Genomic DNA, 69,363 nt, shown 5'->3' with positions numbered 1-69,363 from the left:
GGGGACATTAGAGGACAGCAGTCTTTGATACCAACATCGCCTCGGGGTCTCCAACCCTGTCCAGTATGTTTTCCATATCTCCCACCACATCTGAATCAAATGATCAAGATCCTGATTATTTGATTTAGGTGTGTCGGTGGAGGACATGGAAAATAGACTGGATAGGGGCCCTTGAGGATGGCAGTTGGAGATTCCCGTTATAAAGACTCAAAGTTTTGAGTCTCTCTGCCTCTGCAGTGGACAAAAAGAACACCAAGCCACTGAGCAAATTCATCAGAGGGGTATGTTTAATATTTCCATTTTTTTTCTTCCTGTGGCTTTAATGTTGCTTGCCTTCTTTTGCAGTGGGATCAAGGCCTGTTGACTATGAGCAATGGCGATGGCATTTGAGTGGGGTTATGGGAAGAAGGGCCTTCCTGATGACAGAGAAAAACTGTTCATTGTTCATTTATTTTATACTTAGCTAGTCCCCATTCTAATTTTTTTAATGTTGGATTTAGTCTATTGTACTTTGACTTTTTTTTTCTTCCCAGAATTCCAAACAAAGGAGGATTTTTTTTGTCCATTTGCTGATGACCCAGCTCCATTTTTAATTGCTGGATGGCCTACGTGAACCTATCTTGATACTCACTTAGAATTTGTGGAAAAATAAATGTTCTTAACTTGTATACATGTATTATTCTTCATTTACCTCGCAAAAGAATGCAAGTAAGATGACAATTTAAAATATTTTATTAACAGCAAAACACTTGGAGTTGGCATTTACGCAGCTGCGTCGCCAATAGGCGTAACCACGCCCATATTGTCCCGCCATATTGAATGTGGAAAAGATGGTGGCTTACTTTCTCCGCTCCACGAGGTGGTTTGTCCTCCCAACTCAATGTCCATGTTTTGAAGATGATGTGATTTTTGTGGTCTTAATGCTATAAAACAGTATGTGTCTCATATCATTTTCTGAACAACCTTATGCTCAATAGGGTCACAGGGTGTGCTGGAACACAGTTTTATTGAATTTGTGTTGAAAAAAAAAGGCCATGTATAATGAAGCTTTTATTTGAGGAAAATGACAATGTATACTAAGGCTTTCATTTGAGGAAAAAAATGACAATGTAAGGCTTTTTTGTTGAAAAAAATGCAGACTATGTATAGAAGGCTTCTTTTGTGAAAAAGACCATAATTTAATAAGGCTTTTAAAAATAAAAACAAAAAAGACCATGTATTGTAAAGCTTTTTTTCATTAGAAAAAAACACCCCCACTTCCAGGGGGCTAAGCCTACCCTGTCCTCAGAACCTATTACTGTCACACTGAGTATACAGACGCTCCCCTACTTACGAACATTCAACTTACGAACAACGGTACATACGAACATGTCTGCAAATTGCGTTTAAGTCCAAAAATGTTCGCAAGTCCAATTTTGTATTTTGCGCCTTTTTCGGAGTAGTACTTCTTTCCGCCGCTAATACCGACGCCTGGCGCTGTGAGAGCTCAGCTCACCCAGCATCTACCTTCTTCTTCGTTGCAATGCGGAAGTGCGTGAGTGTATCTCCAGTGTGCAAAGAACCTTTTTCATTTGTATCATTAAATATCTCATGCATCCAATATTGAATATGGTTGGTAAAAAGCTAAAGGCTTCTATTGAGGGAGTTGCAAGGAAGAGGCAAGCCATTTCATTTGAAACGAGTGGCAATAATAACGAAGCTTGATGCGCGTGAGAGTGGTGAGCGTTTCACGGGCATTGAATCGTTCGACCGTCAGTACCATTTATAAACAGAAAGCTCGAGCAGCAGGACCCAAATATTGAACGTTGCACAAAGTTTGCAAATCAATTGAATGATGCCATACAGTGCTACCACATCATTTATGATGAAAAAAAGAAGAAAACTGTGCAATCGTCATTAGGTCGCTTCTTTTGGCCAGTTTCTAATACATAAATCTCTCTCTCTCTCTCTCTACAGTACTGTACATATTCTCTCCATTTTATTAAATGTTTTTTTTTTCAGTACAAACCAATGCGTGTTACTTATACAAGCCTTAAACATACAAATGCACTTATATAAACCTTCAATATACTTATATCGGCCTTAAACATAAATTATAATACAAAATATAGCACTGAATCAACTTACAAACAAATTCAACTTATGAACAATCGCTCGGAACCAATTGCGTTCGTTAAGGCTTTTTTTCTTAAAAAATGACATAGTATTGTAAGGCTTTTTTTCTTTAAAAAATGACATAGCAAGTAAGGCTAAGAGAGTCGGAGAATAAATCTGACTTCTGATTCTTCACTTCTAGTTGTTGCTGTGGTCCACTGGCAAAATCATTGGGTCAGAACATGAGGCGGGAATCAGGAGTGAGTTCAATTCCACTCGTTGCAATTCTCAAATTGTTTATTGAGGTAATGAAAAGGATAAATACAACTTCCAACTTTACTGTGGTGCAGTGGCAAAGACAATGGGTCAGAACTTCAGGTGGACTCAAGTTCAAATCAGAAGTGAGTTTGATTCCACTCTTTGCAATTCTCAAATTGTTTATTGAGGTAATGAAAAGGATAAATATAACTTCCAATCACTTCATTTCAGCACACACTGTGGTCCAGTGGCAAGAACAATGGATTGAAATTGAAGTTGGACACAAGTTCAAATCTGGAGTGAGTTCAAGTCCACTCTTTGCAAATCTCAAATTGTTTATTGAGGTAATGAAAAGGATAAATATAACTTCCAATCACTTCATTTCAGAACACACTGTGGTCCAGTGGCAAGAACAATGGGTTGAAATTGAAGTTGGACACAAGTTCAAATCTGGAGTGAGTTCAAGTCCACTCTTTGCAAATCTCAAATTGTTTATTGAGGTGATGAAAATGATAAATATAACTTCCAATCATCTCGTTTCAGAAGTCACTGTGGTCCAGTGGCAAAGACAATGGGTCAGACTGACCTCAAGTTACTGGATTTGACTGCCATGTGGGAAATGGGGTTCGAATCCCGCTCTCGTTTGACTAATCACTACACTAGTAGTTCAGTAAATGGGTAATCCTTTTTTCATTCAAATAAAGACTTAGTCATTTTTTTCAGCAAAACAATATTTCCGGTCAGCCTTCGGCTGACCGGAAGACAGTTGGGAGGGGGGGGGGGGGTTTCCTGGTGGTGTTCGACAGTCAGCCTTCGGCTGACTGCCGACACCATACAGTTGTTGACTGGCGACACTGGGACGTGAACCCTCGACACCCATGTCGCAGGCAGGTGACTGACCCACTACACCACGAGGCGGCCCGCCTATACATGATTGGAAGTTATATTTATCCTTTTCATTACCTCAATAAACAATTTGAGAATTGCAAAGAGTGGAATTGAACTCATTCCTGATTTGAACTTGAGTCCACCTGAAGTTCTGACCCATTGTCTTTGCCACTGGACCACAGTGACTTCTGAAATGATGTGATTGGAAGTTATATCTATCCTTTTCATTACCTCAATAAACAATTTCAGAATTGCAAAGAGTCGAATTGAACTCGAGTCCACCTGAAGTTCTGACCCATTGTCTTTGCCACTGGACCACAGTGACTTCTGAAAGTTTCAGTTTCTAATACATAAATCTCTCTCTCTCTCTCTACAGTACTGTACATATTCTCTCCATTTTATTAAATGTTTTTTTTTCAGTACAAACCAATGCGTGTTACTTATACAAGCCTTAAACATACAAATGCACTTATATAAACCTTCAATATACTTATATCAGCCTTAAACATAAATTATAATACAAAATATAGCACTGAATCAACTTACAAACAAATTCAACTTATGAACAATCGCTCGGAACCAATTGCGTTCGTAAGTAGGGGAGCGTCTGTACCAATATAGCGTTATATAGTTCATTTTTAATAACAGGAAAACTAGCAAACGTGAGCTCTACTCAAAATGTGACGTGTACTTTAGTTTAATATGAAGAAACAACAGAAAATCCCTTCCCATGGAAAAGTAGAAGGAAAAACCCTTACTATTACATGTTTTCTCATTGAGTATTACATTAAGATGTGTTTCACTGAAACAACAACTATCTGCCTTGTGAGGGCAAATATTAACAAGATAGACCGTCTGACTGACAGTGTTTTGTTCCGAAGCATTCTTAAGCATCAACATGTTCTCCTCTCAGGATCTGACGCACCTGAATTTGGAGAGGGGAAAAAAAGAACAAAATTAAGATGTTGACCTGTTTTTCAGTTCAAGCTGTTGATATCCATGGAAAAAAAAAAAAAAACAGTTGTAACTTGAACAAAAATGATGTTTCATCGTTTTTGTCATGATGTAAATCGATGTCACTCAGGCCTTACCTTCTTCCCAATGGGTCCTTCAGGCACCAGCTGGCAGGGCAACTCATTCTCCAAGTTTCGGGCTGAGGGGTCGGCACCCCCTCTTATCAACATCTTCACCGCCTTCACTTGAGCGGGATTGTTTTGTAAGGAACTGACGATGTGCAAGGCCGTGTTGCCGCCACATGTCTGAAACATCCACAATATAAAATGCGGAAAGGGACAAAATTGGATGTGAAAAGCAGCAAGAAAAAAAATGGCTGGGTATGGTTTAGTTTAGGTTTAGGTGCTGGGACTAATACTTCGGGGCTATTTGAAATGTTCTACTAGCCTACCATGCATGTTTTTGGGGCGTGGGAGGAAACCGGTGTACCTGGAGAAAAGGAAGGCTGGAACCCTCAATCTCAAAATTGTGACATGCTCAATAAATATATACTATACGTACTATACATATTTATATGCGGCTCCTCAAAAAATATATACTATACTATACATATTTATATGCGGCTGTGAAATAATCTTGCGTAAACAAAAAGAATGTTTCAATACGTGTCATAGCCTTCAATCCGTGTCACAGCCTTCAATCCGTGTCACAGCCTTCATCCGTATCACAGCCCTGCAGCTTTGTCATAGAGACTTTGTATGTCACGCAATCTTGACCTAATAAAACTGTTGATGCACAAAGGGGAGTCGGAGATTGGAGAGTGGAAACAGTCGAAGATTGACCGGAGTCTTACGCAGAGTAACTCTGTCTGTTTTCTCTCCGTGCTCCCCTTCTGCAGAAGCGTCAAAATCTCACTCATCTGTCTTGGTGTGCTTACTTGTGTTCGACCTTGTTGAATGTTCATCATGGACCGGACAGCGGCTCCTCAAAAAAAAATATACTATACTATACATATTTATACACAGCTCCTTCTACTGGCTCACAAGTACCCTACAGGCAACAATAATTCTGCAAGGATTGATGCGTAAACACCCAGAATATACCTACTAAATATCATTCTGCTCTGAACAGGGGAGCATTAACAATTAAATAGTGCCCTACCCAAAAACAAAGTAAGCGAGTTTCAAGACAATCAGTTCATAAATGGCGGAGGAATTCAAAGGTAAATTCCACGACATAAGAAGAATGAGTGGAACCTTGACAGAACTTTAGCCCGTAAAAACTCAGCCACCAAACGTTATTTCAGGCCAGTGACCTCAAAGTGGTCTCAAATTGATACCGGATTTTCTAACCCATACTCTACTCGTGACTAAATGTAAACAGGAGATAGGATTCATGCAACCTTGTCATTCACGACGTTCAACGAAGAAGGTTGCTTGAGGAAGACACGCAGCAGTTGACAATTGGCCCCTTCGGCAGCCATGTGCAAACATGTACGGCCGCTTTTTAAATCCTGGAGCAAAGCAAACAACCCAGATGATGCCGTTGTTAAAGTAAATAAATTCTTTACATTCTCTTGCCCTATTAAAGATAAGTTTGCGCTCAAATTATCCATTACCTTTGTAGCACAGGATGCACCCATGTTCAGCAAGACCTCCACACAATGAAGATAAATGTGCATCATTTGGTGGTACTTTTGTTGATACTGGTAGCAGTCTGTGGCAAAAGTGTGAGCTGATCTTCTCCACTCATTTACAACAGCATTGTGAGACAAAACTGCCACATGCAGCGGCGTAAGACCTCCAAAAGAAACAGTATTATTTGCACACTTGTGTTTTTCCAGCCATTGAGGAAAATCAAAACACTTACTGTCATAATTGAACACTTCTGTATCAATCATGTGTAAACAGGCTGAAAAAGTCTTCTGGATACTCTGTGGATACAAAGTATGTAAGCCTGTGTGACAAATTGCTTTCACTCTTCTTCCTCCAGAAATATATATTTATATTACTTATTTATGTTTTTTTTACTGGGAAAACACACTTTGTGGAGTAGCACCACCAATTTCGTTATATGCAGCTGTGTATGATGAAAATAAAGGCTTTTGATATATTGCAGTTATCTTGAGTAGTAGGGGTATGATATTTTTTAAGTATGAATTTGATTGTCAGGTTAGAATATGTTATTCTTTTTCACAGAAGTGCCTTTACATCTTTGCATTCTCATTGAAAATGATCCTTTCTCAGTACTCCGTTACAAATAATGCATTTAAAACATGCCGCAATGACTTTTGATATATTATGATCCTAAATAATTAGTTGGGTCGCCAACAAATGTTTGCATCCGGATGATCACAGGGCATGACAACCTTACAGTCATGCAGGAATGTCGTTTTTTGCAGAGGATAAAGACTATGCAACAATGAGTATACTTATATTGTCTCTCTAGATTTCTTGTCGCGCTGCTTGAGCTGAATATCAATTGCGGCTCGTCTGTTATTTTTCATCCGCCTGATTACTTTGTGAACATCGGGATACGGATAAGTATCAACGGAAAAAGAAATTTGCAAAAACTTGAAAAAAACAAAATACAAACTATCTTTGTAGCTTGAGTAGTGAGTTGATAGAGTTCCCTAAAATAACTGAGATGGTTGACATCCCACCTGTAGACAAAGGTAGAATCCTTTCTCAGTGCACACGTGTAGAGGCGAACGGCCCCACAAGTCTCTGGTGTTGACATTTGCTCCGTGCATGAGCAAGTCGCCGAGAATTAGGTGCTGATTGGCCGCCGCAGCAATCTGAAATGCCGTCTATGCACAATACGCACAAGACTCATTCAATTTCCATAACCGTAGTGGAGGTACTGAATCCTAACCCTGATAACCATTGGCAACTGATAACTTTGGTTGCTTACCTTTCACAGGGCACACCTGCAAACCTTTCCCACTCACAATCATACCTCGGGACAATTTTCAGTATCCAATCAGCCTAGCATGCGTTTTTGTTATACATGAGAAAAGTCCTTCTGTACCTGTCCATTGCGCTCCTTGACCTCTAAAGCTCCAGAGTCTGCCATCTTTGATGCAAGAATGTACGCCAAAGCCCTTCTGCCTTGAGCCACTGCAATGTGAAGACATCTGCAAATTTGAAGAGACATTCTCAACCAATAAGGCCATGGAAGATCAACAGGCAGAACATTTTAACACTCTAGCTCAGTGATGGTGACAAGTCTGTGACTCATACGTGTCGCCGTCCGCATCCTGCAAACTCAACAACTCGGGGGCGATGCCTTCGTATCGACGTCTCTCCTGCTCTATTTGCCACTGAAATAGCGTGGGCATACACTGTAGAGCTGGGTGTGGCTCAGGATAAGGCAGGTACGCAAATTGACACAGGTTAGATGGCTTGAGTGGGTTTCCATCCAGGGAACATTTCCTTCTCAGGGTGGGAAACCTCTGACATGCCATGGGGGGATTGTTCTACCAGAAACGACACATGCTTCTTAAGTCACAATTGAAACCTAAATTACCACTGAAGTTATTTTCTTCAAATATGTTTTGGTTTTAAAAAGTTATTTCCACTATAAGCTTCTTTAAAGACAACAGTCCATGCCTGCAAATTAGATGTATTTTGTTTGTTATTTGACAGATTAGACACATTCAATTTCGTTTCACATTTAGAAATGTTAGGTATTTAGAACTCACATTTCTTACATTAAAATTACAAACTTGAAGAGACCTTTGAGTTTAATGTTAAACTTGACATTTATATTCTGACTCAGCATTCATTTGCATTTAAATTTACTATTGGATTTAGCATTTAGTTGGCATTCATGCATGCAAAAGGACAGCAACATTCACACCAGTTTATGAACAAAACATTAAGCTTGGTGTGACCAAATGTTGCTATTTGATTAAAAAACATTTAGCTGAGCACACAAAATAAGTTTGCCAACAAACAAGCACTCAGCAGTTCATGCTAAAACCACACTGACTACAAAAGTGTATTTTATGCAAACACTACCTATTAAAATAAGACAAAGTGTGCACCCAGTCCATACAATATATTCATTAAATTTCAGTCACATTCCTAAATCCGGTGGAAACAATTCAGATTTGTATTATCAGTTGTGATAAAATACCCGACTGAGGTGGTGACTCATTAGCAGCTCTATAGCAGTAATTAACCTGGTATTCACAAAAAAAAAAAGATTACAAAAAGCTATACTAAATAAATATTTTCACAACAAAGATTTACTTCGCTGCTTACCTTTTACAGTCACTCTCCCTTTTGCCAACACCCAGTTGCAAAGAAATGAGGAAATAATTCTAAAGGTGAGCCACACCAAGAAAACACTTCCTGGTAAAAAAAAGTGTCATAGGTAAGTTTTAAGTGAGACAGGATTGGGCTCTTTTAATCATTTCAGGCAGCATTTGTGAGTTTACAGTTTTTTTAAATGTTAATTTTCATTTCACCCTTATTTACAAAAAAAATAAGCCAAATGAAGAAAGGTATTTAATTCATTTTAATCAATGAGAAATGGCCAAATGATGTCAAGACTTGGTCTGAATGAAAACATAAAAACAAACACACCTTGAAATATTTATTTACACTTTTTTTTTTTTCATGGTTTAACAGATGAGAAAAAAAAGAAAGAATATTGTTTGTTTTTCCTTTTACACGTTGCTTCCCTCTTGGTAAACGCACACCAAAACAATATATTGACCTACATTCATTTTGCAAGTGTTTTTATTTGACAACATAATTCATCGTCTACAAGTGCCTTGATGGTAACCTTTAAAGAAAATGTGTATGAGGAGATTACACATAAAAATATATTTTTAGATTGTGTTTTTTTCCTGATAGAAATATTAGAGATATCACCCACAAAAATAAAAGACAATTTAAAGTGCACTATAAAGTACTTAAGGTTAGCTGGGATTTGGGAGATTTGGGGACAAACAAGCATAATACATATGTACTGTACAAAAACTCTGAAAGATCACAACAAACTGGCAGTAAGTAAATTGCGAGAAAAAACAAATTACAAAAAAGCGGTACATAGTCTTGCTGTAGTTCATGTTCAATGGTGGTGGGTGGGTGGAGGGAATGGGGGGGGCAAAAGGTCCCATTAAATGCCAATTCAAACAACTCCTTCCAGGGTGACTTTTGGGTAGGAAGAATTTTTTTAAATCAACAGTAGATCTCTGTCGTTGCTGGCCACCAATACACTATTTGTGACCTTAATGTGACAGAATGAAAGTTTCAATGAGTAATTAAAAGATTTTGGTGCTCTTGTGATCAGGAAAGCGGAAACCAACCTGCAATGTAATTGGCTCCAATCAGCATCAGCATGCTACCCATGATGTAGAATCCCAGTGGGGCACTACTGAAGATACTGCTTTCACCTGATCGAAGGATAACAACCCTTTATTTCATAGAAACGGGCTTCATTTTTTTTTAATCTGATAAAAGAACACTACCATTTCCATTAGACGGCAGTTCTGTTGTCTCCCAGTTCATAGACTTTTGAACGGCTTTCTTCCAGCGCGCATACCGGAACTCGCTCTCTGCGATGAGAAAAATATCGCACGACTCGCAAAAAACAGTGGATCAATTCAAATCTACCTTCAGGGTTGATCTGGGGCTCAAACTTCTCCGACGTCACTTCACTGAGGTCATCTGGGTTCAGACTCCACACGCTCACCCCCTCAGCTGCACCAGCGGCCATCGCCGCTCCCAGAGCGGTGGTCTCTGGCATGGATGGTTTCACTGAGGAAAATAAGGAAACGGGATTATTCTCCACCTTTGGAAAATATGCAACATACTGTAATTTCTGGACTATAAATTACACTTTTCTTCAGTCGGTCTGGACTTGTGTTTTTCTTTCCGTCTCTGACCACGGTAGCCTAGTATGTTGTTGTTTTTAGGCTATACAGTCTTCCTTTGATTATCGCGACTTCACTTATCGCAAATTCACTTTTTCGCGATTTTTTTCTGTTATTAATTATTTTGTAAAAATTAAGATAAAAAAATGTGAAAATCCACGCTGACACTCATTAGCGGAAGCCAATCTTGCTACTAGGACTCTGCACTGAAGAAAATCACATGTAAAAAAAAAGGTAGTTATAATAGGTGTGACCCTACTTCGCGATTTTCCGATTATTGCAGCCATGTCTGGTCTACATTAACCGCAATATTCGAGGGATTACTGTAGGTATCTGAAAAAGTGTTATAGTAACTGATGCACATTTAACCAGTTGTTCTCCATTTTATTATTGTTACATTAACAGTGTTTGTTCTTGGTTTTTAATAAAATTTAAAAAATTGCACAGCCAAAAATGAAACATACTGCAGACTGACTTTTTTTTACCTTGTGATTGTGCATTCTTTAGCTGGTGCGATTTAGTCTGAAAAATACGGTAATTATAGAACTACTATTTAAAAAAAACATTTTAATTGTTTGACTCAGGGATAGGCAAACCGGTCCTCGAGGGCCGCCGTGGGCGCAGGTTTTTGTTGCAACCGATCCAGCAAAGACACTTTAACCAATCAGATTTCTGCAGAAAACAAGAAGCACCTGACTGCAATCCACTGATTGCAGCAATGTAAAAAAAAAAAAAAAAAAAGCTGTGCCAACTAAGATTTTAAGTACGCCTGACTCAAATTTTCACATTTTCTCCAATAATTGATTTTGTGTATTTGCTTTCACGTGTTTTTTCACTGATCCTAGAATAACACCTAAATTGGAAATACACGATTTTTGTCAGACAGTGACAATAAGCTTACCAACAGGGATGCACAGTATGTCTGCTTGTAGTTGCATCAGCAACCTGTTTGATGTCATTCCTCCATCTACTTGCAGCTGAGTGAGCGGGATGCCGCTGTCTTGATTCATGGCGTCCAGGATCTTTAAAAATTCACGCAATCGAGTGAACCTCAAAAAACAGCGAGAGCTTAGTTTGAACGTCGAGTGAGCTCGCACCTCTCTTGCCTGGAAGCAGACTGCCTCCAGAGCAGCGAATGCCAGGTGACTCTTGTTGGTGAACTGCGTCAAGCCGCAAATGACCCTGTCACAGAAAGGAAGGTCAATCAAACGGGGTCTTCCTGTTGTCATGTGTTGCAAACTTGGTCGTACCCTCTCGCACTGGGCTCCCAGTATGGTGCGTAAAGGCCCGAAAAGGCGGGAACAAAATAACAGCCGTAGGACGTCCCGACTGATGCAGCCAACTTTTCTGTTTAGAAAAAAGAACGTGTGAGTTTAATAATCAAGGGCCCAATCATTCAGGAGAAGACTAACCAAGCTCTTCGGAAGATCCAATAATGCCGAGGTTGTCCTGTAACCAACGAACCACAGCTCCAGCAATGGCCACAGAACCCTGGAAGGAACTTATTATTGCTTTAGTAGGCAAACATAAAATGATATTCATGGTACCGCACCTCTAGCGCGTAGCAAGCGGGTTTGTCTCGCCCCAGTTTGTAGGCCACAGTGGTGAGGAGCCCATGCTCAGACATTACCGGCTGCAAAAGAGACAATGGCAATGAACCTTTGGTGATACCTAACATACACACGTTTGCAGGTCAGCGGCGGAACCTTTGGTCCAGTGTTGCGCAGCAAAAAGCAGCCTGTCCCATAACTGCAATAGGGAAAATGGTTTTCAGATTATTATTGTTAGTATTGCCCCTTAACCCTAGAATGGTAACCCTCTGTTTCAGGGGTTACCTTTCATGCTTCTGTAATAGAGGGTTACCATTGTTACCGGGGGAAAAATGGGTCCTAAGACGGTGCAATGAAGGGTACCCATTTTTCCCCCGGTAGCCATGGTAACCCTCTATTTCAGAAGCGTGAAAGGTAACCCCTGAAATAGAGGTTTACCATTCTAGGGTTAATAATACCAAAAATACCCCCCGACTCACGTGTTTTTAGCTTGTCCGTCCTGGAAGCACATTTGTCCAACTAACGCTGCCGACTGATCCCCAAGACACTGGATTTTGAGGAAATGCATGAGCATCAGATTTGGAGCAACATTTGCCGTAATCCTGTAATATTAATAACTATACTCACCCCTGAAATTGGAATACCGGAAAGTGCTCCTGATTTCTGCCAAATGATTACAAATTAATTTAGTGTGCCAAAATGAATTTACTGTCACATTCAAAACTTGGATTTAAACACTCATGTAATGGTCTATTGCTGAATTCCTAATACTTTTTAAAACTACAGTATTGCACATAACACCATCTTGCCCAAATTCTATTTTCGTAAACATTATTTGACCAGATGAAGTAAAATAACTGCAAAACTAAATGAGTTAATCTCACTACAAGGCGCCTTTGTTGAGTTCAAAGAGTGACTCAGTCACCATGAAAATTATTTTGGCTTTCTTCTGGCTTTGTTCATCATGTGCTTATGAAATGCTAACATTGGGAACAAAAAGACTAAGTATCTGCAAATGCCCTATTTTCATTGTCTGTTTGCAGTTATTTTTTTTTATGTGGGAAATTGAACAACACATTTGAAAAGGACGTTCAAAGAAAATTTCCTGAAGAAATTGGGAAATCGCTAGGCACCTTCTAGTTAATATAATAAAACCGTGAAGGCAATATGGGTCACGTTTTCTCCAAATTCTCGTTTCAAATTTAAAAAAAGCCTCAACTCTTGGAAAATATTCACCCATGGTCCCCCAAATGAACAAAAATATAGCATGAGGAAGAAAAATATGAATAATCAATGTCTTCACTCCTTTTTGCGAGTTCGCGGCTCAAGTGTGTAGGAGTGAAGAAATTTCTGTACTTTAATGCGGCACTTTCAACAGAAAATGTGGAGTGACGCTCAACAGCCAAATCACATGAAAAGTAAAGCCAGCCCATTTCCAAATGACGACACGCCAACTGGAGGCGCCATCATAGGTTTGCTTGCCTTGAATTTAAATGACATGATTTGAGATGGCAGTTGGCAAATTTGTGAAGAACTAGCCTGTGACATAAATTGGAAGTGGGCTTGTAAATAAGTACTTAGCCAACCACAGAGAAAAAGCAGGGTGGGTTTTTCGAAAAAAAATGGCAAGATACAATGACTTACCCTGCTAGAACATATTTTCTAACCGTGAGAGAGAGAGAGGAGACAATGGCACACAAAATAATGCCTCAAATAATTTCTCGATGTCCACACACACAAAAACTTTGGTTATTTTAGAAGAAGACGGACGGGAAAACTTGTTAAGATGGCTCACCATGAGGCCGTAAATTTCTGAAGAACTTCTCACTCGGGGCAGAATCTCCATGGGAATACCAAAATATCTGATTAAAGAAAAAAAATCAAATAATAATGAAATAATAATTTTAAAAAAATTAAAAAAGTAGGCACGCAGGTGTCCAGTAAGTGTCATACTTGCAGAGCTCTGGGTCCCAGTCCATAGTGTGAATGTTGAACAACATCGTTCGACTGGCATTAGTCACATCTGTGCAGTGGACCCCTCCAGACTTCCCCCCGGTTAAACACTGCGAGATATTTTCACCCAGTCTTGAACTACTACTTTTTCCGCTTGGAAAATAGAGCCGAGCAGCAGCAAACATCTCACCCAAATGAGCCAGGAGTCCACGGTGCCGAACATGGCTCGGTGAGAGAGGACGGCCTTGTGAACTTCGTCCACGTTGTCCATCATCCAGCGAAGTTTTACTGCACTGAAGTAAGTGCTGATTGGAAGTCCTGTTTTGTGCTAGATTGAAGAAAAAATGCTACGTGAACAATGGGCAACTCAACTTCTTTTATAATCAATATTGGGTCATTCATTTAAGTGCTGGGAGATTTGGGGGAAAAAAATCCAATTTACAACATTGGCCATTTTATATGATAAAGTAAGGCCACTTTTTTAAGGGTAGCAAAACAATTATTAGCAAATAAATTATCTTTTTTTTGTGTCTGTTCTCCACCACAGATTTGTTTCCAAATTGCACTAACTGTTTTTTTGTTTTGTCTGCACCATATGTTGGTGGTATGTGATAATTAATCTCAGCCCTATTTTGCTGCTACACACACACACATCTAGTGGGTGTTCTGTATCATTGATTTAGGAAATGTTAGCACTGTTGAGTTGCAAGAGTATCTTTTTTTAATATGTAATATAATATTAAAATGGACAGTTCTGGGACTGAGGGTTGGATCAAAGGTCGGTCCTCAATGTGTGGATTTTGCATGTTCTCCCTAGGTTTGCATGGATTTTTTCCAGGTAGTCTGGTTTCCTCCCACATCCCAAAGAAATGCATGGTAGGCTGGTTAAACACTCTAAATTGGCCCTAGGTACGAGTGTGAGTGGTTGTCTGTCTCCTTGTGCCCTGGGATTGACTGGCCCATTCAAGCCCATAGTTAGCTGGGATAGGCTCCAGCACCCCCCGCAACCATTGTGAGGATCAGAGGTTCGGAGAATGAATGAATGAGTAAATGAAATCTTGCAATGTTAGATATTAGATGTTAAATGTTAACTAAAATATAAAATGCTGGTAAAATGGGTTCTAGTCTAGTTCTAGTCAAGTTGGATTTCTGAGTTTATCAGAATGAAAGAAATATAGTTTATGGATATTAATTGGCCAATAGTAGCAATGATATATTTTGGGGAATTTGATTCAAACATTGGTATTTACATATCCGAAGAGCTGAAGATGAAGATGAAGAATTTCCCAAATCAGACAGTTGTATTACAAGAAAATTTGCTTTTAAGTTTTCACCTTCAAATGATTTTTATTCCTTCCTGGTGTCTTGTTGATCAGGCTTTCTACTGTTGACTGCGTCCGTAGGTCAAGCCATACTGAAAACATGGCCAGATAAGTTTTCTTGCTTTGCTAAGGGTGTGTCAAATAGACAGTAATGAAGTCATTATTACCTATTGCATTGTACAAGGGCGCCCCAGTTTCCTTGTCCCAAACGAGTGTGGTTTCTCTCTGGTTGGTCACTCCAATAGCTTGAAAAAAACAAACAAAAAAGGTTTAACTCATTACCCGTTAATGATTAACAGGACTACATGTCCAATCCATGACAAAAATGTATTGGACATTTAGCGCCGCCAATAGCATTGAAACACGAGCATTCACTGCCAGTCCTCCCATTATAAATGAATTGGACCTCTCCTGTTGTGAATGGCAAGCAATAGTTTAATGCATCCTCTAAATGTAAAAGCAAAAGGGGCAACCAAGCATACCTTTAATATTAGAGATATCAATGTTGAGTTGAGTGAGTTTTTCACACGTGCGTTCCATACACTCGTACACAGACTGCAAGATTTCTTTTGGGTCCTCCTCCACCCATCTGAGGGACAGAAAGTTCAGATCTTTTGCTTTGATCAGGGGTGGTGAACACGTGGCTCTCGAACCGCATGCGGCTCCCAGCCAAAATGAATGCGGTTCTTTGCTTCTTATCAAATGTTGTATTTACTGTGGCTCTTTCCTTCTTTTCATGTTTCTCTTATTTTTATTCTCTCTTAAAGCACACTGAAATTCATCAGGGCCCATTCAAAACAAATAATAAATTACTATATTTAAAAAATAATTTAGCAGCAGATTGAATTTTTTTATGCTACTCCTGACTCCTTGAGTCTCAGTTTCAAAAAATTAACCCCAAAATTAATTAATTTGAAAAACAAAGAAAAAATAATTTAAAAACAAACCCAAAAATTGATTAATTTGAAAAACGAAGAAAAAAAAAATTTCAAAAATCAAACCCAAATATTAATTAATTTGAAAAACGAAGAAAAAAATATTTTTAAAAAACTTAAAATTAATTCTTTTGGAAAAACGGAGATTTCAAAATATAATTAATTAAAAAATAACCCTAAAAACTGATTAATTTGAAAAACAGAGAACAAACTTAACTCAAAAAAACACTCCAGAAATTAATTAATTTGAAAAACGGAGGCTTCAAAAATAATTAATTAAAAAATAACCCCCAAAAATTTATTAATTTGAAAAACGGCCAGGGCTTTTATTTTTTATTTTTAAGTTATTCGAATGCAATAAGCTTCCGTAGTCGCCACCCCTGTCCTAAATGATTCAAAAACGCACTCACCCTTCTTTGGGGAAACTCTGTTTGATTTCCACCTGATGGTGGCTGAGGAGTTCTGCTGTTTTTGAATTGAACACCTACCAAAAAATAAAAACACACATCAGAGTCAATGTGAAGTGAAACAATCATGCTGATGACATTTTCCTTTGGAGCTGCTGTGTGCAGTGTGAATAAACATGTACGTATAATTAAAAGGACGATATTTTCAAGACGTCCGAAGTAGCGAGCCGTGGGTGACCCACTGGTGTCCCCTTCGTCTTACCAGGAACCGTGTGGAGCTGGTGCCCTGGTCGATTGCGGCAACCAGGGGTCCGAGCATGACGCGGTGTGATGAGCCTGCCATGGCGCTGATCATGGGGAGCCTCGCAGCCACGCAGCCCCGCAAGCGCTTGGACACGAAACCGGCTGATCTGCAATTACCTGTGGAAGAAGCGGCGAGCGTAATCATCAGTCGCCCACCTAATGCGGACGCACGTTCTCATAGGCGCGCTATGATGGCGTCACAATCCTAACAGGGCGAGTGGCTTTTCTTTATATAATTCAAACAGACGTACAAGTTTCAATTATAATGTATAATATCTAAACATTTTCTAAACATTTTGTCTTCAAATTTAGTGCAAAATCTAAGATTTGGAGTACTTCATTTTTTTGAAAATGAAGGTCTAAAAGTAAAAGAGATAAAAGTCTGGCTAGAGTGCAAAATCAAAGATTTGGAGTCCTTCAATTTTCTGAAAATGAAGCCCTGAAAATAAAAGAGATAACAGTGGGGCTAGTATTTGGTGATGTTACAATGAGAGAAAAATATATTATTCAAAGGAGACCAAAAATGAGAAGTTCCCATACCGGGAGTCGAACCCGGGCCGCCTGGGTGAAAACCAGGAATCCTAACCGCTAGACCATATGGGAAGCTGTATATGTCCGACAGAATAATTTGTATTTATTGCAATATACACAGGTGAACTCGTTGTCTATTAATTTATGTATCTCATATTCCAGTTACTATAATTTATAGATGTTTTTATTTAGTTAAGGTTTGTACATATTACCTACAGCCCTTTAACATTTTAATGAGCGTATGTTATAGTGTCGTGACGTCATCATTAATGGCCATTGTTTTTTTCTTCTTCTGAAAACTGCTTAACCCGACTGTTTCCTTGTCGCTCTTCATAAATTGATGCCTTGCATCCATACCCTAATAATTTAAATGTAAGTATCCACGCTCAAATTTTCGACATTTGTGGCTAAAATCACCTTCCGCTGCGTTTTGTTAGAATAGCTTACATTAGTGTGGTTAGCTTTAAGTAAAGCTACAACATACACTAAGAATGTTCCTATTCTTTACAGGGCTGACTACTGGAAGTCACAACCGAGAAAATTCTGCCAATACTGCAAGTGTTGGATTGCGGACAATAAACCCGTAAGTCTGTCATATTTTATTTGTGAATAGCCTAGGACAGCGTTCATGTGATACTCATAGTTCTTTGTGAATATTTTGCATTATAGAGCATTGATTTTCATGAACGAGGCAAAAATCACAAAGACAATGTTGCAGCCAAAATTTCAGAGGTACTTTTTCCTTTTTAAATCTTCTTACGTTTTGATTTTTGACATTTTGGTTCTCACTCTCACGAGCTGCCATTCGTATCTCCCTGCAGATCAAAAAGAAGAGTGTCCAAAAAGCAAAACAGGAGAACCGCATGTCAAAACAGTTTGCAGCAATGGAGGAAGCTGCGCTCAAGGCATACGAGGAAGACCTGAAGAGGCTAGAAATTGAATCGGCTCAACCTGTCCCAAGCCCAGCATTGCCAAAACCTAAACCTCCACCGATTATACTCTGCGAGCCGCCACCCCATAAAAATTTTCAAAAGAAAACACAAAAGACAAAAAAGCCATCGGCGGAGCAAACACAGACCTGGGTTGAATCATGGACAAATGACGGACACATGTACTATTACAATACAGTAACTGGAGGTGAGAATAATCAGATGTTTTGTTTTTGTGTCCTATCACTGGAACTTAAAGGGACAGAAAACACTTTTGATGCATGCCTCCCATTGGGAAGAATCTTAGCTTAGGTTACTAAATTGAAAAAACACCTGATTTCATTTTTCGGGGGTGTAAAACTGGAGGAAAAACATAAATATGGCCACCAGACATGGGGGCGGACATTTGATCAAATCCAATACTATTTTAGCCAATCAGTTGTGAGTATCCCACCCTTCCAAGACACAGTATTGATCCCAATATTAGTGAGTGTGCATTTGCATGAGTTTAGGTTACGACACTTTGGCATTGCTTGTAAACGATGTTAAAATTAGTTTGGACATTATTTTCTCCATTGTTGGATTTTTACAAACTTTTAGATTTTATACTTGATTAATTTGATCAATTTTCTTCCACGGGGTCACTATTACTAAGTTATTCTAGTCATATAAATACATGGTAATATTGAATTATATATGGCCATATTATAGAATTGTTGGTTGTCCCATTAAACTATCTTTGAGATTCACCAACTTGCTTGTATTTTTTTCTTGCAGGGTCCCAGTGGGAAAAACCTCTAGGATTTCTTGGTCTCTCAGACTTTATTCAGACAAAACTACAGGAAAAGGTTTTTCATATTTTTGCTTCAATGCGAATATTTGTAAGTGTTGTAACTTGTGGTGGATGCTAAAGGCACATTTAAATTCAAAACAACCATGTACGCCAACATCCAGCAATACTGTCTTAATGGCACATTAAAAATGGATTGATTGGGTGTCTTTTACAATCAGTGGCAACCAAAGAAGTGATGCTGCCTTTGATTTAGTAATGTTTTTCTCTTTTTCCAGGGCTCTTCAGTAAGTTATTGGTTGGAAGCCGTTAGCCCTGAAGGATATACTTATTGGTACCATTCAGAAACCGGAGGTTTGTTTTTATAATATATACTTTAACTTAACCCATTTTGCTGTTCTAGCAATCTTTTAATTCCAATTTCTCACCTCTCAGAGTCCAGATGGGAAAAGCCAATTGACCTACCTACCAAGGAAACCCCTGAATCCAATTTAGCATCTGGCAGTGAGAAAGCGCTGGAGGAGTCAGACAAGAGCTGTAAGGAGGTCAAATTGAATGCAGAAGTTGCTGAGCACCCGCCCACTGACCCAGAAAATACCTCAAGGGTAAGAACAGTTGATTTGGATACATAATTTTACATCATTCTTTAGTCAAACTTCTTTTTGGGGCTATTTCAGAAAAGGGAAGCAGAGGAGAATCATTCAGGAACGCCTGAGGATGATCAAAAAAATATGTCTCAGGAGGATGTCAAGGAGAAAAAACAAGAGGTCTTAGATATGAAAAATGAAGGTGAAAAGGAAAAAACAAAAGTGGTTCCAAAAGCTAAGAGGCCAAAATTGCAGAACCCATATGGAGCCTGGGAACAGATCGTGGAGGAAAAGGATCCATAGTATGTGTGGCCGTTCTTTAGCATCTGTTCAATAGGATTATTTTCAGTAACTCATTTTGTCTCTGTCTCCAGCGCCGAAGTGGACTTAGAGTTGCCCATAGTACCGGTGGAAGAAGTTACACTAAACGAGCTACCGCCGGAACCAAAACCCAAGTTCAAGGAGCGCATCATCACTTCACTCGGAGTGCAAGGCGGATCCACGTCATTCAAGAAAAGCAAGACGCAAAATGGCAAATCTCGGAGCTTTAGGCAGAGAGACAATGATGACTAGCCATTTTTCTTTATGTTTCTGGAGGAATTACAGTTGATATCTAAACTTTATTTTTTTCTCTTCCCATTGAGGTTAATGATCAAGTGATTGTACAGAATGGTATACAAATGACAACTTTCATATTAGTGTGGAAAAAAATGAAATAAATAAAAACACTTTTTGCACAAACTCTTTCAAATATTTACCAATATTGTTTCATTTTTGTATTTTGCGTTAGGAAATTAGAAAAGAATGATTTATGTACAGTAAATTGCAAAGTAGCGTGGGAAGGCTTCATTGACGGGCGATAAAATCCTGTGAATTGTAGAATTTGGAGGCAATTTCGGGGCACTCCCTATGTATTTTAATTCCATTTTGTGTTTCTTCCTCTTGGTTTTGGGTGGTAAACTGATGATTTGGTGGTATTTTTCAGTACGTTGTTGATTGCAAATATAATTACCACCAATAGATTTTTTTAGAGGCAATGAAGAATTTCGTGTGGGTTTTTATCAGTGAAAAGAATTGGATGAGCAATTTCAATGCATTCGATAATTGGAGACAAATGGGAATTAACAACAATTTGGGCCTGATAAGATTACTGTGGTGTTTTTAACCTTGCAGAGTTGGAACTGACAATTTTTCCAACAACAAAAAAGGGAGCAATAACATGGGTTGCTTTGTCATTGTCAAAGCATTCCCTCAGTTGCATTCAAACAATACATAGATGTGAATATAAAAGTTACAAGTCAAATGTAATATCCCCTGTTTGTGATGAGGGCAGAGTGCTTTTGCTGTTCTCCACCAAGTCCAGAAGAGCCTGCCTTTCTGTTTGCTCAAGTATGGCAGTGATGAGATCATCGAGCGCCTCCCCTCCTCGCATGAACTCCTGATGTGGATTGGAATATTCATACATGTGACAAATGCCAGACATGGAGTCACATGCAAAGTGCTGTTTCAAAATCAAACCTTGATATCTCTGCCAATGTAGCCAATCCGGTGGTCTGTGATACGATCCTGGCTGAAATTGTAGGTGCGAATCCTGTCTGACTGTGAGCGTGTTCCCACCTGATGTGACATAATTTTCCGTGAATGGACACATTAGCTGCATGTGAATTAAGAATTGAATTCCACCTTTGAAATAGATTAGATTAGATAACTTTATTCATCCCGTATTCAGGAAATGTCACTGTCACTGTAGCAAGAGGGTGAGAATACAGACACAGGAAGACATTTTAGACATAAATAAATAGGTAATAAATAATGTAATTAATAAATAAGCGAGTTGCTGAAATATATATATATATATATATATATATATATATATATATATATATATATATATATATATATATACATATATACAGTGGTACCTCGTCATACGACCGTTCGTCATACGGAATGCTCGTCTTACGGGGGAAATTTCGATCGAATAATTCGCCCGTGATGCGGTCAAAGTTTCGTGATGCGACCAAGCCAGGTTGCCATGGCATTTTTTTTGGCATATCTTTCGTGTATAACAATATTTACGAGCACCGGATGAGCTATTCAGACCAGGAAACGCACAACGCGCATGCGCGGTGAAAAGAGGGCTTTCTGGGTAATGAAGTATACTCGTGCTCGCAAAAGTATCCCCGGTAGCAACTCTATCATAGGCGCCGTTCGATGGGACGCGAACACAGATGCTACAAGCTAAAAGGAGCCGCTAGCCAGCGCCCCTGTAGCTCCCATGAGAAATCCGACTCGGATCGCTGCCGCCTGTGCGACGAGGAAACAGAGTCGTCTGAACACTTATGGCTCCGCTGTCCGGCCTTAATGACCGAACGCTACCATCGCGGCTTGGGCAACTCCCTGGATGAACTTATCCGTGTTCCAGTGGCAGCCCTAGCGCTGCTGAGGGTAATCCTCAGGCGCCTGAGGTGAAAAAGAAGAAGAAGAAGAAGAAGAAGAAGATGAGCAGCGGGGCGATCGCTGATAAGACTGCTTGCTGCTCGTTGGCAAGTGGTCGTGCGTTCTCCGATTGTGAGGACATTTGTGTGCATCATTTTCGGAATATTTTGAAGGGAATAGTACGACAGCAAACAGCCCATCGATAGCGAACGTGAGGGTGGAGTGTTTGTTCTGTTTACGAGTGCGTTGTGTGGAGGGAAAAAAAAAACGAAGCCCCTCTCCCCTCGGCGAAATCCGGCCAATTTTAGTTAGATTAAACACTTTATTTCTATTAAACCACTCGTTATTTATTACTTTGTCAATATATGGCGAATTATAAGAAATAAAACATTTTTTTTCAATCCAATATCCTGTTTCTGGTGTTTTTTTCAGAGAGTTGGAACGAATTAAATTGTTTCCCATTCATTTCAATGGGAAACTTTACCTCGAGTTACGAGTAACTTGTCATACGAGCTCAGTCCCGGAACGGATTAAGCTCGTATCTCGAGGTACCACTGTATATATATATATATATATATATATATATATATATATATATATATATATATATATAAATATACATATAGATACATACACAGATGCACATGTATACATACGGTTGGTCTTAAATAGGGTTAGTAAATAGTGTAAACTGTCACAATTGAAACTTTCCACTAGAAGTTCTATTTAGCTCAATATTCACGTTTTGTTCTTCAACGATATAAGTGATTGTTAAATATTAAAAGTTAATTAGGTCCTACTTCCAAATAAATGTCGATTTTCTTATAGCAATAGTACCATAAATTTTCAATGTTCTTCATCTTAATGGAAATTTCTGAACTTTTCACACGTTAGATACACGATTATTTTTTTTAATAAATACGAAAACAATAAAAATTACCTGTTGCTTACGCGCTAAAGTCTTCTGCTCAGTCACTTTACCCATCATGCTCTGGTACAGTCGGGCTTTTAGCATTTGCATAGCAGTTTCTCTGTTCTGCAGTTGAGAGCGAGTCTGTTGACATTCAGCTGTAATACCTGTAAAATAGCAGAAAATAAGTCTCTAGAGCACAAGTGTCAAACTCACAACCCTGATCGGATTTGCTGCGTCATTTTGTGTAGAAAAGTCAATTATGTGAATCGACTTTATGTTTTCATCTAAAATACATTTTTTTTTAAATGATTTGTATTCCACAAAGAAACCTATAATGTATATTTTTCCTATTTTAATTTAAAACATAAGTTTATAGGCGGCCCGGCAGCCAAGTGGTTAGTGTGTTGGTCTCACAGTTCTGGGGTAAAGGGTTCGATCCCAGGTGGGTCCTCATTGTATGGAGTTTGCATGTTCACCCTGAGCTTACGTGGGTTTTCTCTGGGTACTCCGGTTTCCTCCCACATCTAAAAATATGGCTGGTTGAACGCTCTAAATTGCCCCTAGGTATGAGTGAGTGTCCTGCCCTGTGATTGGCTGGCCACCGATTACAGGATGTCCCCCCGCCTGGAGGCTGTAGCTAACTGGGATAGACTCCAGCACCCCCCGTGACCCTTGAGTTTATAAAAAAAAAATGAAAAGAGAATATATACTGTTTTTGTGAAAATGTTCAGTTAAACAATTTAAGAATACGTTCGACTATTTACTGTTTTGGTTATTTGTTTTAAATAAAATGTAAATTAACAATAAATGACAACAAAAACTAAATAAATACCAATTAGTGAACAGAACATGTACTATTTTCATCCCTTTTGTTTTCGTATTAAAAATTGTACATTTATTATTACTATAAATATTTAAATAAAATGTAAATTAACAATACATGACAACAAAAAATAAATAAATACAGACACTCACCTACTTACGAACGAGTTAGGTTCCGAGCGATTGTTCATAAGTTGAATTTGTTTGTAAGTTGATTCAGTGCTATATTTTGTATTATAATTTACTTTTAAGGCCTATATAAGTATATTGAAGGTTTATATAAGTGCATTTGTATGTTTAAGGCTTGTATAAGTAACACGCATTGGTTTGTACTAAAAAACATTTAATAAAATGGAGAGAATATGTACAGTACTGTATATATATAGAGAGAGAGAGATTTATGTATTAGACACTGCCCGAAAGAAGCGATCTAACGACGATTGCACAGTTTTGCAACATTTTCCATCATAAATGATGCGGTAGCACTGTATGGCATCATTCAATTGATTTGCAAACTTTGTGCAACGTTCAATATTTGGGTCCTTCTGCTCGATCTTTCTGTTTATAAATGATACTGACGGTCGAACGATTCAAGTTGTATGCCCGTGCAACGCTCACCACTCTCACGCGCATCAAGCTTCGTTATTATTGCCACTCGTTTCAAATGAAATGGCTTGCCTCTTCCTTGCACCTCCCTCACTAGAAGCCTTTCGCTTTTCACCAACCATATTGAATAATGGCTGCACGAGATATTTCATGATAAAAATGAAAAAGGTTCTTTGCGCACTGGAGATACGTCACGCACTTACGCAACTTACGCACTGCAACGAACTGGGCAGAGGAAGGTGGATGCTGGGTGAGCTGAGCGCTCACAGCCCCAGGCGTCGGTATTAGCGGCGGAAAGAAGCACTACTCGGAAAAAGGCGCGCAATACAAAATCGAACTTACGAACATTTTTCGACATAAACGCAATTTGCAGACATGTTCGTATGTACCGTTGTTCGTAAGTCGTATGTTCGTAAGTAGGGGAGCGTCTGTACCAATTAATGAACAGAATATGTACTATTTTCATCCCTTTTGTTTTTTCATTAAAAATTATAAATTTATTAGTACTATTATTTTTATTTAGTTATTTTAAACTGAAAAGACAAGTAAGAATATTTGACATTTAGAACAGAATAGTTCTCAGGTCATTTGATTATGTATTAGTAGTTGATGATGAGTCAACTGTTATACCTGAAGGAAGGTGAACAATGCGCACTGCACTGTCGGTCGTGTTCACACTTTGACCCCCAGCACCTCGAGATCGGAATGTGTCAACACGCAACTCTTTAGGGTTGATGGTGACATCCACCTACAGCAAAGAAACCAATCCACATCAATGTCGTTATGTTATTAATATTAAGGAGTGTTGACTGACGTGTTACCTCAACAGGCTGAGGCAGGACAATCACAGTCATAGTTCCAGTGTGAATCCGCTGCATCCGGGAGGAAAGGCCCACCTTGGGAATCCTCTGAACCCGGTGTGTGCCCCCCTCATGCTTCAAATGTCTGTGCACATCTTCGCCCGCTATCCGCACAGCTGCGTGATGCAAACCACCTGAGAAAGACATGAGCAAAAAGTTCAAGGTTCAAATGTATCACAGCTTTAATAATACCACAATGTACATACCATATTCTGCGGGACTAGTTCAACATCTCGAAATCCCAGTTCTTGTAAGCGGCAAAACCCTGGTACATGTCAAACATTTCTCTGGTGAATTGCTGGCATATATCACCTACAAAAAATACAGAATTGAACTAAAGCTGTCATTACTATAAATCATAAAATTGCGATAACCATGTTACGAGAGACATTTTTAAATGTTTAAATGTTTCACGAATTTCACATTGGAACTTGAGTTCATCTCTTAACATTACAATCCACATTTCAACACTAGAGCTGAATAGCCAAATGAACAACAAGCATCCAATCAATCACCAAGCAATTCATGTTTTCCGTTAAAAGCGATTCACATTTTAAACCAAGATAAGACACTTGCAGAATGGCATGACTCGGCACGTTGTGTACTTTGCCATTCGGCTCCTACTTAAAAAATTGTAAGGTTTTCAAAAGGTATTAACACATTGAAAAGATGGAAATTTGCCATCAAACACTGACAGCAGGGCCAATTCAGTTCCTTGTAAAGGTCATACAAAGGGCATTCAAGTATTTTCCCAAATATATTTTACAAATAGCCTGAAAGTGTTTAATATAGTTAATACGTGCTTAACAAAAACTCACAAACCTCCCGTCGTTCGTCCTGAAACAACTTCCAGTAAAACGTGACTGGAGTCCAGAGGATCCTTTGGCATGAGAGCTTTGATTAACTAGATGGAAAAAGAGGGATGCTCGACCACTGAATATTTTGCAAGACTTCTCAAGACTTGCATGCTCACCTCTTTTTTTAAGCTTGAAATCCTGTCAAAGATTAGAGCTTCCTCTTCTTTTAGCAGTTGGGCAAACTGCTCTGCTTCATCTTTGGAACCAGCCGGGGCTAGAATCATAAGATTATGATAATTAATCTACGTATGTTTTTTCCCACAATAAGTCAAGAACAAATAAAGGGACTGATATTAAACTTGCAGTATTTGTTTGTAAAATGAAACAGAAGAGGTGGTTCAATTCTAGAGTTCTGATGTCAAAGGTCACAAAAGGTTTGTATAGCTGTTTGGGTTTGGTTTGGTCTCAAGAGTGCTCCCCACGTATTGAATAATTTGGGGGTGTTCTAACTTTTTTCCTCCAAGATCTACTTTTCAAGGAGTTGACCTTGCATGAAGTATAATTTTACAGACCACTGACAAAGCGCAGCAATTATTTATGTTGATATACCTCGCATTAGACAACGTGCATGGAAGCGGCAGGGAACGGGGGTGAAAATAAATAATAATAATAATAATCGGACATAGGCCCTGTCGTCATCATCAACAACAAAAAGCCTACTTGTCATCACACCCAGAAAACTGCGTATGATGAAATTGGTGGTGCTTCTCCATAAACTGCATTTACTCGGCAAAAAAATCCACTCTCAATTTCTGCTAAAGCTTACTGCAGACATACCAGATTCATAAGAGGCAAGCTAAGGAAATCGAAAGAGGGGAGGGATCATGGGAAATGTTATTGTCGTGCGATCTACTAATAGTACCTTGGCGATATACCGATAGTTCCTTGGAGATCTACCGGTAGATCGCGATTTGCGTAATGGGCACCCCTGGTATAATGTATGCACACAATTTACGTTTTTATTGGTGTAGAGATTAAACTGAACGGGACACAAAAGGAATCCAAAATAGATTTAGTTTTGCACTTACAGCGCAAAATCATCTGCACTTCATCAAGTTCTTCCCTCGCCCGTTCTACATTCTGAAAGGCATTTGCCAAAGGCTGAAGGTCAGCGTGCTTCTTGACCATCGCTTTTCTTTCAGCTTCGCTCAGGTTGGAACGGTCCAATTTTTGGCCCATAGTTTTGTGATCTTCCACGAGATGCCGAAGATACTTTTGAACGGCATCGTTTTCGTACAAGTCCCCCGCATCGCTGTGAAAGAGACACCTGAACGTCCTACGGCGCAGTGTCACCACAAAGGAGGCATGTTTTCCACCAGCGAATCCTGCTAATGACCTCCACTCTTGGCTTTTTAAAGTCCTGTAAAATAGGAGGCGGACACCGGGGAATAATCTGCGAAAAAACATTTGACGTATTTGCGGACCTGAAAACGGCATGCATCGTTTCAAAATAGTAACGAGGTATTGACAAGGTCCGACATTTTTCAATTGCAAACGCAACACGTGAAGAAACCCGGAAGTGTTTTGCGAATTGCCGACACTGTGGCAAAGCATTCTGGGAGTTGAGGTTTTATTGCCGACATATCTCAAACTGCTGCCAATTTACACTTCATCTTTATTCAGCAAAAAGTGCCCTACCAGATGAAAAAAATGTCAAATTCTAACTCATGTGAAGGTACGTGAGCTTTGAACAGGTTTAAACGGATTTATTTTGCAAATTAAATTCAAACAATTTATCTAAAAACCTATTCTTTCAACGCTAACCGCATTAGCTTACTGTAGTGATTGCCATTTAACAAAATTAGATTTTCTTGTTGTGTCTTTTATTCTCACGCATAAGTTTTTCATGCCAAAAAAAGGTTGATTTTATTTGTTATCTGACCTTCAGAAACACAAATACAAACCCCAGAAAATATTAGCCAGCGTGTCGTCCCTAAGGCTGAAACTCTGCAAAAAGATCAAGAAGTGCTGAAATCATTACAGGTTCAACTTGAATTCACTAATGATGATACATTAATGATATTTATATTTATCTGAGTATTTGTATTCGTGTTACTAGTTAAAAGAGAAATAATTTGCTGTGCAAGAAAATTTGCATGTGCTTTAAATGTGAAGCCTTTTGCCAGGTGACTTTGTCAAATGTGCAGAAGAACAGCGACGAAGCTGAGAAGAAGCTGAGACGTAAAGTGGGACATCTCATCATCATGGAGGATGACCTGCTACACCATGAGCAGCAAATAGAGGCTGGACGTGACCACTGTGCCTCTCTGATAGTGGAAAAGACAAAACTCTTAGACCAAATAACTGAGGAGGAGGAGAAAGCCCGCAAGTTACGATCTCAGTTTGACATTTATCGGAGAAAGATGGAAAGCCACAGGCAAGCAATTTTGCATGCCGTGGGCGAGATTGATGTTTGCGAGAAAAGGGAACTTGTCCAGAAAATGAGAAAAGCCAAGGAGGACCTGAAGGAAGATTTAAATAATCCACATGGCATCAAAGTACAGACTGCAACAGTAAAAAAAACTTCACATTTCAATTGGTATTATTATTTTTTGTGTCTGGTGTTCATTAGTTCCACTCTGTTATCTGGATTTTGCCTACAGAGAGAAATTGATGCTCTGACAGGAGAAATTAGAGTGAGGATGGAAAATATAGCAGAGATGAGGGAAATTAAACGGAAAGAGTTGGAGAGCCACACCCGGATAAAGAAAGACATTGAGGTGCAGCACACCAAATAAGCATTACAGAATGTGCTTCAGTGGTATAAATGTTTTTGCATCCAGGTCCAAAAGCAGCATTTTGACGACATCCGCAAACAACTTCACTCTCAAATCAGCAGGGCCCAAGCCATCCATGGGTAAAGACCAATAGAAAAGACCAGGGGTGTCCAAACGTTTGTCTCCCATGATCAATTTATATTCCCATTTCAATATATAATCAAAGGATTCAAGGGCCACCTTAATCCTTCCACTTTTATTTGTTTAACAAAAGATCGGAATCAGGGAAAAAAATCATGATTTCTAAAATGTATTTAATTTAAAGTATAAACTCATTGGCTGCTAATTGACAGTGAGACATCCAATCCATTTTGACTAGAAAGTTCAATTGGATTTCACATCTATCGCCATCAATGGGAGTGAAACCTCAGATCAATATCAGCCTTCCTTCCCTGTTGAAATTGATTTGATGTCTATTACTGTTACTGAGGTGCCCGTAGATAGCTGGCAGTTCCTCTAGCACCCCACACGACCTTTGTGTGGTTCAGAAAATGAATGAATAAACTGTAGCATAATAAAAATTGAGCAATGGGTCGTAGTTTGGACACCCTAGGATTAGAGCATTCATATTTGTGAACAGTATCAGACCACAGCTGACCTGATCCCTTCATTCATTTCAACACTGCTTATTCTTGTCAGTGCTTTGAGTTGCTGCTGCCTTTTTCTAGCTGACTTCCTAAACCAGGGGGTCAGACTCGGGTTGGTTCGTGGACCGCATTAACGTCAACTCGATTTCATGTGGACCGGACGTTTATTTTAGCTTTTTTAAAATATATTTTTAGATTTTACAAAATTATTTTTGAACTAAAAATACAGAAAAAATTAAAAAATTACAATTATTGATTTAAAAGGGGGAAAATCAGGAAATTTAATATACATCTATACTCTTCATTTTAATTTGATCCTAAAACAGAAAGTCGGCACTCATGATTTACTTTCCTGGGCCACACAAAATGATGCAGCGGGCCAGATTTGGCCCCCGGACCGTCACTTTGACACGTGTCCTAAACAATATGCCATAAAAGTAAACTCTTCATATTTGGCCTCATTGTACCCAAAACTAGCCGCCTGATGGGGCAGTGGTTCACTCGCCTGACCTCGGTGTGAGCAGGGCGTGGGCTCGAAGATGCAGCAAGAAAGATAGATGACTGAATACTACCCAAAACTTTAGTGCTTTTTTATTTATTTTCCCAAAAATTCACTTAATTTCATCATTTTTTTCTGAGTTGCTCTGGCTCGGTCACAGGGCGAGCAGAGGTTCATTGAGAGATTAGTCTTTTGCCACCTGGAAGTTACATGTGATCTGATAAGGTTTATATATTGTGGTACTATGTTAAACTATGTTTGACTGAAGGTCTGACGAAGAAACATCTGTCCAATGGTTTTATCCAGGCAAATGTCCAGAGACATCCACCTTATGGAGAGAAAGAAAGCTCAACTCCTACAGCAGCTGAACTCATCAACTGTCTCTGGTTTGTTCTAATTCAATTCAGAAAAAGTTAATTGTAGCCTTGCACACACTCCTATTTTAAGATTTTATCCCTTTGTAGCCCATGAGTTGTTTCTACAAGAAACCAGCAGAGGACAGCACTGTCAAATAAATTATCCACTTGTTTAAAACCATAATCCAGCCATGACTATGATATACCTTGTTCAAATAGCTTCTGGCTTGTTGAGATGCCTACATTTTCCAGTTATTGCAGCATATAATTTTCATGAATATCCCTTGAGTATATTTACAATACGCATGCAGAGAAGAGGACATGAACAGATTTTTTGTTTGTTTTATGTTTTTGCCTACGACCCGATGTTAACAGTGCATCAGTTCATCCCAAGCACAAACTGAACAAAAGCTCCAACTGTCGATATGTTGTGGTACACACTGTTCCGGTTTCCGACTCAGTAGCTCGCCTGATGCAAGGTGGGCTGACAGTCCCACTGCAGACTAACAAGACGACACTGTGCCTGTTGGACCATATTTCATAACTATCTTTAATCAGTCAACATTGTTACAATTTATGCACATTAAATTGTTTTGTACTCATCATTGTTCCACATCTTGGATTGTGTCTTTGTCTTCATTGTTTTTTATGGTGTAAACCATCACCTGTCAATGCCAGTTCCCTAATTTTCATTGTAATATGGGGAAAGAAAGAAAGAAAGAAAACATGAGTTTTGAATATCTGACACAGGCATATTTGGTGGGGGTTGGAGGGCATTTCCTGAATGGTGCATTGTGGAGTCCATCCAGCTGGTGCGGGACGGCTGCTGTTGGCTCGCCCTCATTTAAGCAGTCGAATCTGACGGCACAGTTGAATCCATTCTTCTGTCCTGCCTATGGGGAAGCCTCAATTTCTCAAACGTTTACACCAAAATTGTGCAACTGAATGCTTCCACAAACGAATAATTTAATAGTCGACTAATTGCATAATAGCGGTGCGGCGGCCTCACAGTTCTCTATTCTCTGGAGTTTGCATGTTCTGCCCGGGCTTGCAGGGGTTTTCTCCGGGTGCTCCATTTTCTTCCCATATCCCAAAAACATGCAGGGTAGACTGAGTGAAAATTCTTAATTACCCTAAAGTATGAGTGTGAGCTTAAATGGTTGTCTGTCTCCTTGTATCCTGCGATTGGGTGGGCACCAATTCAGGATCTCTCCGGCCTGGTGCCCATAGTCAACTGGGATATCCTCCAGCACCCCACGTGACCCTTGTGAGGATAAGCGGTTCATAAAATGAATGAATAATTGCATAATAATTGGGATGAATCATGTTATTCACCGTTATGTGAGGATAAGCGGTTCATAAAATGAATGAATAATTTCATAATAATTATATAAATCACGTTATTCGCCATTATGCGTCTCTGAGTTCGATATTTCACCTGTAAATGTTCATTGGAGAAAATACACATTGAGAATAATAATTTGTTAATAGCTAAAGGTCAACAAGGTGTCCAAACAATTGATAAATCATCCAAATAGTTGTCGATTCATATGATATATGATTAGTTGTCAAAAAGTTGATTATTCGTGACACCTTAATTGCAGTGTACAAGTTGGATCGGTTGATAATTTCTTTATAAATGCATGCATAATCGGTCCATGCCATTCAACTCATGATAGTGCTACTGCAGAGATAATTGGATAGTTTGAATTGAGGATTTGATGACTTTCATTCATTTGGAATTACCTGGAAATGTCCCAAAACAATCTGGAAGCGACCTGGAATTGAACCAAAAAGAACAGAAAATGATCTCGGAAAGCCCCGAAATTCATGGAAAGTGACCCACAAATGCCCCCCAAAATGAACAAGAAGTGAACTAAAATCAACACACAGCCCATGAATCAACAGGAAATGACCCATAAATGCACCAAAATCAATAGCGCCCCGCAGGAGTTTGCCGATCAGCAGAGCAAAGCATGCCTACGCGATTACGTCAGAAATTGCATTTTCTAATTTAAACTGTGAAGTTCTCGCCATTAAATGAAATCAGCTTGTGGTGGCTGATTGCAATGTAGGAAAACTGTGATACTCGTCTATTTTCAGTCTCTGAAAAACTCACATTGTGAAAAAAATGAAGTTCCAGTGCTGAGAACCGAGAAAAATGAACTCGCTAAAATGTTTTTGATGGCCCGAGTGTGTCTTACAGGCACTTTTATAAGGTGCTGGTTAACCCTACGTGTTTTGTTAAGGCAGCTGACCTGGAGCACATAAGAAATCGTTGTGTGTGTGTAATAAATTCCAAGGCCCTAACTGCTGTGCGTGAAGGCAGATTTATTGCCAAGCTCGGCACTGTGGTGGAGGTGTAAAGTAACAACTGATGCACCGCGGGAACTTTTGTTTGTCTTCACTCCGTGGCTGTAACTGTGACTCAACTTGGTCGGTTCACGCTCCACTTTATTCATGAGTACATTCGGCTTGCCTCTCACGTTTGTAACGGTAACGGGAAGATTAGAGTCCCAATATCACTAATTTTTACATGCAAAGACTTTTCAAAAATCTATTTTCAAGACTCACATAGCTCTATAACTACTGAAATTGTGCAATAAAAATGTTTCATACTAAAATTCTAATGAAGATTATGCATATATAGGAAATTGCTCCTCTTTTGTCCTTTTTTCTTAATAAAATGAAATACACATATTTTAAATTTTAAAAAAAGCATTTTAAAAAGTCTAAATAAATAAACAAAACGAAAAATTTCCAGTTTAACAGAAAAAATATAAAATATATTTGTTGAAATGTACTTACTGTCTTTTTTTAATTAAAAAAAAGATTACAAGAAAAAAATAATGTTTCCCCTTAACAAAGTTTTTCTCCTAAAAAAAAAAGGGGGGGGGGGGGGTTAGCACATCGGCCTCAACGTTTTGGGGTCCTGGGTTCGAATCCAGGTCGGTCCACTAGTGTGGAGTTTGCATGTTCTCCCCGGGCCTGCATGGGTTTCCTTCGGGTACTCCGGGTTCCTCCCACATTCCATAAACATGCATGGTAGGCAGATTGGACACTCTAAATTGCCCCTAGGTATGAGTGTGAGTGTTCATGGTTGTCCTTTGTCTCCTTGTGCCCTGCGATCAGTTGACCACCGATTCAGGGTGTCCCCCGCCTCTGGCCCGGAGTCAGCTGGGATAGGCTCCAGCACCCCCCGCTACCCTAATGAAGATAAAGTGGTTCAAAAATGAGATAAGAGGAGAAGTTAAGTTAGCACTAAACATCCTAACTAGCCTTTCCTATTCAAGAAAGCTTGGTGTGCCTATTATGCTGATGTACCACATTGCCTGGATTTTCCACGAAGGTGCAGCTCAACTGGCGGAAACTAGTCAAACTGAATTGTTCCTGCTGTTCATCATTAGGCCTGATGGCAGCCTGTCACGCCTCCATCCATTTACCAACAAAAGTAAAGCCTGCAGAGTTTTTCGCTTGTGTGAGTCATGGCTAATTGTCCCTTCTGCTGACTCACACGCGATAAGACAAGTGAAAGCAAGGTGTGCAAGTCATATCGCACCATCTGTCATTGTTTGAGTTAAAGTGGACTAAATGGGAGACGGGACGGCTGAGTGGTTAGTGTGTAGGTCTCACAGCTCTGGGCTCCGGGGTTTGAATCCAGGTCGGTCCACCTGTGATGAGTTTGCATGTTCTCCCTGAGCCTGCATAAGTTTTCTCTGGGTACTACAGTTTCCTCCCATGATGGGATGATTGGACATTCTAAATTGCCCCTAGGTATGAGTGTGAGTGGTTGTCTTTCTCCTTGTGCCCTGCGATTGGCTAGCCACCATTTCAGGAGGCCTCCTGCCTGGTGCCCATAGTTATCCGGGATAGGCTCCAGCACCCCGTTACACTTTTGAGGATAAAGCGGTTCAGAAAATGAATAACTTGAATGAATCTATAAATGGGAGATGATCACTTTCGAAGAGAATTCATGTAATAAGTGGAATTGACAAATTAAAAAAAACATGGAAAATATCCTATGTATGGACAGATGTGGGGGACTGACATTTTTGGTAGTTTGATGAAACATACCAAGAGAAGAACTTTATCATTACTGTGAAACATGGCAAGGGCTTAATTGTATTTCATGGTGTCGGGTTGTGGGCTTTTGTGGATCTTGAATCAGTTTTTCAGTTTTCTGTTATATTTGAATACAGGTATGGAAAATGAATTGAAAACTTATACCCTAGTTTTAGGAACGCAACGTGATTTCAACCTGAGGTGAGAATGTTGAAGTGGAACCTCACTTTTATTATGTCTTATTCGTCCTAATTGCATGAAGGGAGAGCGCAGTGACTGCAATACGAGTAAACCGACTTATGATTTTGGGCTGCAGTCAGACAGCCACTAACTATACTGGCACACCTTTGCAACCAATGCCAAAATCCTGCTGGAAAAAATTCCATTGAATTGACAACACTGAATGCCTTTCATGCCATCAAGTACAAGATTTGAGGAGGATGATTTGGTGTTAGAAAGTAGGTCAGCCAATGGGAGGGGCATCACCTCCCAGGTTCTCACGAACAAGCGAAAAAGAGGCTTGTTCCTGCCTGACAACCTCATTACAGAGAGAACAGAGGCAAAGTCAATTATGAATGAGGCCGAGGCATCTATCTGTGTTTAGAGAGCAAGTATTCGCTCAAAAACACACAGACGGAATCTGAGCCCCGCATTGCAGTTCGAGCTATACCGTTCCACTTTTCTCCCTTGTGTGCTGAGGCTAAATTCCCAACATCCATCCACTGCGGGTAACGTTTGGACAAAGAGCAAGAACATTTTCAAACAAGCCTCCATGCCTGCCTCGTGTCAAAATAATAGGAACAGTTCAGATGTTCCGTACTTAACACATGTAGCCCACGCTCTGCTCACTGCAGTCGAGATAGTTGACCCTTCCTCTGCTTTGTGTCAACGTTTTTGAGATCCATATCTGATAGTGTGTACCAATAACACTGAGGCTCAATACCCATATTTCATGGTTGTGACATTTGCTAGGAAGAGGGAATGTGGAAGCAGAAGAAAACAAAGCAAGTATATGTCTGCTATTTTATATTGTAAGTGAATAGTTGAGTGGTCTCTATAGGCTTGGGCTATAAATCAATTTTATTCATTCTATTGTTTGTATTTGAGATGGTTAAAAAAATTCCTTCTTTTTTGCCAAAATGATACCAGTTATTCATTTAAAACAGAAGTTTTGCAGTTTATTTATGTTACTTTATCCAACATTTAACCATTTTTCACATTTGTTTGGAGCTTTCATTGTTTGCGTTGGTTATTGTCATTGTGGAAAAAAATCTGAAATTTTATTTTAGGCCATACTGCTCAACCCTAGTGGTGACTTAATCCCTTTTACCAATACATGAGATTAATTTTGTCTGCAAAAAATATATATATATTTTTACGCCATATTGCCCAACACCAGTGGTAACCTAATACGTTTTAGCATACATCATATTAATTTGCGGGCGGCCCGGTGGGGCGAGTGGTTAGCGCGTCGGCCTCACAGCTCTGGGGTCCTGGCTTCAAATCCAGGTCATGTCCATCTGTGTGGAGTTTGCATGTTCTCTCCGGGCCTGTGTGGTTTTCCTTTGGGTACTCCAGTTTCCTCCTACATTCCATAAACATGCATGGTAGGTAGATTGGACACTCTAAATTGCCCCTAGGTATGAGTGTGAGTGTTCATGGTTGTCCTCTGTCTCCTTGTGCCCTGCGATCGGCTGGCCACCGATTCAGGGTGTCCCCCGCCTCTTTGAGTCATCTGGGACAGCCTCCAGCAGCCCCCGCGACCCTAATGAGGATAAAGCGGTTCCGGAAAAGTGAGATGAGATGAGAGATATTAATTTGCCTGTTCGAAATCAACCGAATATGGAGACCAGAAAAATGTTGCACTGTACTGCAAAAGAAAATAGATAAAAACTCATAATTTAAAAAAAAAAATACAACAGCTCAAAGCCAACGTCACTATAAATTAATTTTTCACTGTATGTAAGTATGCTTTATAATAATATGCTGTGTTATTGTCTCTGTGGCCCATGGCTCACATTTAATCCTGGTTTTCCACCTGTTCTGAACGCAAGCACAAGTGGGATGAATGTGTGTGTGTGTGTGTGTGTGTGTGTGTGTGTGTGTGTGTGTGTGTGTGTGTGTGTGTGTGTGTGTGTGTGTGTGTGTGTGTGTGTGTGTGTGTTTGTGTGCATACATGCGCTTTATGTTCAGACCGTGCTGGAACATCCTGTACTTTGATGGATTTCAACAGAAGTGGGTGGGTTTGGTGGATGTGTCATTTTGCATTGCCCACAGTGGCGTTGACCTAAATATCGACTCAGCATGTGCTTATCTACTGTCATTCATTGTGCACTTCTGTTTGAATGACCAATCCTTCGATAAATGCATGAAACCTTTTGGATGACGGTTTTGTCTGTTAATTAACATAGATACAAACAATAGGACGCTAATGGCTTACTTTAATACAGAATTTCTAACCTTTTTTCCCCCTAAAATACAAATAGTATAAACAGTGCGTCTAATAATTACATCTTATTTCATTCTCATACAACCAGTGGGTGGAGAAAAAGACTCACGGGTTCCCATTTTGGAGAAATAATAAACAAAATTCCTCTTTGCACCAGAGACAAAGATAGTAGTGGTGTTGTATTTGTGTTGAAGAAGTGAAAAGACTGGCTGCTTTCTTTGTTCATTTTGCCCCCCCACCTGCGTTAATGTCAGCTTGCCTCACGTGCTGCAGCCTCCTCACCGGAAGCCATTGTGAAAACGTGACATCGTCCTTCAGGTTAAGGACGAACGGTTTGTTTCACCGAGTAAACTTATACTTATTTACTGTTTCAGCTTTATGGCAGAAATGTATATGGTTTGTGCTTATACCATGCTGGCTATGTAGTCAATCTAGTATATTGAATCTCTACTATCGGCACCAGAAACAGAATTGGGATCTTTCGATCCATGTTTGTTTCAATGCAGCTGTATGACAATAGGGCATTTCATCATGGTATCATCAGAGCCCAAAATAGGACAATTGAAAACTTCTCTACCAGCGGAGTTTGAATGCGTAGTGTTATCAAACTTGAACACTCTAAACTCGAAGTTCGTTCAGCAATAGACTGCTGCACCCTCATTGCAGGAAGAAGCGCTTCCGCAGATCCTTCCTCCCATCAGCTGTCAGGCTCTTTAACAAAACAAATGGCTGAATGTTAAGACCAACCGTATGTATACATGTACATCTATGTGTGTGTATGCATATTTATATATATGTACATCTATGTGTATGTATGTATATGTATATTTATATATATGTATGTATATGTATATTTATATATATGCATGTGAATATATATATATATATATATATATATATATATATATATACATTTCAGCAACATGCATATTTATTTATGTATTTATTTATTCATTTATTTATTTATATATTTATTTATAAGGAAGTTATCTAATCTAATCTAATGTAATCTAAATTTTCCTTGGTGCCCTGCGATTGGCTGGCCTGACCAATTTAGGGTGTCCTCCAATTGGCTGCTCATGGTTGGCTGGTATAGGCCTCAGCACCTCTGCGATCCTTGTGAGGATAAGCGGCATGGAAAATGAATGAATGAATGTAATGGCATTTAGAAAACTAAACATGGTGGTCTCATTTACATCAAGGTGTCTACCCCAATTTTGTTGAGTTTCCTCCGCAGGATTTCCGGACTCTCACTTAGAGATAAGGTGAGAAGTTCGGTCATCCGGGAGGGGCTCGGAGTAGAGCCGCTGCTCCTCCGGATCGAGAGGAGCCAGATGAGTTGGCTTGGGCATCTGATCAGGATGCCCCCTGGACGTCCCCAACGGGAGAAGGCTGCGGGGCCGACATCGGACACGTTGGGGAGACTATGTCTCCCGGCTAGCCCAGGAACATCTTGGGGTCCTCCCGGAAGAGCTGGATGAAGTGGCTGGGGAGAGGGAAGTCTGGGCTTCCCTGCTGAAGCTGCTGCCCCCTCGAACCAACTTCGGATAAAGTGGAAGAAGTTGAGATGAGAGATGAGACATCGTTGTTATGTTTCCCTCCAAGACAAGATTGTCAAACTCGTTTCGGTTTGCGGGCCAAATTCATACCAACTAGAACTCATATTTCGGCCAAAAAAGTTAACTTACTCGGCACCATTGACGGCACTGGATGATGAATATCCACCTCCAGTTTAATAGAATTGGACATCTATAGTTCTCAATGGCAGGCAAATTGTTCATTTAATCTTAATTTAGGGTTACTTACAGGTCACTTCCTGTAAATCTTGCCTCATACCTATTGGTGTTTGGGAACTTTCCAGTCTGCTTTCTGTTCACTGGTCGATTTCTGTTGATTTTAGTGCATTTTCCTGTTTGGGTTTTTAAGGTTCCTTGGTTACTCATTGGTTTTACAGCACCCGTCTCGAGAAATAAAAGCATATATAGTATAAAGGATTGTCTGTTCCGGTTCGCCTCTCTGTACATTTAATGCTGATTATTTGATACATACTGTTTGTTCTAAGGGTCTCTAACAGTGAAATTCGACTTGCGTGGAAATTGAATGTCACCAGGGAAGGAACAGATTTTAGTCGAAAATTCAAGGACTCCCTGTACTGCCCGATACTACTGGCATAATTTTAGCATTGTATCGATACAACATTAGAACTTAACATAAGAAATGTGAAATGAATGCACCTGCGATTCCAACCCCAAACAATTTGTATCTCATGGTTTTTCAGATTAGGTTGGTGATAGTCAATCTCTTTTGAAATGTATTTGATTAGAGAATTTGACAAATAAACCTGGAAGCTCACTAAATATAACAAGAGAAAGCTGATAACTCCCACTGATGCACAAAAAAAGGAAACAAACAGGAAGAAGTGAAAGAAGGTGACCTCATGAAGGCAATGTTTATGTTTTGTTTTTGCAGTGGAACGCAAAAACTGGGCAGTGTTTCAAGGACAGGAAGGACTTCCTGACGGTGTTTAGTGTGAAGAATTGTCACCCTGTAGCTGAAACTGAGTATAAAGCTAAATAGTATGAAGAGGCTGTTGTGTGTGGATCCTTTCGGTGGGTTGATAGATGATTGCAGAGCAAATATGCTTTTGGGGAAAGCCTGAGTTTGTTTTGCCTGTGCGTGTCAAATTATCTGTCCACAGAGCACGCAAACAAGTTGCAGGTTGCTTGGGAGATTTTCTGAAAGGCTGTGCAAGTTCTTGTCGGGGTGTCACAAAGAGCATGCAGGCAGATGCCATCCAGATGATAGTGCTTTAATACCCAACAAGACTTTTTCAAGGCAAGATTTCAATGAATCCAGTTTGCAAAGATCCCAATTTGATTGTCCACGTGGAGACATTCTTGGCCTCAAATTGATTTGGAACACATGAGAAGATAAACAGTATCTACGGGTGAAAATTGGCCTCACTAATTTAATCCTCTCATCATTAGGAGGCGGCTTTAACAGGAGTTTGTCCCTGGGTGAGATGTCTCACTGACTCCCTGGGCGAAGGTCAGGCTATTTTTGAGGCGACAAGGTCGAGATTTTTGTCCTATGCGTGAGGACACCCAGGAGGACATTTTGGACGGCTGCTTAGCATATTTGCTGTCACAAGCGTGCACTGCACTGGTGCAGCTCGCACCGTTGTGACGACCGCACTTTTAAAACAACCAACCGACTCCTCAGCTATCTTTGAGCGACGGGCCCGGAATATCAGACACGTGACGAACTCGATCCATCTAATGACTTTGCCGCACACTTTTAAATGACCTTTATATATCCTTGGTATGCCAGTTTCGCAGTGTGCTGTGCACTTTTATACTGTAACATGTCCAGAGGCTCCAATTAGTGGCAGTTTTTTATATGAGTGACATGGGAGCCATTTTGAAGGGGGATATTTTCTCCATCGCAGGTTTACATTATGTAAAGATCACAAAATTACTGATTTTACATACAGTATACTATACTGTGTTTTGGGGGATTATAGGTTGCACTCGAGTATAAGTCGCAACAGTCAGAAAATGCACTGAGAAGTGGCAAAGTCATGCATTAAATCAGGGGTCACCAAACTACGGCCCGCGGGCCGGATACGGCCCGCCGGCACATTTGGACCGGCCCTCTGAACAATACCAGAGACGCTATCGGAATTTTTTTTTTTTTTTTTTTTGGGGGGGATGCGGCCCGCCGGCACATTTGGACCGGCCCTCTGAACAATACCAGAGACGCTATCGGATTTTTTTTCCTATTTGGCCTTGAAGACTGGGACATTTTAATCTTGTGTTTGGTTCATTGCACCCCTGCTGAGCCCACAAATCATCCCAGTGAAGCGGGGCTTCGCATTGCTTCTTTGGTGACACGTGCGGGGAGAGTGTTTCCCTTTGATGCATGCGGGCACGTCCACCGTTGCATGCACGAGCAGTGTTACCGAGACATCTGGACGATCGCAGGTGAGGGCGGAGCCCTGGGACCATCGCGGACTATTCAAGCATATTAAAACTGCAACCTGTTTGAGAACGGAATAATGGCGAAAAAGTTAGGTGAGAGAAAGATTGATTCAGAATGCAGGATATTTAACCTGGAGTGGACAAACGATTATTTTTTTGTTCAATGCAAAGAAAAGGCTGTTTGTCTCATTTGTCAAGAGACGGTGGCGGTATTCAAAGAATACAATCTTTGCCGACACTATGAATCCCGTCACAAAGACAAGTACGATAGATTGCAAGGCCAAATACGAGCAGACAAACTCTCAAAGCGAAAAAGTGGACTACTATCTCAGCAGAACCAGGCATCCGTTCGGGCCAGCTTTTGGGTTGCTAATTGATAGCAAGCAGCGGTAAGCCTTTCACTGACGGAGAGTTTGTTAAGAAATGTATGGATACTGTCGCGGAGGAGGTGTGTCCCGAGAAGAAAGATGCATTTAATGCCGTAAGTCTGTCGGTGAGTACAATGACCAGACGCGTTGAAGAAATCGGGAGTAATGTATATGCCCAGCTGCAGCAGAAGACGAAATAATTTGACTTTTTTTCATTAGCACTGGATGAAAGCACGGACGTGCAAGACACAGCGCAACTGCTCATTTTTATTCGTGGAGTTAGCGCAAACTTTGAGATTTGCGAGGATCTGGCAGCCCTCCAAAGTCTCAAAGGGACTACAACGGGAGAGGATATTTTTGACAAAGTGTGCCAAACCATGGAGAAGTTGGACCTGGACTGGTCAAAGCTAGCTAGCATCACAACTGACGGGGCTCCTAGCATGGTGGCCGAAACTCGCGGTCTAATAATGGGACGCATGAACCGGGAGTTGGAAAAAAGGGGTCTCACCGCCCCGCTACGAGTCCACTGCCAAATTCACCAGCAAGCACTCTGCTGCAAAATGTTGACGTGGGATTCTGTAATGACGGTTGTGGTGTCGTGCATAAACTTCAGAGCAAAGGGAGAAGATTGTGCATGGCACAACAGAAAGTTAATGTTCCATGGCTTTTTCTGTTACAAACTGACACCGGCCCCCCATCAGAGAAGGGAAAAGTTATGTGGCCCTCACAAGAAAAAGTTTGGGGACCCCTGCATTAAATGCTCCAGAGTATAATACGAATAACAATGAAATGGAGAACTACAGGCTAAATAGGGTTCTGTCAATGTAACATAAGTTTGTTTTATAAAAACTCATGAAATACCTAACAAATTAATTCATCTTCAATGAATTATCGTGGCTGTCGTGGAAAAAACAGGCATAAACAAACTATCAGAAAATTGCAATTAACAGTGCAGAGGTCAACCATTTAAAACAACTATTTGAAGCGTCACACACTACGTTTCGACAATTGAATTACTTCCACAACATTTCTTTTTTAGCATTCATCGGCAGTTCCCTCAGATTGTGCATGCTTTCGTCCTTCTAATGTCCTTCACACATAAGAGTTTTAGTCAACAGTTGATGAGGAATGCCCTTCTAAGTGTAACATGTCCTTATTTTTCAGGGAGCAGGCAAAAAGTACGCAATAACAGGACAAATCGCTCATCGTATCTCTAATTTTATAGTTTGCCCATTGTTGTCATGTGGAAGCTTGGAAATACCTTGGCACTTTTATTTCATAAAGATTATCAACTTCTTCATTTTCACACAGTGGCATGTACAGAGGACACTTGTTTGCTCTTCCAGTTGATACCAAATGAAATACAATGCTGAGAAGCGATGGACAACAGATAGTGGTAATCCACTGTAATCCTGTTTTTTTTCCGGAGTGTAGTGAAAAAAGACGGGGCTCTTCTTGCTCTGCTCACTAATATTTTCACTGCGGCTCATGGAGATGTGGGTCAAGCGCAATTAAGGGTCAAACCAGCATCCACCTTCTTGCACAGCAACACTAACAGCACAGCAGGAGATTGTGGCATGTGGGTTTGTTTGTTTTTTAAATATACACAGTGGGGAGCAGAACAAATTCTTATTTGCTACATAATTAACTCTGTCAGTGCCACTGGTAGTGATAAACCACTAATTAGAACAGCGACCAATCCATTTGAAAATCTGTATAGATTAAACGAATCATCATGGGATTATATTTGGTAATGTAAAAATCTAACCCTTGGCACATAGATATACAATGAATCTAAGGTGTTTGTCTCAGCCCACTTCAAGAAAAAACCCTTTGTCAGTGGCATGAGATTTGCGAAAGTGCCATCTGGACAGGAGGGCAGGAGACCCCTCTGTGTCTGAACCTTGGAGATTAGACTAACCTGCCAAGAAGAGGGTCACAATCTGTCCCAGGGCATTCCGGAGTCAGCACTTGTTCTAAATACATTTGTAATTTCTTTTAAATCCCAAATCCCACCCCCTGGGGTCATGGGTTCAATCCCAGGTCAGTCCTCACTGTGTGAAGTTTGCTCATTCTTCATGAGCTTGGGTGGCTTTTCTCCGGGTACTCCAGTTTTCTTCCACATGTCAAAAACATCAAGTCTAGGCTGGTTGAACACTCTAAATTACCTCTAGATGAGTGTGAGCGTGAATGGTTGTCCGTCCCCTTGTGCCCTGCGATCGGCTGGCCATCGATTCATGGTGTCCCCCGCAGTTAGCTGGGTTAAGCTCCAGCACCCCCACAACCCGTGAGGATAATCAGTTCAGAAAATGAATGAATGATTAAAAATGAACATCTTCTAAATGCTTACAAGTCTTCATTTGTATTAAAAAAAATATATTACTTAGACAATGAGAGCCATGCATTTTGCTGTTTGTTAGAGGAAAAACAACACCTTCTACCACGTGTGTTCCAGCAGAAAGAATCATCTTTAATAAATTTTTAAAAATTGCATTTTTGTGATGTATAGGAGTGGGAAAAAGATATGAATAAAAGCCATTATTATTTCTAGGAAGGAGACATTTAATCAATCCTGGTGCCATTTTATTACATATTGTCCATCCATTCCCAGTCCGAGTACCCAAATGTCTTTGTGTGTGGGTATATCTGACATCACAAAACGGCTGCACCCATAAGTGGTGGCATATTTATTGAAATACTTTAAGGAACCATCTTATAGAGTCATTTACACTTGCTATGGTTTTCCCCTTTTAAACCATATCTAGTATCTCGCCTCTTTCCTCGCGGCAACATTGGCCTGCTTTACTGCTGCTTGTCCTCCATCCCCGGGTGAATAAATATGCTTTTCAGAAGTGTTAACACCCTGAAATTGGTAAAGAAAAAGTCCAGTCCATTTTTTTTCTTTGTTTTCACTTTTATTTGAGGTGCAACTGTCTAGTGCAAATTGTAACGTCACATTTGTGATGGGCTGAGGAACATGCGCTAAACATTGAAATACGTTCTGCGAGGCTCCATTTGCCAAGAGTGTGTCCTCTGAGTGTTGTGGAAGCAACACAGACGCCTGGTTGCACAAAAAGACATAGCAAGTAAAATAAAACGTTGTTGTTCCTGTCAACCCAAAAAAAGACGATCGACGTTTTGCGTGAACGAAGCGATACTTCAGTCACCGCATGAGAAAAAGTGTCCGGCGTGGGTGTAAATGATCCTCATCTGTTCTCGTCCTGAGTGCTGACATCAAATGTACTTGGCAACCTGGCAAACCATAGATAGATATATACGTGTATACAAATATATTTACAGGAATAAAATAAGTGAAAAGAAATTATATATGTATCTATGGTTAAAAACCAGGCACTTTGCAGAAAGGGAATTTTGTTTGTTTGTACAACACCAAAAACAGTCGTACCTTATTCTTCAGTATTTCTCTTACAGATCACTGGGACATCAATATTGAATTCATGAGAGCAAACAAAGGAAAACATCCTAACACTTCCCCAGCGAACCCCGTTGAAATAACATTGCACCCCTGCATAAATAATCTACTCCTCTTTCATTGGGTGAGGGTGCGTCAAGGGTGGGGACGGCAATGTGACGTGGGAGAAGTGAGACGCCACTAACGGGCTTAATAGAGTTCATCATTGCACTTGGAGGCGTCACAACCGGAAACTTCCCCCCTTCCAGATATGGAGGAGGTGCGGCAAAAGTCCTCCATTGAAGTTCACTTATTAGCAGCGACATGTGCATGTGGATGGGGGGGTTGGGAAGGAATGCGTGTTGGGTTTAGGTGGTCGACATTGGCACATGTTCCACAGCTCAGGCATGGAGGAATTTGACGCCGAAACTGCCTGCAGGCTTCAGTTCACGTCCGCTTGGTGCGTTCCTCCGGTCACCGTGACAACAGTGATTGTCCGAGCAGGTAAAAGTTGCGAGACGAGGCAGAATAAATTAAATGTGCATCAAAAAAAACTTGCAGGAGGGTCCTCCAGAGGGTGGCATAGTTGGGGTGGCTCACAGTATGGCTCCTTTCTCTTCACGCGGACGAGCCTGAGTTCGGCGCGGAGGGGAGGGCTTGCGCGGTCCCGCCAGAGCCCGGGACCTGAGGCTGCAGGGTGGCGCCGGTGGGGGAGCCGCCTGTCTGGACCTCGGCCTGAAACTGAGCCATCTGCTCGGGGCTGGCCAGGGTCTTCAGCAGGTTGTTCTCCTGCTCCAGTTGGTTGTTGCGCTCCATCAACTCCTTGATTTGCTCCTTCAGCACTTCCACCTCCTCGCGCACGGCGTACATCAGGTGACTTTTCACAAGGTCCTGTGGAAGGAAGAAGAAACTTCAAAGCGGGCACGGCAAGTAAAAATCAAAGGATTTTGCCTGACATTGTTCAAAACTCCAGTTGACATAAAACAATGACTTGAAGCAAGAAATGGCAAACGTGGAACGACATGAAAACAAAATACCAACATTGAAATACAGTTTGCTAAATCAAAGCTAATCATGATGACCAAAACATCCAAGGGAAATTGGAAACTTTCCATGCAAATGACTACATGTTGGAAATAAATACTGTAACCCCCACTATATAGCTTTTAGTGTTCTTTTGTTTGGTTTGTGTGTCATTACGGCCGTTTGTTTATTTAAATGCTTTTGGAACAGGCATTTAATCAAAAATGATGATTCATTGTCTAGAGAGGTTTAGAGAGCATCAAATTGTCAAAATCCTCAATAGGAAATATCTCAGATTTCAGCTGTCGTCCATGAAAGGAAACATTATCTTCATTTGTCTTGTCGATTAGATTACATCATTTAATGTTGGCTGCCATTTCAAAATATACTAGCTGAGATATGTAACGTTGTGGGAAAAAAAAAAGATTTCAACAAAATGTGTCTGCTTGAATGTGATATATTTTCCCCAACATTACTAACGGTAGTGATAAATCGCATGCACTATTTCTAGATTGTTTTATTTTTTTGTGTAAGGGGGCATTATATTTATCAAATTTGAAGAACAATCACATTTATAGCTGAAGAACAAAACCAGACAAACAAATTTAAATCACTTTGAAAAGGTTCAATGAGGGTGAAAAAGGTAACATTTAACACAATACATACATAATTAGACAAAAAAAATCTGATTGTTTCGTGCTGAAATCTAGACAATTTTGTAAATTCCTGGTTTATCCCTTTTAATTGATATGAAAATCTTGCAACTTTTTTCCCAACCGAATATGCAGAAGCACTGAACGGATACACAGCATTACGTCAATGACGACGCTGCTGGAAGGAGGGAGATTAAGGATTTATAATCCGAGCATCCCCTCTTTTTTTGTACCGCGACGGAACAAAATGTCCCCGCGCCGAGTAGGAGGAGCCAATCTCTAGCCGAGTTATTTATACTGAAAGGAGGGGAGGCTGCCGCCTGCCTAGCAACATGCTGCTGAAGAGAGAAGAGGACGGGATGGGTTGGGGAGGAGGGAGCGAGAGGATAGCGTGTGAACCTCGGCTTGGCCCACATCATCTGTCCAAATCGTGACAGTGCAAGCTACGGGGAGGGGGCCTGATGGTCTTCGTAGGTCCCAGATTTTGGATAAAAATTCTACAATTCTTGCATTTCTTAACTCACTTTCATTCTTTTGCTTTGAATTCAACTGAGTGTGGACGCCTATCCCAGTCAATGGCAATCAGTGAATTCACGATAGTTTGGATATAAAGACGGTTAATCTGAACACAAATTCTCCCCATTCGCGAGGCTTCATTGCCTTTGAGCGGTCGTCCTGAAATCCACTAAGGCCACAACACGAGTAAAGAAATACCCGGAGCGGCCTCTGCATTACGTAACGCCGTTAAGGTGCGGATATGAGCAAACAACTCACCATCGCCTGCTCGATCTTGTTGTCAATGGCCACGACACTTGCACCTGAAGAGCTGCAAAACAAACAAAAACGGGTCGTTAATTTGATGGCCTGAAAGTCATCAGTATGACGCAAGACGCACCGAACGTTGCAAGCGAACCATCGACAAAAAAGGGGGCTACAAAGGAGGACAAAACCAGCGCATCAAAACAAAAAGTGGCCCCGTTCCAATTCTAAGATCCTCATTTTGCTTACCTTCTGTCGAGTTTGACTGACGCGCTCTCCTTGCCGAGGACGGAGGATAGAAACGAAATGGAGAAATTCCGCAGTTGGCAAACGCCAAGGTCCATCGCCACCGTGTAACACTGCGAATTCATGCTACCCCGTCCATCAACACGCCGCCTAGGCTCGGCCCTCCCGCGGTGCGAACGTAGAGCCCGAGTACATTCTGCGGACCGGCGGTCGCCGAGGTTGAACACAAAGACTGAGGTGAGTGGTGGGAGAGAGGGAGGGCTGCGGCGACAGCGGCGCCCTGATTGGCTGGGAGCGAGCCTCATTTGCATAATGAGATGAAAGACGGCCGTCACGGATTGGAGGAAGCGGGCGAGCTCATTTGCATAGAAAGAAGAGCTCTATCAAAACATCAAACAAATATATACATAAAACACTACAAAGGTTATATAAACGGATTCCCCAAACTGTAAAAACATGGGTGAAAGGGATAAAAGAAAAGAACACCGTGTTCAATGGCAATGTCGCCATCTGCTGGTCAAGTTTTAACTCATGTAAAATTCTCCTTTACACACATCTCTTTGAAAAGGACAGTATCGTGTTGTGAAATATTCCAATAACTCCAGCCTTAATCCTAAAACTTCAAATTGCAAAGATGAACCACCAAGAGAGCATTCAACTCTTTGCAAGAGCTAGACGTTCAATCCATTTGAAAAGGGAGGAATGGCGGTGAATTTGTTCCTTTTTTTTCACCATCGCTCCCACTTCAAAAAGATTGGACATCTACTGGTGGTAAATTAATTTAAATTCAAAGCAAGGATAAAAACAGCCACAGTAAAATAAGATTCAAAATTGGTCAGGTCAATGAATATGTGGAGACAAGGGGATTGATAACTGGAAAACAAGACCATAAAACTAATGAGAATATGAAGTAATAAACAAGTTTATAATATGTAATAAATCCAGAACCATCAAAATACCCTTTCATGTGCCTTTCCACACCCTTATGTGTAAGAGGAAGGGCAGTTAATCAATAGTTTAGGTAATACATTTAAGTTACTTGCGAGTGGTCTGGTTGTATTTGTGTGTTCACTTATTGGTATGTTAAAACATGGACAAAAGTACATTTGTAGGTCTAAGATTTTTTTCCCTATCAAGGTCACTTTCACGAGGCAGATCTTATGAATCAAATATTTGCTCATAACACAATGGAAAAATATAATTGCCTAAAAGGTGTTTCTGAATCCTCCTAGACCTAAATGTAGGGTGAATCACCTATGTGTCAAGGTAATACTATAAATACATTTTCAGTTAAATTAGAAACATGTCTGAATTCTACAGCCACAAAAATAACAGAATCAAAGTCATACTAGGATTAAGGGTGTCCCAAACAGATATTTTTGCATCTTTGTTTCTTTGGGGCGTTGCATATCTGAATGTCTTCTAAAACCCTTGATTGTGGCCATTCAACTTTTTTGTTTTTCTGCCATGATTAAGCAGTTAGCAACAACACTTTCAAACAAAACAACACATGAACAGCCAAAAATCTTAATACTACTACGGTAAAACAACCCAAAAAGTGGGGCATTGATCTCCCCAAAAGCTGTAATTGATGTACACAATCAACATTCACAAGAAGTTGATTAAATTAGAAAAACAATGTGAAACCCTAAGTACATCACTTAGGTTTCAGACAATCATTGCCTTTGAAGGCTTGTGGTATCACTCTGAATACATTTTTTAAAAAGAACACAAAAGAAGTGTCCTGATGAAGTTTATTTAGGTTGATGCAAATGATTCCAGGACTATTGTCAGACAATCTTGTAGCCAGGAAAGGGATTTAATCCGTGCATTTGACCAAACAACACATTTTAATCAGGTCAAGAAAACCTGTCACTGCTACTACTCAACCGCACTTTGGATTGGCTGACAGAGACAAAGACAAAGAAGCTTTTGGCCTTAAGCTTTCAAAATGCAAAATCTAAATCAATCCCATCCAATTGATGTTCCTTTTTTGAAATGTCACATTTATATATTGTAGCCTAAAAGGGTTGAACATAAGGTGTTTTAGCTACATTTTAATAATTAATAGTTTCAACTTTAAATATACCACAAACAGTCACCTGATGGTGTAGTGGTTCACTCGCCTGACTTCTGTGAGAGCGGGCAGTATGATTATGAGTGTGAATGGTCGCCTGTCTCTCTGTGTGCCCTACGGCTGACTGGCGACCAGTCTATGGTGTAGTCTACCTTTCGCCCAAAGTCAGCTGGGACAGGCTCCAGCAACCCCCGCAAGTCTTACGAGGATGCGCAGTACGGAAGGCAAATGAATAATTATACCACAAACATGGATCCCATAGCACTTCAATAACATTTCAAACCCATCTTACATTTTTAAAAATTGTCTACTAAAAATCCATGTTAAATTGAAGTATCCCTCAACATACAAAATTATAGCAGTCAAAATCCATAATTTTAACATCTTTCTTTAGCACAATTACTATTTTTCTGTTAGTCAAGGCTTTGTCACCATCTTGTGGCAGGTTAAAGCAATTCCAAGGGGGCATTAAAACAACAACATGCGATTACAAGAGTGTATGACAGAAAATAAGTTGAATAATTTGTGAAATTGGTAGGTTTAATTGTAAACAAAATGTCAATGGCTTCCATGCTTTGTTGGGCCACTGAAGCCCAGTAGTGGGCAGCACAATGAGGATGTTAACATCTGAGCTGGAACATTATGTTCAAGTGTGTTAGTCAGTGAGCTAAGATGGCGCTCTATTGGTCCAGTTGAGGCAAAGCTTACACATGCGACAGAAAAAGTCATACGGGTCAGAGTCTGCTTTTGGTAAGGAACTCGTTTGCTGTATAGAGGCCGGAAGTTGAGTCGGAAAGACGACCCGCTAGAATTCCAGTTGAAAGCCAACCACCACCGCGCAACAAAAGACTTCCATCATTACCTCTTCAGATGCTTCTCCAGCTCCCAGAAAAGAAGCTTGACGGCCATGGCGTTGCGACACTGCAATCCTCCGGCCCCAGCCAGCCCCTTGTCTCTCATTGATGCTAAGGATAAATACAAACACTGTCCATGCGGTGGCCCCCGACCCACCACGCTAACCCAAAACAAGCACCACCACCACCACTGCGCCTCCACCGTCCTCCAGACCCAACCCCCTGTCCTCCTCAGTGCTTCACATTGGGGGGGTCTGACCAACAACGGAGTCCAGGGATGGAGCCGAGGAGGACGGGGAAGGGAGCGGGAGTGCGTGTGGACGACAGTGCCGTGGTGCCCCCTACAGCGCTAGTGTGCCTGAATCCAAGATCGGTAGCGTGGCGAGAAGCTCTAAGAGGTTGGTCTGTGACGTCACCCCAGTAGGACTCATGTCACCTCCCCTTCTGTTGTTATGTAAACTGTCAGTAGAGATTAGAGCAATCCATCCAATGGGATAAGCCGTTTTTGACCACATACCCAACTAGCACGCGCTACCTCGCCGACAAGCCACGCCCTAACGCTTCCTTGTTTCCGAAAACATCATCCCGGGAAGCCTTGGGATGCAAGTGGACAACTCAACTCTCCTTTGGACACGTTTCGGTTAAAGGCGGATAGCGGATAGGTTTTCCATATCCTCAACACGAAACAGCTACAGTTGCTAGTGCGTCTTCCAAAATGTGATCGTGTGCTAACTTGAGAGAATATCTATCTTAAAACAGGCGCACCAGTGGCTTTGCTGTCACTATGCATCAGTACACGCACACTGGGCATATACACTCACGGCATGGGGCTCCACCAGCCTCACGTGTATCTCCACGCGAGTCGAGGCTCGCCCACAGTCCAAGTTACTGTCGGTGCTGTGCGTGAATGAAGACAGCTGCAAATATTTCTAACGCAATAACTTCAACAGAGCAACTGGCAAAAGAGAAGAGTTGACCATGCTTGTCACGTATTACAGAAGCACAGAGACCACCATGCAATTTCAAATTGAGGTTTGTTTTTTCTGCGAAATGACACGTCACGTTTGGTGCTATTTACGGCAAGGCTATGTCGCTCAGCCGTACAAAAAGTGAGATCTACTGGTATCGCATTTATTTTCTAAGGGTGTATGCAGTCCCTCTGAACAAAAGGATGGAAACCGGTTTCAGGGAGATCTTGCCGATTTAGAGATAGGCCTAGTGTTAGCCAATCACTGATGACGCCAAGGCTTCGTGTCAGCCAATAGTGCGAGCTTACGATCCTGTGACATCACAGGAAGCCCAGATGGGATGCTTTTATTGCGGGGCCATCCGACCAAAGCCTCATAAATGACTGACCCATATATGGCTCAAGCTCAGGGAAAACACTGGACAACAAGAATGGAAAACATGCTGGCAGCCATGTGCCGCCTGGCATTTTAACTTGCCCTCTTGCAAATATCAACTTTGAACATCATTCTTCTGAGAATCCCGATGTGTTTGGCTTATTTCCTTGTTATCTTATATGTCACTTGTGCTCAAGCAATTGTTTGAATGATAATATTCATTGCAAAGACCTGGCATCAAAATTATGACAACGTGAAAAACATATTGATAGTGAATACACTGAAATGTCACCTATGAAATAATAATTGTTTTTTTTTAATTTGCTAATACAATAAATTTCCTCGGTAAGGTACAATTATTTTGGAACAAAGAGAATATTCCTTTAAGCAATGTTATTAGGACAAAGATTACACCCATGGCCAAAGGTTTTGAGATACTCTCATCCTACTGAATGGTAAAGTGTCTCAAAACCTTTGACCGCCTTCTGTATATGCCCGGATTTGCTCAAACTTTTGTTAAAATATCCCCTGCATAGGAGTTAAGCTGCAACAGTTCATAAATAATGACAGCCAATTCTCAAATCAATTGAAACGCTCTCTAGCTGCAAGATTATTACTTGTTGTCAAAGTGACAACATACACATCTCAAATTCCTTTACTTCCTTATCAAGTAAATGAAAACTACATATTTAAATTGGACGAACAAGGGTCTGTATCACAAGGCACTCATAACTTGGATCACTCGTAACTCAAGGTATCCATGCTGTATGACATTGCCTGATTACGAGCCAAACCACTAGCAAAGAGCATCCTTATTTACAAGGCCACTTATTTGAAAAGACATTCCCGAAGGCAAAAACACAATGACATGAATTCAAATAGTTGTTGCAGCCACATTTAGATGAAGAGATGAGCCCAAAAGTGGCAAGAAAGAGGAAACTTCTGTTTGTAATCGAGGATCAGGCCAACAATCCTTGCCAAAAGACAGACTAAACAGAGATAAGCAATAACCCCAAACTCAAACATCGCTCATGGGAGTTTCTGGGGTGTAAGCCAACCGTCCTCCTGCCTGCACGCAATGCCTTACGTAACCAACCCGTTACCATATGGTGCACAAGAAGAGAGTGAGCCACAACAATTCTGGTTGTTTAGCAACTGTGCAAGGATTTGGGCCTTAAAGGCCCTGTTTGCTTTGTGTAAAGCCCAACAAAGGACTATTGCTGCATGTCATACCAAGAATTTGCGATGAATAAATCATTCATTTTGAGAGCAAACCCCATTTGGGAAATAGCAATAGGAACATTTCGGATGGTCCAACAGTGAGAAAATTAGAGCGTTCTAGAAAATCTTAATTCCTTATTACAGCGGCAGTCTAAAAATGTCCCCAACGAGCAAAAAGACTCTTGAAACATTTTTCAAAGCAACAGCATAGAATTTTTGGTGAAAGTGTGGAACAAACCGGGATGGGCATTCATCCACAAAATGACTTATCTTATGGCTATAAATAGGAGTCTCGTGAGCCGGTAAAAAACGGACCTGAGATGTTTGCAAAAGTTCTGCAACATGGACCAGACAGACATGAATAAGAGAGGATGGGCAGGAATGGAAGGCGGGCAAACGTGAACCTTTTACATGTTGGGCCGGGATTCTTCTGCTTAATCGGTTGAGGCTTTCACTAAAATGGCACATAACCAAATCCAGTTCCACCAGAATTCAAACAAAAAGATGGGACGTGTGAAATTCGTAGTAAAGTTCACTAAATAAGGCTACATTTAAGAAGCCATTAATCATACAACACGGAGAGGATTTAAAAATCAATCACTAACAATCTGGCGACCGTCAAATGGGAGCACTTTCAAAACTGCCCGGTTCTTGTTTCAGTTGTTCATTCCTTGCGTGCTACAAACCGCCGCCTCCCCTGCTGGTGAGAAACCCCATTTAGGTCAGTGACTCTGAAAACGTTTTAAAATTGTTATATAAGACACTTGGCTTCCACAACGTGGGGCTTGAAGGCAGAGACTGCCCTCGTGTGGCAACGAATGGAATAAGAACAGGTTTTTTACACCATGTTGTTTCGTGTTGTTGGAATAGACAATGAACTCTGGCATAATTGAAAAATTATATAATATCCTCGATGTATCTCTAATTGCATTTAACAAGTAAAAAGATTTCCATCCAAGCCTTTGAGAAAGCAGAACATAAGGGTGATTTTGTCAAATGCACTTCTTAGATCTCTTTTGAGCGTGTTTGTTCATTCCGTGTAAATATTCAGTTTTGAGTCTACACCAAGCCAAAACAACAGCTTGCGGAAATTACTCATCGCCGTCCCACCCAACTGAATGGACTGAGGGCAGGTTGTAAAGAATTGTCATGACAAAAGTAACTCAAGGAGAGTGGAGAAAGGCATATCTTCTGATTATTTTTCGGCAAACGAGACTTTAATCGTTGATAGGTGCTAATAAATATGTGGAGGGCAATCTATAAACAGTCCAAAGAACTTGAGTGGATAATAAAGATGTTCACCTCAAGTGAAGAACAGAAGGTAAACATGAGACCACCCAGCTTTCATTCTTTCCACATACAAAAATATATATTTTACAAGGGTGACTAATGAGCAGTTTGGGTTGGGCACTGTTTAAATTCTTTGGTAAACAGTCAATAAACTGGTGATTTACCAAGCAGCTTAACACTGAAAAATATGAGATAGCGTATAGTTTCATTTGTGACGCTGAGCTGTCGTAGTACTTTTATAATACCTGTATACCATGTGACACTAGAACTTTGAACTGGAGAAGTGAATGTTTTATTTCTATACAAATTCTCAAAGCATTAATACAACTACTGCATTTGAGATGCTTTTTTAATTGTTGGAACAACTCATTCAGACTTCAAGTATAGTTTGGCAATTAAAACAGAACAGACTGTGATAAAATATCCATCGCAACTACTCTTTTCTGATTCCATTGTACTGTTTTTATTGTTTCTCCAAGTAATTGCTAACCACAGTTTTAAACTACGCTGAATTTTTAAATAAATGTATATTTGTAGTACACTGACGGACAGAACAACTAAAAGCTTACTCATTCGATTATTGCCTTTGCCCCAAATTATTAGCTGCCACTGCAATTAGGTTATAAATTAAATCATTTCTTAAATAAACAGCAGCACCTGGACATATTTGTGCACTAAACTGGCATCACTTAATATTATTGCTCTTGTGCAACTGACGAATTGAAATTCCATTATATATATATCATTATATATTATATATATTTATATAAGTGCATATATTTTGTAACAAAAAATGTTTGAATGAGAATTCAATCTGACAGAATGATTATATTAATATATGACTAAATTAAGTGTTTGCACTCTATTTAATTTATGAAACTGTTTTTCTTTTGGTAGAATACTGTGGATGTTTTAATGTAAAATATGTGCCGTAGCTTAGTAAACAATGGTTGACGATACGCTTGTCAATCGAAATGTTGATTATCTACGTTATTGACAAAGTACTCCCTCAAATTCAGTGGTGTCAAACTCAGTTTGGTTCGCAGGCCACATTCATGGCAACTAGACCTCATGTGGGCCGGACCAGTTTACTTTTTGCCCCAAAAGTTAACTTAATGGCTGCCATTGACGGCACTAGACGCCCAATCCGTTTTAACTGGGAGGGATGCCTGAACATTTGTCGTGTAGCGCCGTCAATGACACTGAAAGTTGAGAATACACCGCCACTGCAAGTGAATTGGACATTGTCAATGGCAGTCAATGAGTTCATTTTGCATCACTTCCTTGTCATTTTAGGGTACTTACAGGTCACTTCCTGTAAACTTTGGATCCCTTCCTGTTGTTTTTAAGAATTTTCAGGATGCTTCTTGTTCAGGGGTCACTTTCTGATGATTTGGGGGCATTTTAAGGTTCCTTGTTAACTCATTGGCCGCCATTGACTGTGCCATTTTGACTGCAGGTTGCAAAATAACGGATAGGAAATTGAGCAAAGTGCAGTATAGTGCACGCACTCCATCACACAACTCGCGGCACCAATTTCAAATAAATAAAAGCATTTCCTTCTCTATGTACAGTATGAATAAGCGGGCCGGATCGGACTTCCTGGGGGCCGTTAGTTTGACACCCCCAGTCTAATTAATGCCAAACACAACCATTGAACTCTCACCTGTCATCCTCTCCTTCAGCATGTTGAGTCCTCAAACCAGCAGCAGCTGCGGCGGCGACCAGGGCACTGGCCTCCACTGACATCCCCATGTGGGCTAGGCTTCTGGCAGTGATGCCGCCGTCGGCACCCATCACTCCTCCTGCAGCGGCGCCCAGCCTAGGCAGTCCTAGGAGGCCTTGGTGTTGAAAGAGAAGTTTCTGTGCATCTTCCAGTTGGGATGCTTTCAGGGAGCCCCCTCCTGCCACAGGGGATGGATACAGAGCTGTCCCTGGGGTGAGAAGGGGCTGTAGGTCAGCTCTAAGTGCAGTCAAAGGCATGTAGGTGGCCCCCTGTGCTGGTGGTGCCGAAGCACCGGAGGCCATTTGTACAGGGTGAGACAGCTGTTGGGCCGTGGCGGGGGCTTCCACAGCAGATGGAGCCACATGACCTAGGTGGAGTGTCGGCTGAGCCAGGCTGCCAAGTGGTTTTGCTGTGACAGCCGACCCAGGTGATAGGGATGCGCTCACGTGTGCCAGTGGAGGTTGGACCTGGGTTTGAAACGGAGCAGTGGGTTGGATAAAGTCTGGTTGCAGGCAACCGAGCTGAGGTGCTACGTAACCTGCCGGAGCTTGAGCATGCTGCTGGTCTATGGTGTACGGCAACTGCTGGGGTATCAGGGAGGGGGGCTGGTTTGTAGCAACTTGTGACGCAGTTGTTGGGAGACTACCAGGAGTCCCTATCATTTTATTATTGGCTCCACCAACTACCTCCTGCGGTGACACATAGGTAAGGGGGCTGGTTTGGCCAAGAGCCTGTGGGGGGCTCTGCATTGCATGAGGGCCGGTGTACTCCTGGCTTGGCAGCTGATAGGGCTGCAAGGTGTGCGGTGGTTGGACAGCTGGAATAATAGGACTTGCGCCAGCGTTATTAGACTCAGTCTCTGTGGAAGCCTCGGCAGCTTTCGGTGCCTCCGAAACTGCTGCGGGCGGAATTTCCTTCTCGTAAAATTCCGTACACATCCACCTTCCCTTGCGGAATGGCTCAGAGTTGGTATCCAATTTTACCACTCGGAACCGGGAGCTGGTAGTCGTTTGCGTTTGAGTGCCAGGGGCAGTGGCTGACTGGCCACTTCCTACACCAGAGGAAGCTGTTGGTGCGCTCACGCTAGTGTTGTCAAAACCTTGCTGCCCGAAAGAGTTAGCCGGTGTGACAGAGGAGACGCTCTGAAAATTCCCACTGCCCTGTAGATGTGCGTCACCAGCCGTCCTACCAACAATAGAGGCTGATGGTTGTGCTGTCCCTCCTACTGGTTTGGCGCTTTCCAACCCCGTTGGCCTCTGGGACTGATTTGCACCCGTTTGGGAAAGCAGCTGACTAGAGCTAGCCATTGGTGCATTAGGCAAAGACGATTCACCCGCTCCCAAGTTATCCGAGTTATGCTGGGGTGGCAGACTGTGCTGCTGTGGATAATAATGCGGGTGTACCGTCCCATTTACCATTGCGCTATGCTTCTGGGCTCCATGGCTGGAATGTGGGTACGGGGGCTCATTGGGTGACCCGAGGCAAGGCGTGTCAACCCCATGGAGACTGTTTAAAGTCTCGTCCGATGAACTTCTCTCCGGCACTCCTAGATCAGTAGCTCGGGACACCGAAGCGTCCAGCATGTCAGAGGAAGAGAGGTCCTCGGTGTGCGACTCATCCAAGTCGTCGTAGCTCTCGGTGTCTTCCGCCAAACTGTTGCTGCCGCTCACGTTGATCTGCGCAGAGGTGACACTTGTGATCTGAAAGCCACTTTTCTTCTTCACCTGAGCCCCAGGCATTTGGGGAGCGGGCTGTTGGTGGGGTCCCGGAGAGGAGGCTCCAGCTGGGGCGGGATTGTCTTCAAACCCAGTCCCTCCAGAGCCAGCGGAAGAAGCAGGTGGTCCTCCGCCGCTGCCCCTGCGGTAGTGAAACACCGTTTTCTTGCCACCAGCAGCAGGTGGGTCTCCGCAAAAGTCCTGGTGGTGCATCCCTTCCTCCAGGATGGTTCAACTTATGGGGGCTCTTCGCAGTCGGCCGGTGGGCTTTTAACTCTGGCTGCTGACTAACGCACAGCTATCATGCTAGTTGGTCGCGGCGTTCAAACCCCATCGATAAAAGTCAAATGAATTGTTCATATAGTCGCGAAGTGCTATTTTAGAAGCTGTCACGGCCAAAAATCCAAGTCACAAAACGAATCGATCACAAAACAGATGTGATTATTTTCGAAATTCTACAACCCAATGTTTAGCAGTAACCATTAGCTTAATTCCTTGCGGTGTTGTTGTACCTGATTGCGAATTTCCCACATCCCAAATGGTTGAGCCAAAATCAAGCACGAAGATTTAGCTGTAAATAGTTTGGCTGCAGTCAGGTGGTCAACGAAGCTTCCGAGCTGCCTAGCCTAATGTCGCATGAAATCGGTCGCTGAGTCCATTCCCCGCCGACGTCCTCTTCTTCCCCTCGAGACTAACTTGACTAATCTTTACACACCTTCGTCAAACAAATCCAAATGTTTTCTGTCCGGTCTCTGTATTATTGGTGCCAGAAGGAGGTTTTATGCCCAACTCCGTATGCCCTGTCGAGTCCTTGTTTGCTGTCTCATCGCCGGTGAGCAGCGGTAGCTAAGCTAACGGGCTGTCAGGTTCAGAGGGGACGGGGAATCCAAACACAACAGATGCGCATGCGCATGCCTATCCACTCTACGACGCCAAAATGACACTCAACTAAACGAACCGAGTAGAATAGAATAGAGCTGGGCGATATGAAAAAAAAATATCAGTCGATATCGATAATTATTATGATAACATCTTTTTTGTTTCAAATTTGAAACATAAGTTACTTTCCTCATTATTCAAATATTAAAGTAACTATGAGACTTTACTTTATAACAAAAGAGAATATGAAATATGATGATTTTAAAAAGTATTATCACTATTATTATTGTTATTATTATTATTTACTCATTAATTCATTTTCCGTACCGCTTATCCTGCCAAGGGTAGCGGGGTGCTGGAGCCTATCCCAGCCAACTATGGGCACCAGGCGGGGGACACCCTGAATTGGTGGTCACCCAATTATTATTATTATTGTTATTTTTTATTATTATTATTGTTATTATTATTATTGCTATTATCATTATTATTGTTATTATTATTACTATTATCCTTATTATTGTTATTATTACTGTTGTTGTTATTATCATGAATAATAATTACATATTATTACTACTATTATTGACACTAGATTTGTGGTAGAGTCCAGAGACATTTGGAACCAGCATTTTTGTTCCTTTTGACTTGCACAGAAGTTCCAGAATACAGTCCACCCTGTAAGACAATACACGTAAGCACTCCGTAGTACTATAATGCAAGTGTTCTTGCTATTTCCTTTAGTGATCGCCCGATGTGGGTTTTTCCAAGACCGATGCCGATTACTGGTAGTTAGAGGGGGCTGATAACCAATATTTGGGGCAGATTTGAATTTGCAGTAATTGTAAAAAAATAAATAACACTTATGAGCATAGCCATTTTATGACGCCTGTAATACATATGAGCACAAGTGCATGTGATGATGGGTATTAATTATGTCACTAGGAAGGATGGGTATTATGGGGTATTTTGAGTGGCTCAAATAGTAACAGTATTGATCAAATGTCTGCTTACACCAAGAGCAGGCACTTCCTGGAAATACTGCCTTACATTTTTCTCAAGTATTAAACATCAGAAAAATTTAATTTAGTTTTTTTCAATTTATCAGCAAGATTGTTTTTGTTGAGATGCACATGATAAGTTTTCTCGCCCTTCAAATCTTTTGGTTAATTTTCAACAGGCCTTTTATTACGACAGTTATTCTAAATATAGGGATATTAAGTTTACCCATCTGGTGACATCTATGAAGAAGTCCCAACGCCCTGGATTTTTTTTTTTTTAAATTTGGAGGACACAAAATGTGAGGGGGATATATTCAACCAAACGGAGGCTAGGTGTAGCTGTCAAATAATCATTTGAACCAGCAGAGGTCTCTGCAGCCCTGCAAGCTCCAAATCAAATCCCCTTCTGTATATTTTACTAAGTGGTCAATAATACTAACGAAAGTAGTTAAACTAGTCCCAAAGTACAGATCCACTTGTTTGGAAAAAAACGACTGACTAACATAAGTGTTGTACTTTAGTAAAAGTTAAAAAAATGGAATGCATACACAATATCTATATTCAAATGAGCTCATACCAGTTTGGTAGTGCCTTCTTAAACAACCTCCCTCCAACCTTACTATAGGTTTGACAGTTGGCTCTGGCAGTCTTCTGTAATGCCTTAATTTTCTACTGATATTCAAAGTGCAATGTGCGTTATCCTAAAGATAAGCAAAGACTGTGAATCACACAATGTATTTAATGTTTCAGAGAAATTGGAAAATCAAATTCATCTGAAAATTCACAATAATTAACATATACACAAATCCTACAATTTATTTGCTTTGGTACAAGAGTGTTTTATCAAGAAAATGTATTTGGAAATTACCTCTGAAGTGTTCTCAGTAAGGCAGATTCAGGGATTTCCAGCAGTAAAAAAGTAACCATTGGTAATAAAATGTAATTCATTGCATGAAATGGTATTGACAGTTGTATTGATATGTTTTACAACGTATTTTCTGCCATAATAACGTACACATACTGCAGGCACACATACGCAGCAAGAAGGCAAACCTAACTTGTTTGCCCATATAATTTCTCTGGTCATCCTTGCAAGCATGAAGCACGTGTAAACATCACAAGGTGTAAAAAGGATCAACCGCATTTCGCAAAGTCTCTTTTTTGGTTATCTTCTATGAGGGTCAAAGTGACAAGGTGAGTTGCAAAGGCACAATAGAAGTGAACAAATCCACACAACTCTATTTTCCCCACTTTGTCCTTAGTGGTCACGCTTTTCTCCATTGAGGTTACTATTAATGTTGGGTCCGCTTGTCTGATTAGGATGTTTACTGCTGTTGGAATGAATCTCCTCGTCTGAGCTGCTCTCAATGTCACTACGGTCATCCTTTGCCACCTGGAACACAAAAAAAGACAAAAACAAAGACAAAGGGTAGCTGAGGTCGGTAGTGAATGTGGGTATGAAAGAAAGGTCTATGACAAGCTTTTACAGAAAGCCTACCTAGACTATACATTAGTAAAATTAGGTTAATCTTGATGATGTGATTAATTCAAATTGAACAATACGCATGAAATAACATGACTACAGAAAGACCTACAACACAAGAATGTTAAGCAGGTCTAATTCATGTACATGCCATTTTTTGTAAGGATAACATTGTATAGTCTATACCAGGGGTAGGGAACCTATGGCTCGGGAGCCATATGTGGCTCTTTTGATGGGTGTATATGGCTCTCTGCTAACCTGTGTGGTAAAATATGGGAACCGCTGGGGAGAGACCACCTAAGCCCCGAACACACCAATGAGAGCGTCACACTGGCGCCGACACTATCTTTAGCGCCTTTTTAATCATAATTTTTCTTCATTATACTCTTCTGCATGCTTACTCTCATTGATACTCATTGATTAGCAGCAGTGAACAAATATTCTTAAAATAATTCAGACTTTTTTACTTTCAAAATGGTGAAATGATTAATAAATGCACACATTTTCATGTATTTTTACTTTTAAATTCTGAGTATGGCTCTCAAGGAATAATGTTTGAAAATATGAATTGTTTATTGCTCTCTTTGTCAAAAAGGTTCCCGACCCCTGGTCTATACTATCATGACAGGTTGCAAATTGACATGAGATCTATAGCAAGCTACTTTCATCATAAAATAAATATATATACACATATATCATAAACTCACATGTACAAAATACCCAAATGCTTATACAGTGGTACCTCGTCATACGACCGTTCGTCATACGGAATGCTCGTCTTACGGGGGAAATTTCGATCGAATAATTCGCCCGTGATGCGGTCAAAATTTCATGATGCGACCAAGCCAGGTTGCCATGGCATTTTTTTTGGCATATCTTTCGTGTATAACAATATTTACGAGCACTGGATGAGCTATTCAGACCAGGAAACGCACAACGCGCATGCGCGGGGAAAAGAGGGCTTTCTGGGTAATGAAGTATACTCGTGCTCGCAAAAGCATCCCCGGTAGCAACTCTATCATAGGCGCCGTTCGAGGGGGTGCGAACACAGATGCTACAAGCTAAAAGGGAGCCGCTAGCCAGCGCCCCCGAAGCTCCCATGAGCAGCGGTGCGATCGCTGATAAGACTTCTGCTCGTTGGCAAGTGGTCGTGCGTTCTCCGATTGTGAGGACATTTGTGTGCATCATTTTCGGAATATTTTGAAGGGAATAGTACGACAGCAAACAGCCCATCGATAGCGAACGTGAGGGTGGAGTGTTTGTTCTGTTTACGAGTGCGTCGTGTGGAAAACAAACCGAAGCCCCCCCGCCCCTTTTGTGCGTCTCTCTCTCCCCTCGGCGAAATCCGCCCAATTTTAGTTAGATTAAACACTTTATTTCTATTAAACCACTCGTTATTTATTACTTTGTCAATATATGGCGAATTATAAGAAATAAAACATTTTTTTCAATCCAATATCCTGTTTTTGGTGTTTTTTTCAGAGAGTTGGAACGAATTAATTTGTTTCCCATTCATTTCAATGGGAAACTTTACCTCGAGTTACGAGAATCTTGTCATACGAGCTCAGTCCCGGAACGGATTAAGCTCGTATCTCGAGGTACCACTGTACTACATACACACTCATAATGTAAAGTAAATTAGACTATACTTGAACTAGAAAAATTGTGAGTGTGGTATTGATATGGTCTCACTGATTTAACAAAACAGTTTTCGTTGACCATCATGACCAACTTACTTTCCCCTTGAATATGGCTTTAATTGCAATGCGCGCAATGAGGTAGAACCAGATAATATGAAGAGTCTGCAAGACGAACAATAGCCCATTTAACAGCCACCAAGCCTGGTATGGGCCAGAAATCTCCCAGCTCTCTATCAAAACGCTGTGAATAATCCTGTAACAAATGCACAAATAAATACAGTACGTTTGAGTATCATTTATAGAGTTTTTTTGATAGGGTAAAGACATTTATGACTACAATTTGACAAACTCAATAAAGTAGAGTATTAGCCTTACCAGAAAGGAAAGATGACAAGTCGAGCGATGAAAAAGCTGATGCTGAACATTACAAACAGGCCATCACATAGCCGCTGGTATTTGGCATAGTTGGAAAGCTTGGCTGCCTGTAAAGTTAAGGAAGCCATTTAATGTAAAAGTAGACAGTATAGAAATTACCAGAAGTTTCAGGTGAAAAGGTTTGGGGGGGATCCTTTTTTTAAGATTAAAATGAGGCGGCACACTGAAAGAGAGATTAGCACCCCCACCTTGCAGTTCTGACAACAGATGTTGAAACCTGGGGTCCGGCCTCCCAGTAAGGGGTTTGTATATTGTCTCTGTGCCTATGTGGGTTTCTTTCCAGGTAATCCCAAAAACATGCATGGTAGGCTGTTTAAACTCTCTAACTTGTCCTAAATTACGTGTGTTGCAAAAATGGTTGTCCGTGTCCTTGTCTCTACGATTGACTAGCAAACAATTCAGGATGTATCTCACCTACTGCCTTTATAGCAAGGAGAGACTGTGGCACCCCCGCAACCCTCAATAAAGGATAAGCGGCAGGGAAAATGAATGAATGAATGTTCATAATGAACTACAATTGCCTGTCTCCCCCAACCAGCTAATTCAGAACCGACAGGCAACAATAAGTCTAAAGTTAATGAATGTAATTAATCAGTCCCAAGTAAAAAAATAAAATAAAATCAGAAATATGGCTCTGGAGATTGGTTTGTGTAGATACCAAGGATATAACTCACTAATTTCAATCTGACCTATCTAAGAATGATGGAAAAGTAGCAATTTAATTCAACAACTAATGTATTCAGCCTCGAGACAAAGACAAAAAATGTAGCTCTGAAGATCAATGCTTACAGATACCTAGAATATGCCTACCAAATTTCATTCTGATCTATCCACAAATAACAAAAGGAGTCGCAATTTGAATTTCACCATTAATTAATCTAATTAAACAGCCCTAAAAAACCTAAAATATCAGACAAGAGATGCATAGAATAACAGAGAAGTAACAATATTAATGTGTCCATCCCAAGAACAACAACAACAACAAACACAAAGTGGGTTCTTGAGACCTTCCTCCAGGCAGTGTAATAAAAAGAGTGAGACTACAGTTAAATAAAAAGCACTCTATGGATCAATATATCAGCACTTTGGTGTCGTCATCAGAGGCAGTTACTCGTCATAAAAATGTAGCAGAAAATTGAACTCCCTGCAGGGTAAAGAGGCACATACGATTTACAAAATCAAATTTTTCATGCATCCCATTTTGTTGAGTGCATGGTAATGTCACTGTGAGTGTTTCTTTATGTTATTATGCTTTTGTCATGCCATTGCAAATAGTAACTGGAAAGGGAAACTATTAGGATGACCACCGATCCGCAAACACTATACTACAACAGAGCAGTAGCCTAACAATGGATTTTGTAAACATGTTCCACAGTGTAACACTGTAAATTAATAAAATAAAAATGAAGTCTGCAAACTCACATAGACCACAAAAGGCAAGGAAAGGTCAGCCAGCTTGCTGTGCATCTTTGTCAAAATTCAACATGCGCCAATCAGGGAAACAAAATGTGACGAATTGATGAGCCTTGGTTTCAAAAAGAACTGAAACGCATGTGAAATATTCTGTTATGAACTAACGTGCGCCAGTGGTTGCATTTCACAAGGCAATAAAAACATAGCTTTGTTTGTAAATAGGTGGAGTCAAGCACTACGCAACAAACTAACAAGCTGCGATGAGTCAGTCATACCTTTAGTGAACGCACTTTTAAATCACAATATCATGTATTAGTCTAGATTAGAAAATGTTTTTAAAGGACCCTAATGCACTATATACTTGAAAAAAACTAATACTCTGACACATTATCACGGGCTGAGGAGATCTATTTCTATTATATAATTCACTGTTTCTTTTACATATGTATATTTCCAAATGTTGAACTGTAACCACGCTATGGCTTTAACAGCTTAACAGACTACATCATGTGTTGAAGGGTTGCAAAAGAGAAATCAATCAAGATTCTTCCTTTACCTCAAGGAAAATGTCAGATGCATCATGCACACACATGACCAGAGTGCCAGCTCTTAGCATATTGTTGGCGTAGGAAAACGTGATGAGGACAATGGTAGCCAGGTGGTGGACAAGCATGATGAAGAAATCCTAACATTGGTGAAATGAGAAAATGAAATTTAAAAAAATTGAGGGAGATATGCATACTTGTTTTAGAAAATATCACAACATTCATGTTTTGGGGGCAGAGGTGGGTAGAATTCCCCAAAACTGTCTTCAAGAAAGATCACGTAGTTACTTTATTATGGGTTGACTAAAATAAAAGTGAAAAATTACTGTAGTCTTCAAGACTTGTTTTAATTACTTTGTCGGCTGTTGAGTTGTTGGAAGCATGGGACTGTCCATTATTTTGGACAATTCCACACTTCTGAAACTTTACCGGAACAGTTTTAGGACGCCCCGTGCATTAGTGCTCAAACCAATGTTTGCTTTTTATGTGAATGTAACGAACTTAATTGACAGTTGAACACGTGATTATAGCTGGTGAAACAAAGTTGTATAATGTATGTTTCTGATGAGCCAATACAGTATCCAGAAGCAATTTAAAAAAAAAAAAAAAAAAAAAAAAAAAAAAAAAATACATGTATTCTTAGCAAAAAAAAAACTCCCGTAAAGTGTGTTACCTTAAAACTTACTCAGACAACTATAATTCAACCCAAGGTATTACTTCAGTAAACAGCTCATTACTACCCACCTCTGCAAAATGGCCAATGAAAAGCAAAAGTCAAGCTGCTTTGTAGTACTGTGGCATTTTCATTGCCCAACCTGTTTTACCAGAAAATCAGTCATCAACTAATTCGAATACACTACGACAATAACGAATATCAACACAAAGATGACAGGATTTTCTTGAAATTGTGATGAATACTAGATTTTTAGTCTTTCGTACCTGTGGTAACTCACCTTACGTTTTACGTCTATGAACTGGGAAAACATCAGTGACCAATAGAAAGCCAGCTCAGCCACATAGTGATAGAATTGTTGAGGACTCTGATGCTGCAGGAGGAGAGTGGATAAAGTAAAACAAGCTTTAACACAAGCATTATAGTACTGAAACAACACCGAATAATCTTTTAGTATGGGTTGAAAATCTGAAATATATCAACCTGAAAGGGATAGTTGTCCCAACATAACCTAGTATTCCAAGTCCAGGGCGACTAACAGAAGAACACGAAACAGTGTTTACAGTCGCCAACAAAACATACAATGTGCTTGTTACTAATTCAACTCATCTTACCACCCATAAATGACGAACGGCATAAATAAAAATCCCCAAGTAAAATGTGAACCGCCACCTGAAATGAACAAAATAGAGAAAACATTCACTTTTAATCAATAGTTCAAAGGCTATACTACAGTGGTACCTCAACTTACAAATGCCTCTAAATACGAAATTTTCAGGTTATGAAACACTTTGATATCCAAATAACTGTTGCAGAATACAAAAACAAGATCAGAGTTATGAAATCCCCAAAAATGTAAATACATTTCCTGTATCCATTATATATTATTTTGACATTGTACTGGGTCCTACTTGACACTCTGCTGGGATCCTATTGGAGCCTCACAACAACAACAACTCTCTTTTGACCACCTTTTGTCATCATGGAGTTCTTTATTTAAAATTATTGGTAGAATAGAAGATAAGAAAGTGGCGTACGGTTGAGTGATATTGCAACGACTAGCATCGCTACACTATTGAAGCAGAAGGAAGCAATATAAGCTCTCTGCACTGAACAACGAGATAGAGAGACGGTTAAGTTTGGAGTTTTATTTAATGCAAAGTTGTTTTCAATTCTCAATTTGAAGTTGTTTCAATGTGTGTTTAGGTGCATGTGTTCATGTGCTAACATTAGTTTCCTCCTTAAATTGCGTTGTACCCATGCAATGATTTTCCATGCTCGTTAATCATTTTCAATACATAAATAATTATTAATAGCATTTTCCCTCATTTTTGTGTGTTTCTCACATATTCCATACAAAATTGGGACAGTTTGATAATTTTTAAAGGGTTTAATTGGTCATATTTTTTTAGGACTGTGGAACAAATTAGAGAATACTGCTTTGCTTAGGAAAAATCCCAGTTATGAAACAAGTTCTGAAACCAATTAATTTTGTAAGTGGAGGTACCACTGTATAGGTTAAAGTTGGAGAAAACTTTCCAAACCTACATGCTCTCACAAAACTTTTTCTGTATGCTGGGCTTGTCTTGATTGCGTCGGATGCGAAACCATCTCTCTATTTTCCGTACATCCCAGTCCAGTTGCTTGGAAAGTCCCTCCAATTGCTTTGCATCTGGACACTAGTGAGGACAACAAGACACAAATTACACCTGCTTTTGACTACCTATAAATCTCCCAAATTCCAAAGTAGGCAGTCTCAGTGTGTGCAGATATCATATCAATCCATCTAACGTAACACAAACAGGTCTCCAGGGACTACGAAGCAAATGGGTATACATATTTACCGTTTTGGACAGATAAACCCGCTCCAGGACAGCATTGGATTGGGCTTGTCGATGCACTCCCGCCTGAATCTGAAGTATGTGGGCACAGGGCTTGGCCACTAGCCTGTATACACACACACACACACACACACACGAAGGCAAAAAAAATGACGGAGTGGGGGAAGGGACACAAATGATGTAGTTAAGCAAGACATTCAAACGGGGCAAGAGTCAATGAGGAGTCAACTACCAAGAAGGAATAGCTTAGGTTTTAACCAAGTCATTGACACAAACTGTTGATCTTTACACATTAGCCTAGAAAATTGTGTTAAATCCATTGATGTGTTATAGGGAGAACAAAACAGGGGCTTTCAGGGAGACACTAGAAACCAGAAATCCCTGGGAATGTGGCACCTAGTCCAAACAGTGCCTGATGACCTGTCACGTGAGCTTATTAGACAGGCACGGGAGGGTCTCTGACCAGAATGTTGATGGGTGTCACAAGATAATCTGTTTCAACTGACCAGGGATCCCCCTCCTAGAAATCCACCCCATTTATCTGAAATAGTTTTCCCCAACATGGGGAAATAAAAGAGGAATGAGGAGAAGCCCAATCATGGTTTGGGCCTGACCATTTGCTTGCTGTCCCCTTCTGAAAGTATGCACTTAACTAACCTTTACCCAAGAATGAAGCAATCCAAAATAAAACGTCCCTAGTTTTCAAATCAACGTAGTGCGATTCCACCAAATCGTTGCTGGCCTAACAGGCTAAACAGTCTCATATGAAACTCCCGAGTGAAACACGACATGCATGCATTGACACATTGCTAGATTCCATTTTGTGTTGTTAAAGATGATCCGCAGTGGATCGTTCGTTCATTGAATCCAAATATATAACCTCATATGTCTATCCCGGTGCTAACGTGATCCGAGCCCCTGTTTTTTTTTACGGTGGAGTGTTGTTTATTAACCGTCATCTGAAACCCTCGAGAGGAAAGCGAAAGAGTGACAGGAAAGCAGACAAAACACAGGCCATATTACCTTTCGAACAGGATCCTTAACGCAAACACTCCCACGGCCAGCGGTAGGGCATAAAGTATATCTCCCACTCGAGGGTACTCCACGCCAGGTGGTGGATGCTCCAGGTCCGCCCAGGAAACATTTTCGGGAAGCCAAAATCTTTCGCTCCAAAACCAGGCTGAGAACGAGGAAGTCATCGGGGGAGCAACAATTGGAAACGAGTAAGGCAGCGTTTATTTCTTCGAAGTCGTCGAAGTAACTACGCTCCCACCTCCTCCCTAAAGCTAAGTAGGCATTACCGCCGCTTAACTCGTGAGAGTAAATTGTACAAAACGGCTAGCTTGACACGTACTAGGCAACACCCACCGCAATAACTTTTCAATGACGCTCCTGAAGGAGCGGCCGCCCCCCGGAGCTCAACGCGCAAATAGCCGCCTGCCAGCCTGCCTACCCAACCGCCCGCTTGCCAGGTTGCCCGCCCGCTTGCCAGGTTGCCCGCCCGCTAGCCAGGTTGCCCGCCCGCTTACCATGTTGCCCGCCCGCTTACCATGTTGCCCGCCCGCTTGCTGTCCAGCTTTCCCCGCCAGCCTGCCTGCCCACACCGCTGTCGTGCCACCGTGCAAATTAGCGGCTAGCTTATCCTTACCTGGCCTTAAAGTTACTTGCGTGAGTTCCATTAGCGATAGTATGACGAGTATCTATTATATACTGTAGTGTGGCGTAAGTTAAAACACTTTTTAAAACTAGAAAAAGTCACCTGTAGCTTTTCACGTCACATTTAATTACGGTTGTTTACTGAAGTTCTAAAAACAATTTCACACGTCATGGGTCATTCTGGGACACTTTCGACACTTAAAATGAGAAAAAACAGTTAACAACTATAATTGACAATTTTATCATTTACTCGCCGTTCTGAATCATAGAAGGTACTGAGGTTGAGCCTCATATTGAAATGTGTATTTTGCCCGTTTCTAGTCATGACTCCATGAGTCTCATGCTTCTCCTTAGCAGAGCTCTGTCCTGTAGCCAGATGTGTCCTTGAAGACTTGCAACATTGTCGTTATCTTCTGTTTGCCGGTTAATAACAAATAGCTTACTGTATGAAGTAGGGTAAAATCCCATCCCTGTTTGGTTTCAGTACCACCTTCTTGAGAGAATAAAGGTGGATGTAAGTT

The 69,363-nt window shown here is 40.7% G+C and overlaps 8 protein-coding genes and 1 non-coding gene across 12 annotated transcripts in view; 3 read left to right on the top strand and 6 right to left on the bottom strand.

The window, feature by feature from the left end:
• Window positions 1-365, top strand: part of LOC144084424 (peptidyl-prolyl cis-trans isomerase FKBP3-like) — a 1,774-nt gene extending 1,409 nt beyond the window's left edge. Inside the window, 1 exon segment of the mRNA XM_077612850.1 lies at window positions 1-365. This exon segment is cut by the window's left edge and continues 89 nt beyond it. Within this exon segment, the coding sequence (XP_077468976.1) occupies window positions 1-28 (28 nt within the window). The 3' untranslated portion in view covers window positions 29-365.
• Window positions 366-3,616: 3,251 nt separating this feature from the next.
• nfkbiz (nuclear factor of kappa light polypeptide gene enhancer in B-cells inhibitor, zeta) lies at window positions 3,617-8,714 on the bottom strand. Its single transcript, XM_077599539.1, has 9 exons — window positions 8,463-8,714; window positions 7,437-7,672; window positions 7,225-7,330; window positions 6,857-7,003; window positions 6,064-6,127; window positions 5,813-5,994; window positions 5,597-5,707; window positions 4,332-4,499; window positions 3,617-4,165 (listed from the first exon to the last, which is right to left on the bottom strand). Exons 2-9 carry the CDS (start codon window positions 7,658-7,660, stop codon window positions 4,127-4,129), a joined length of 1,041 nt encoding a protein of 346 aa, XP_077455665.1. The 5' UTR covers window positions 7,661-7,672; window positions 8,463-8,714; the 3' UTR covers window positions 3,617-4,126.
• A 210-nt stretch (window positions 8,715-8,924) lies between these two features.
• LOC144073573 (glycerol kinase) lies at window positions 8,925-16,741 on the bottom strand. 2 transcript variants are annotated; one of them, XM_077599516.1, is made up of 21 exons: window positions 16,511-16,741; window positions 16,252-16,325; window positions 15,389-15,495; window positions 15,074-15,151; window positions 14,919-14,998; window positions 13,775-13,912; window positions 13,585-13,694; window positions 13,427-13,493; window positions 13,276-13,293; window positions 12,259-12,294; window positions 12,111-12,178; window positions 11,788-11,830; window positions 11,634-11,714; window positions 11,494-11,572; window positions 11,332-11,428; window positions 11,179-11,263; window positions 10,983-11,103; window positions 9,822-9,965; window positions 9,677-9,763; window positions 9,515-9,601; window positions 8,925-9,435 (listed from the first exon to the last, which is right to left on the bottom strand). In XM_077599516.1, the coding sequence occupies exons 1-21, from the start codon at window positions 16,694-16,696 to the stop codon at window positions 9,425-9,427; spliced, it is 1,797 nt and encodes a 598-aa protein (XP_077455642.1). In that variant the 5' UTR covers window positions 16,697-16,741; the 3' UTR covers window positions 8,925-9,424. The 2 variants fall into 2 exon arrangements, with proteins under 2 accessions (XP_077455642.1, XP_077455651.1); XM_077599525.1 differs by lacking the exon at window positions 13,276-13,293.
• Window positions 16,742-17,082: 341 nt separating this feature from the next.
• On the bottom strand, window positions 17,083-17,154 carry trnae-uuc (transfer RNA glutamic acid (anticodon UUC)). Its single transcript has one exon. It is a non-coding gene; the product is annotated as a tRNA-Glu (tRNA).
• Window positions 17,155-17,330: 176 nt separating this feature from the next.
• On the top strand, window positions 17,331-20,129 carry wbp4 (WW domain binding protein 4). Its single transcript, XM_077594827.1, has 9 exons — window positions 17,331-17,454; window positions 17,593-17,665; window positions 17,752-17,814; window positions 17,904-18,219; window positions 18,789-18,859; window positions 19,080-19,155; window positions 19,237-19,406; window positions 19,479-19,690; window positions 19,763-20,129. Coding segments are annotated over exons 1-9 (1,182 nt in total). The 5' UTR covers window positions 17,331-17,452; the 3' UTR covers window positions 19,962-20,129.
• mtrf1 (mitochondrial translational release factor 1) lies at window positions 19,957-27,416 on the bottom strand. The gene is given in 10 exon segments (XM_077594817.1): window positions 19,957-20,826; window positions 20,907-21,005; window positions 22,768-22,904; window positions 24,799-24,916; window positions 24,990-25,162; window positions 25,235-25,251; window positions 25,253-25,340; window positions 25,851-25,932; window positions 26,002-26,099; window positions 26,914-27,416. Coding segments are annotated over 10 exon segments (1,368 nt in total). The 5' UTR covers window positions 27,323-27,416; the 3' UTR covers window positions 19,957-20,679.
• Window positions 26,733-30,697, top strand: ccdc122 (coiled-coil domain containing 122). Its single transcript, XM_077594838.1, has 7 exons — window positions 26,733-27,560; window positions 27,774-27,868; window positions 28,012-28,398; window positions 28,489-28,605; window positions 28,669-28,742; window positions 30,055-30,134; window positions 30,213-30,697. Exons 1-7 carry the CDS (start codon window positions 27,527-27,529, stop codon window positions 30,278-30,280), a joined length of 855 nt encoding a protein of 284 aa, XP_077450964.1. The 5' UTR covers window positions 26,733-27,526; the 3' UTR covers window positions 30,281-30,697.
• Window positions 30,698-43,856: 13,159 nt separating this feature from the next.
• Window positions 43,857-58,191, bottom strand: LOC144067636 (TSC22 domain family protein 1). 3 transcript variants are annotated; one of them, XM_077591463.1, is made up of 3 exons: window positions 55,508-58,191; window positions 46,826-46,877; window positions 43,857-45,266 (listed from the first exon to the last, which is right to left on the bottom strand). In XM_077591463.1, the coding sequence occupies exons 1-3, from the start codon at window positions 57,493-57,495 to the stop codon at window positions 44,994-44,996; spliced, it is 2,313 nt and encodes a 770-aa protein (XP_077447589.1). In that variant the 5' UTR covers window positions 57,496-58,191; the 3' UTR covers window positions 43,857-44,993. The 3 variants fall into 3 exon arrangements, with proteins under 3 accessions (XP_077447589.1, XP_077447763.1, XP_077447672.1); XM_077591637.1 differs by lacking the exon at window positions 55,508-58,191 and adding an exon at window positions 49,996-50,378; XM_077591546.1 differs by lacking the exon at window positions 55,508-58,191 and adding an exon at window positions 47,060-48,616.
• Window positions 58,192-59,875: 1,684 nt separating this feature from the next.
• LOC144074715 (ceramide synthase 5-like) lies at window positions 59,876-68,612 on the bottom strand. Its single transcript, XM_077601281.1, has 10 exons — window positions 68,210-68,612; window positions 67,190-67,292; window positions 66,894-67,024; window positions 65,960-66,017; window positions 65,829-65,879; window positions 65,626-65,718; window positions 64,684-64,812; window positions 62,655-62,761; window positions 62,376-62,532; window positions 59,876-60,549 (listed from the first exon to the last, which is right to left on the bottom strand). Exons 1-10 carry the CDS (start codon window positions 68,383-68,385, stop codon window positions 60,415-60,417), a joined length of 1,140 nt encoding a protein of 379 aa, XP_077457407.1. The 5' UTR covers window positions 68,386-68,612; the 3' UTR covers window positions 59,876-60,414.
• Between the last annotated feature and the right edge of the window lie 751 nt (window positions 68,613-69,363).

The sequence above is a fragment of the Stigmatopora argus genome, chromosome 1 (genome assembly GCF_051989625.1).
Source record: "Stigmatopora argus isolate UIUO_Sarg chromosome 1, RoL_Sarg_1.0, whole genome shotgun sequence".
NCBI lineage: Eukaryota > Metazoa > Chordata > Actinopteri > Syngnathiformes > Syngnathidae > Stigmatopora > Stigmatopora argus.
This window is presented reverse-complemented; position numbering and strand designations above follow the sequence as displayed.

Coding starts and splice junctions, on each gene's coding strand:
- nfkbiz (XM_077599539.1), bottom strand. CDS start 7,660: ATGGCATGTCAGAGGTTTCCCACCCTGAGAAGGAAATGTTCCCTGGAT. Junction 7,331..7,436: donor CAGGATGCGGACGGCGACAC/GTATGAGTCACA, acceptor TCAAATTTGCAG/ATGTCTTCACATTGCAGTGG. Junction 5,995..6,063: donor AGAAGTGTTCAATTATGACA/GTAAGTGTTTTG, acceptor TTTCTTTTGGAG/GTCTTACGCCGCTGCATGTG.
- ccdc122 (XM_077594838.1), top strand. CDS start 27,527: ATGAAAAAAATGTCAAATTCTAACTCATGTGAAG. Junction 27,561..27,773: donor AAATTCTAACTCATGTGAAG/GTACGTGAGCTT, acceptor TCTGACCTTCAG/AAACACAAATACAAACCCCA. Junction 28,399..28,488: donor TCAAAGTACAGACTGCAACA/GTAAAAAAAACT, acceptor TTTTGCCTACAG/AGAGAAATTGATGCTCTGAC.
- wbp4 (XM_077594827.1), top strand. Junction 17,666..17,751: donor GGATTGCGGACAATAAACCC/GTAAGTCTGTCA, acceptor TTTGCATTATAG/AGCATTGATTTTCATGAACG. Junction 19,691..19,762: donor GTGGAGGAAAAGGATCCATA/GTATGTGTGGCC, acceptor CTCTGTCTCCAG/CGCCGAAGTGGACTTAGAGT.
- LOC144073573 (XM_077599516.1), bottom strand. CDS start 16,696: ATGATTACGCTCGCCGCTTCTTCCACAGGTAATTGCAGATCAGCCGGT. Junction 12,179..12,258: donor CCGGTATTCCAATTTCAGGG/GTGAGTATAGTT, acceptor CTCAAAATCCAG/TGTCTTGGGGATCAGTCGGC. Junction 11,573..11,633: donor CCGCTTGCTACGCGCTAGAG/GTGCGGTACCAT, acceptor AGTTCCTTCCAG/GGTTCTGTGGCCATTGCTGG.
- LOC144074715 (XM_077601281.1), bottom strand. CDS start 68,385: ATGACTTCCTCGTTCTCAGCCTGGTTTTGGAGCGAAAGATTTTGGCTT. Junction 65,880..65,959: donor CCGTTCGTCATTTATGGGTG/GTAAGATGAGTT, acceptor TTCTTCTGTTAG/TCGCCCTGGACTTGGAATAC. Junction 60,550..62,375: donor AAGCCATATTCAAGGGGAAA/GTAAGTTGGTCA, acceptor TTTGTGTTCCAG/GTGGCAAAGGATGACCGTAG.
- LOC144067636 (XM_077591463.1), bottom strand. CDS start 57,495: ATGCACCACCAGGACTTTTGCGGAGACCCACCTGCTGCTGGTGGCAAG. Junction 46,878..55,507: donor GCTGAAGGAGAGGATGACAG/GTGAGAGTTCAA, acceptor TTTGTTTTGCAG/CTCTTCAGGTGCAAGTGTCG. Junction 45,267..46,825: donor ACAAGATCGAGCAGGCGATG/GTGAGTTGTTTG, acceptor TTCCTTCCACAG/GACCTTGTGAAAAGTCACCT.